At 41.0% G+C, this 72,089-nt stretch overlaps 1 protein-coding gene across 4 annotated transcripts; it reads right to left on the bottom strand.

The window, feature by feature from the left end:
* Nucleotides 1-39,885: 39,885 nt before the first annotated feature.
* Nucleotides 39,886-69,833, bottom strand: PPM1A (protein phosphatase, Mg2+/Mn2+ dependent 1A). 4 transcript variants are annotated; one of them, XM_065682819.1, is made up of 7 exons: nt 69,328-69,724; nt 67,379-67,475; nt 53,858-54,709; nt 51,673-51,790; nt 46,574-46,682; nt 43,975-44,032; nt 39,886-41,885 (listed from the first exon to the last, which is right to left on the bottom strand). In XM_065682819.1, the coding sequence occupies exons 3-7, from the start codon at nt 54,689-54,691 to the stop codon at nt 41,856-41,858; spliced, it is 1,149 nt and encodes a 382-aa protein (XP_065538891.1). In that variant the 5' UTR covers nt 54,692-54,709; nt 67,379-67,475; nt 69,328-69,724; the 3' UTR covers nt 39,886-41,855. The 4 variants fall into 4 exon arrangements, with proteins under 4 accessions (XP_065538891.1, XP_065538892.1, XP_065538890.1 ...); XM_065682820.1 differs by lacking the exons at nt 67,379-67,475; nt 69,328-69,724 and adding an exon at nt 69,734-69,833; XM_065682818.1 differs by lacking the exon at nt 67,379-67,475.
* Between the last annotated feature and the right edge of the window lie 2,256 nt (nt 69,834-72,089).

Raw genomic sequence — 72,089 nt, 5'->3', positions numbered from 1 at the left:
CCTCTATGCACTGAATTTTTCCTCTCCTCTGTGGATTTCCCGAGGCATGATTTTGCCCTTGGCTAATGGGAGGGAGGAACACCATCACAGTTAGGGGTGAAAGTCCCTCTACTCACATCCCCAAGCTACAAACTTGAAGTCGAAGATCATGGACATCAATAAGATAGCGCTCATTATGGTCCCTGCTCTCCATGACCGAATCTGCCCTCAGTGGACCTGTTTCATAGAAGCTGGTAGACAGTGATATAATTTACATCTGCTGGTATCAGTAAAGCCTTTTGCACTGTCGAGGAAAGAATTTCTGCTTAGAAACAGCTACTTTGCAGCCTTTGGGATATTTTTGTCTTTAAATTGCCCAAGTTCAGCACTGTGCTGGGCAGAGAGGGGACAGTCCCCCAGAAGCAGTGACTGCCACCTATTTTCACCAGCAGCACTTCTTACATCTACTTGGTTATTCTTCTTAAATTGCTCTCTAATTTTCAGGATAAAGGGTGTCTAAGGTACATGCTTGCCATGATTGCAGCTTTATTACAAACCTGCAAGAAAAATAAGAGCTTTCTTTAATTCCTTTGAACTTCTGAATGCAGCTGCCCCAGAACGCGTGCACTTACAATGCAGGAAAAAGAGCTATTTTAAAGAGCACTGAGAAAAAAGGTTGACATATATTTTCTTGTCATTTTCTGACAAAAACTAAGCAACTAATCACATTCCTGCAATTAGGATATTCACTAAATACCATATATTTTGGATCATCTGTTGGAATAAAAACAAAAATGGAAATAAATACATTTCCAGAGCAACTGATGGGTGTAAACCAGGGGTGTAATTCTTGAATGCAGATCCACCCTCTGAACAACAGAGAGCTTCGCAAATGTGCCTAATGGCTGATCGGCACAAGAAAAATGAGAGTGAAAATAAACAGGGTAAACACTGTTGTTTAGCTGACTTCTGCCACTACGAATCCGGGCCAGACGCAGCCCTGGATTTCCAGCCATTGAAGAAAGAGCCTCATATAAAGAAAATCTATTTTGCAAAATACACAAGTGAAAGAGCTTGGAAGGTCACCAAACCTAAACAGTTAAAAGCAATCGTGTTTCAATTAAGTTGAATTGAAACAAACAGGCTTTAGAAAGAACAGTAAACACAGAAATGTTTCACTGAGCATTAAGATGAACAAAGAACATATATCTTCTGAAATGCCTTTTAAGAGCCATCTCATCCTGGTGCAGACACGAGACATTGCGCTGCACAAACCTCCCAACTTCTCTCCGCCAAGTGAAGCACAAAAATTAAATAGTTTTTTCCTCTCTGTTCAAAATGAAATAATGGCAAGACAGCCATCTGAAGCAAAGGGGAAAGAAATGGCTGCACGGTATTAGGAGAGTTAATTATAGATGCAGATTAAAAGGCAAGACTGAGTGGTGGAAGAAAAGGGAAGAGTAACCTCCGGCACAGAGATACTGACATGCAGCAGTTGTCAGTCACCTAGCAACAAGTTTCCTATCCCTGCTGTGCTCTTTAATTCAGCAAATCTGCTCAGGATGTTGGGCTGTTCTCCTGACAAAACGCATTATGTAGTAGACTAAAGGATACAAAAATCCACTGTACACAACACTCTGCTCCCTATTGACCACTGATCCTTTCTCTCAACCCACAAAAGAGGCTTGCATAATGCTCTGAAAAGAGAAAAGTCTCAACAGAGAAAACATTTGCTTGTAATTGAGATTGACTACATAATGAAAATGATGTTCTTTTTTAAATTCAGCTTGTTGAGGCCATGCTTTTTGTCTCCTGGCTCTCAAAACCCATCCCTGCTGGGAAAAGGGGCAAACATTGTACAAACTCAAACCTGTGGGTTTTTTCCCTTCTTTTCACTGGAAGCACACACACACACGCATGCATTTTGTGGCTAAATGGGCAAGACCAGCTCCTAAAGTCTTCAACAAGTTTGAAAAAGGAGAAGACAAACAAGAAAATTATGGTGTGTTTATGTGCTGGAGGAGCTGCCTTCCCTCTGGACGGAAGCTGGGGTGTGGAAGGCAGAATATATTTTGTGATTGTTTTGGCTAACTAAGAATTACCACTATCTGGCAGGAAGAGTCATTTTATTACCAAATTCATGCAATAAGTTATAAGCAAACCCATATATGATCTGTGCACCCAGACACACGCATCCCTACTTCTGCACTGAAGGCAGAACTCTGCTTTGAGATAAGTATTATCTAATCATGAATAATAAAGAGGGGAGTAAGACTAAACCCCCCAATTGTTGACCCAGTGAACTCTAATGTGGTCCATGGCAGAAATTTGAGTGAGTACTCTTCACAGAGCAGTGTTACTGCTGCCACCACCAGGATAGCAGAGGGTGCTGGACCAGGAGTGGTGGGTGTTTCCTAAGACTTATTTGTAGGTCTTGTCTTGGGTCCGGAAGCTAGTGGAAGACCAGAAGAAGGTAATGGGAGAGAAACTACAGTCTGTCCAGCTCACATGGACACCCACAGCAAACTCTGAAGAGGGGTTCAAGCCTAAATGGCACACTCAGCTCTTTGGGATGGAAGAGGTTAATTTTTCCTGTTTGTACTGCAATTCAGTGGAGCATCAGAATCCTGATGGCTCCACAAGTGCAGATAGTGGCAATAACACATGACAAGGTTTTCTCTTGACATCAACCCTGTGACTCTGCATCTGTGCAACTCCAGATAAAGCAGTTGTAAAGTCCAAAATTATCTGGAGTTCTTTGTGGGGTAAAATTAATCTGGCACATCAGCATGGAGCACATTGTTACATCCAAAACTTGAGATTGTAGAGGGGAGGGACTGGTCCTGATGAATCGCAGAGCACAGCACAGGTATGGAACATCATGAAAATCCAGCTTCTGCCTGCACTGGTGGAAGATCCATCACTTCTCTGTGTAAAGCCCTGGTGGTGCAGGTGGATCAGCACTTTCCTCCCAGGACATCAGAACTGCCTTCTCTTCATCCTCTACAGTATATTACAGAAGAAAACCCCCCATAATGTGCCTGTGCAGGAAGAAATGCAGCAGTGAGATTTATCCCCTAAAAAGCTGTTCAAAAAACCTGAAAAAACACCTTGGGTCCCCAACTAAGAGAAGGTTGAAAAGGTGACAGTACAGTTTATAATCTGATGCTCGCAGAATGCCGTCACTTGGAGGCTGTAACAGTCCAGGATAAGGCTGATGGGTTTGACACTTCACCTCGCCAAAGCAGACACACTTGGATTTCACTCAAGCTCAGTTATTTCCAGCCGTCTGCTCTCCTAGAGAGGGAAGGGGTGAAAGGCAAGGGCCATTGTTTACCCAGTGAGTATTTCCAGAGATCATAAAACACATTCCCTGCTTGTACCTGTAACTCCCAGCTGCCCATTTCTGCCCAAATACCCACTTCCCTTTGTGGGGCTGAGAACCACCAGGCACTCAATGGGTGCATTGCCACCCTCTTGCCTGCAAGAGAGGAGAGATTTGGCCACAGCTCTCCTGGTCCTCAACTTTGCTCTGCTCACCCAACCATCCATTCCCCTGCTGACTTCATCCCTAGAGCCCAGCTTGTCCTATAGGGCTGCTCTGAGCCATAGCAAATTGGGGTGGGAGGGAATAGCCAGTGGAAGTATCTCAGTTGGTAACTTACACCCAGATCTTGTTTATTCTGGGCTCAGCATGGCAGAGCCAGGGGCAATTGGTGAGGTCTTTCCTTTGGGATCATCTCACAGGAGAAGGATAATAGTGAAATAATACTTTGCTAATAAGTGTTGGATAATGCTGAGTTAATTCTCTGCCTTACTGAGATGTTTAACAATTTCTCTCCCATATCGGTGATTTTGCCAGTCTTTTGCATTGCTTTGTGTATTAAATAACAAGTTGCCTTCTTTGTTTCCTTTGTTTTAATAACCATGGCTCTGAAGATAAGGAGAGTTAATGCAATCAGTGTTCACTCCAATGTGATCTAACACAGCCTGTTAAAAAATACAGGATTGGGAAGGGCTGCCATGACTGCGTTGTGCACCCGCAACCAAGAAAATGTAAACTTTTAGTTTTAAAGGTTTCTGTCTTAAAAAAAAGGAATTGTCCCTTTGGAAACAGTCAATTCATTGTAAAAATTTTTCTTCTCCTTCTTAAACAAAACCAAAAATTATTTTCAATCATAAAATAAAAATTGCACAAAATTGGTGAAGATCTTTTCAGCTGAAAAATGTGAACCTAAGGGAGAGCTTCATGAAGCTGGGAACTTTTGGAAGGTAATGTGCAACAGTAAAAAAGTGGGTTATGTGAATGCCCCAGAGAGATGCGAAAAACCTGAAATAGTAGAAGGTTTAGGGGAATGCAGTGGAAAAAAAAAAAGCCAAGGCAGAAGATGTGAATAACGGTGGTGCTGGTGAAACACATCTTGCTGTCTCCAGAAACAGCGTGGTATTGTTTACTACAGAACTTAAGACCCTCTGTCACTCAGAGAGTGCTGATGGTTTTCATAGGAGTTACTAAGAAAATTCCCTGTGAAGGAGTTGGATCAATCATAAAATATGCAGAAGTCCAAATTGCCAAAAAATTAAAAATAAAAGAAAGCGAAGCAGTGACTTCCAGTGCTATAGAATGAAAAGAACACTTAAAAGTATTTACACCCATTTCTGGAGCACTGTAAATATCGTCAAAAAGGATATTTGTTTAAATCTACCTACTATAATAACCTGTGTAAATCCTGCCCTAGCTTAACTCTGTGTAGCTCCTCTCCTGCTGAGACAGCTGTGAAGGGACCTTGTCTTCTAAAAGCAGAACTTCTGCTAAGCCAAATCTGCTAAAGATTTTAATTTTCAGGTATCAATTTTAGAAAAGTTTTATCTCAGTAAAGATAAAATTAAATTGGACACTGGGGTCAATGCGGAATAGTTGGATCACGTCCCACCGAAAAAAGGAATCGTGGGGGATGCTCCTGTTGATATTTTCAACTTTTGTTCATGCAAGTTTTAATCAATTAAAATACATTATCTACCTCTTAACTTTCTCAGAGAGGATTATCTGACATTTACTATTCACCAGTTTTGCTGAAAAGGTTAATAGTTCACAGGCTGAAGTTAGAAGTAAACAGAATTGATCATTCCTAATGCTTTGGCTGAAATGGAGGGGCTTTGTGTTGACAGGCTAGGAGATGTAATGAGCCTCTAGTACATTCTTAAGGCTTGTTTCATTTGCTCTATGAATGGGGAAAGTAAAATTATAGTCTATAGGTGTTTTCCATGGTTCTTTCATAAGCAGGCCTCCTGACACCAATTAAAGAGATTATGTCATCAACTGAAAAGAAAGCTATAACCTTGTATGTTAATGCCGTGATTACTTGAGACGGGGTCACTGGACCCAATAGAACAGTGAATGACCTTGGTGAAATTAACTTCGGAGCTCAATTCCTAATTAACTGTTTTCAATGAAAGAATGTGTGATTTCAGGCTATTGGTCAAAATACTCACTTTTTTCTGTACAAGGACTTTGCCACCAGAAGTTAGTCTCCAGCAGCATAAAAAAACAGGAATAAGATTAGGAAATGGCAAACAGCATGTCCGGAGTTTTATGAAAGCAGATATTGTCCTCTGGCTATTTTGCCTGAAAAACCTTATTCTTTTGAGGCTTCTTTCCCCACAGTGCAAAAATTACAATCCTCAGGAGGAAAAAGCACATCTGAACACACATCCAGGACAGATGAAATTGAAAAAGAATGCACTAAAATACTAAAAAGTAGCTATGTACAAAATATAAGCGCATTTTTATGAATACTATAAAGTTTCAATTTTTTAAATGTTACTGCAGCACATACAAAAATCTTGACAGGGAAGCTGCATTTTGTAACATTGGAAGAATGTGAAAAGAAGACAGGAAAACATTTTTAAGCATCTCTCTCCATTTTTTCTCAGGTAAGGGCAGTGATGCTCCAAAAGGAGGGCAGATTGCCAGAGTACCCCTTGGCTTTCACTGCCATGTGTCACAGGCTGGTCTCTATCAGAGATGTCCTAGTGCTATAATACTGGTATGGGCTTTGTAGCCCTCTTGAAGCCATTGCCTGGCACTAAACCAATCTTGGGTCTTTGATCAATTATGCTAAAGTCACACTCGTCCATGCTTCACTTTACCAGGAAGAAATACACATCTGAAAACATTTTCAATACTAATAACATCTGTTCTGACTGTAGAAGTCAGTTTAACCCATCAATCTTTTTCTGTTTTCTTATATAACTCTTTCGGGGTGTTGTCCAAGTCATGTTCAAACTGGGATTGCAGGTCCTATGTGTGTTGCTAATTCAATACTATAGCAAACAGGAAATTACCCTTCAAAATTGTTACGAAGTTAACGGTAATTTGCTTCAAGTGTAGAAAGACTTCAGCCCTGAGTGAACACATTCTAGTTTCATGGGGCTGAATTTGTAGGGTGAGATATTATGTCTGGCCAACTCTGAGTGTGGCAGAGGTTTCTTCCTGTGGAGGCTATGAGCAGGGTAAGCATGATGGCAGTCCAGAATGTTATACTTTCCCAACCCAGGACAAGCCGTGGGCCTTGGACCTGCTCATGCTACTGTATAGTGAGATGGAGACAGTTCCACTCTGTGGCTGCTGTGATGGGATGAACATTGAAGTAGGTCAAGAAGCGGAAGCAGGAACCTTTTCCATCTGCCAGCATCTAATTCTGTAAGACTTGATCAGACAAAATGTCCCAGAGAAAGCCCAGAGTACCTGGTGCTTGGAGACAGTGGAGGTATCTGTGTGCCATGGGCAAAACCCCAAAGGGAGCCTGTAGCAAAGCCAAGGAGAGAGCCAGCTTCCTGAAACTCCATCTCTGTTCGCAAACCGCATCTGTGCCAACCATACAGCCTTGCTGGTTGACCTCTGGGCCAGCTGCTCCGCTCCTCACGTAGAATGAAAATCTGCCTGGGCTTGGGCACAGACTTTCACTGTTCATGGGAACATTGTGGCACATCAGAGCACTAAAGACGTCTTTTCCCACGGTCACCAGGTTATAAAGCAGTGTGATTGAGTGGGATCCAGCGCTAGGGGACAGCTGAAGAGACAGCACTGGAAAGTAAACTGGTGTGACCTGGATAATGTTGCTGATACCTGCCCGGAGGTACGGCATGCACGTGGGCAGGCATTAAGGAAGCATACAGATCTGTGAAACCTGTTACCATGTAATACAGGCAATACAAAACATGCAATTCTCTTCAAATCCAACCAAATGTGGGCAGCCACTTTCTCTAAGAAACAAGAAAATTAAACCTCATATAACTTCCTGGCTTTATTTTTATTGCAGAGCAAGAATATACCTCTTCAACTGGGCACAAGTGTAGTCAAACAAGCCTCAGGTTTGGATATGGCCAACCTCACGGTAAGTTCAGCCTCCCAGAGCACACTCCAGATAACCACCTTTCACACTCTGGCCCCTGGCTAATAAATGGCAAAGGAACAGCTAGTAAATTCACTGAAAGGTGCAATTGAAAGTGATAGGGACATTCTGCCTACTGAAAGCAATGCATTCTTTACTGCTTGTTTGTGGAAGAGGGAAAAGAAAAGGAAAGGAAAAGATTTCTCTCTTCACTGGGGACCACCCATGAAACTTTTTTGTCTCCTAATTCTAATGCCAGAAAGAAAAAAGATACTTGTTGCTTACAGCAATGCCTTGAGCTTTCATGTGCATTTCTTCCCATACAGTAAAGCTTTGGGAAGCCAGTTGCATTAACATGCTGTCCAAGTAAAAGCAGGTGCTGCAACACCTGCATTTCCTAAAGCTGAATTTCCTGAAGAATCTGGGTTTTCTGAGGGCCTGAGCATGTAGTTTAGACAGGGGTGATATCTAAGGAACCAGACTTGGAAAGATTACCGAATTGGAAAGGTTCATATCTAGTGCCGTGAAACCCTGCAAATTGTTGACTGCCAGAGCTAAACCCTGGATAGTGCCAAGCTGTGTGCAGGAATTCAGCATGGGAGTGATTTTCAGAGAGTGGCAGTGCAGTCAGTGTGTGTGATTAACCTTTTGGTCCATGGTCTAGCCTTTGCCTGGACCCAATGACAGTGCTCAGCGCTTTGCAGGATGCAGGTCCTTAGACAATGCAGAACCAAAGCCAGCAGGATGTTTGCCACCATCTTCATTTAAGAGACAGGTCAGAGAGAATGAGGTAGCTTTTGGTGAATAAATATTACAGTTGTAAAGAACACGACAGCAATAACACTAATGATGGTATTGGCACTGAGGATTTTCTAAGAACAGGGAGCAGCTTAGGGGCTACAAGGGCTGAGTGGAAGATCTGCTTACTCGCATGAGTAAGGGCTACTAGCAGTAGGAAGGATTGCAGGATTAAGCTCTTAAGGAATGAAGTGCTAACGGCTCTGACAGTAAAATGGCTCTGCAGTTGCTTACACAGTTGAGGATATGGCCTGTGACATAACACACTCAGCCATGCAAGCTTCATGTGCACATGTCCATGTCATAATACCAGCAACTCGCTAAGTGCACATAATCCCTCCCATAAGAGATGCAAGAGTTGCCTCCTTGTAAAAAGCATGTTAAAATCCTGAGCATATACACTGCCTTGTGCCAACATTCATTCATACATCGAATCATATAAGGAGGAGATACATCTTGGGTGAGATACCTGTACTTCAGCAAGAGCCCTCTCTACCACTTGTTTGTTAGTGTACTTACTAAAGTGTCAGAGCAGCAGGAAGAAGTTTAAGAGGTCTGAAAAGCTCCTTTAAATGCAGAAAGGTGATTTCTGTAGCGGAGACAGCACAAGGTGGCAGAGCATTCACCTTTTGAGAACTGGTGCTGCGGGTGTGCAGAACACAGACCTTAATGAGGCAAACCACTGACCAAGGCTGCGTGACAATGAAGATATTTAGAGAGCTCCTTCAAGTACAATTGGAAATGGGGCTTTCCTCCTCGTGCTACTGGTCCAGTGTTGAGAACATTCAGAAAGTATTTAAAATTGGTGTTGCTATGAATGCACTGTGAGCTTTGGCAAGGTCCAGCTATGAGTCCTTTTGAATACATGGCCATACCTCAATGCAGTGCTTCAAATTAATAATCAATACATAGTTCTATTAGATATTATTGTTATTATTATCCTAATTACTCACATCCTGCCTGGTCATGCTCCCATGGTCAATACAAAGAGCGCTGCATGGTTTCATTCTGGCTCGCTAAAGCTTTCAGCCCAACCAACCCTTTTGCTGAAACTTGCCAGCTGCCAGTGACCAGAGGGAGAAGTGCCTCCCCTCACCTCCCCCCCCGCTCTGGGTGCATTGAGTTGCCTGTCTGGAAGGCAGTACTTTCTTGGGATGCCTCTTGCCCTGGACATACAGTCTAGAAACCCACCCCAAGGGAAATAATTTAATTACTAGTATCAATTAAAAAATGTAGTTCAAACGCTTTATAGCTCAGAAAAGCAGTGGCAGCTCCAAACATGTTCCCCAGAAAGCAGATTTGCCTTGTAATGACTTTGGAATAAAATTTTCCAAGAGGAAATGTGAGATGAGTGGCAGAAATGACTGATATCCATTTCCTTCCTTTCCCTGTGGGCTATTTTCAGAGCTGATTGACAATGTCTTTCATACTTGCTTCTTTGAAGTCTACTTATTGTCTAGTAAATATGTGGTTCCTCCTTCATCACTACTGGCAAGCACACACACCCTGGAGAGCCACTACTTTCTGTATGTACAAAGATGGTAGTGGTTTTGTACAACTGCTTTACACCAAAAATCCTTCCCAAAACAGCCTGAGAAAAAGGACCAGGCATGCACAGCCCCAGAGAGTCTGCTGGGGCAAAGAAGGCTCCAGCATGGCCAGGTCTTCCCAGAAGATGCTCCATCAGCTATTTCCACTTGCACTAACAACAGTAAAACACTGCTCAATTATAGCATTCTTCTCACCATCAGATCTCAAAGCACCTTAAAATGGCAGCACTGCTACCTTCTTTTCATAGGCAGAAATGATCAGTCCCCTGATAATTCAGGAGTTCGTCATACAACCCAGAACAGAAGAAAAGACGCAAGAGTTCCCCAGCCATGTCTCTAGCCCTTAGATTACATTACTCCTTCTTCCCAACAAGAATTAGGGAGGATACTTAAGCCAGTTTTATACTGTTTGCTAATGGAAAGTCAAGCCTGTATTGTAGCAACCTTGATATTCAGATTTGGGATGCCCCTGATTTGAGTTTTTCTGACTGGTCTTCTCCTTCGCCTTGTGCAGCGCATCCTATGAGGCAGAAGCTGTCTTGTGAAACACAGGAGGCAGTAAGTACGCAGCTGCAGCATTGTTTAAGGAAAACACTGGTGGCACAACTTGTTGAGACGGCCTTCCCCAGATCAGGTGGGATGCTGTTCCTTCTGGAGCTGGGAGCTTGGTGCTGGGGTCCCTCAAAGCCACAGACAAGGGCCGACGGCAGCGCATGCTGATGGCCCGCCTGGTTCCAAGGTGTCTGAAGAGGAGGTAAAGACTGAGTCAGGCTGCAGGCTGCAAGACCTGGAGCAAGCAGAGTGAACTCATCTTGATCTTTTCCTAAGTTGTCAGTGTTTGAGCACAAAACGTTTTCCTTCACAGACGTTTTCATTCATTTTCACAGATATATCATGATGTGATTATCCGAGGTTTTTCTTTTTCCAACCTCTGGCGAACGGCGAGCCATGCACAGACAAGACATTCTCTGCCAGCAGCTACGTGCTGCTCTTTGTCACTGAGCGCCAACACCATAGCATAAGGGAGCTGCTCCTCAGCCTTGCTGTGCTCTTTTCACCAGCTTTCATGTTTTCCCTGACAAAAGGAACTGGAGCCCTCTTGTGTTGAGTTCTGAAGCTTGCAACAATCCCTTCAGAAATCCGTTTAGATTAAGCTACCCCAGCTTCACTGGGATGCTGCAAATGAGCTGCTGTTAACAGGAACCTGTCTGCACTGCTTGACTTTGCTTCAGTGCCAACATTACGTACAATGATACTCCAAAATCGATTTCAGCTTCAAAAGCCACAGACTTAATTACAAAAATATAAATAAAAAGAATCTTATGATAGAAACCCAGCCGACTCTAATCTCAGCTACTGCAAAAGGAGGCTTTTTAATCACTGGAGTTTAATGAATAGGCTACAATATATTCCAATTACATAGGAAGCGTATATTAGAAAGAGCAGTGGTGTCTATAGGATTTGCAATTTCACTTGAATTTCGAAGCTGTGTGGAATAAATCAATCTCTCTTCACACCTACTACAGAACTGTGCAAAATGATTTCCATTGAGGGGAAACTCAAGGTGTTTCCCTAAACCCAAGATCTTTCATTATGTGGCTATGGCAGAACAGTGCACTTGCTTTGGAGGAGGCAGCATTTTAATTATTGAGATTTCTAGGGATTATTTTGAATTCGCGTAAATTTGGTGTTATCTTTCATAAATTTTATTCATGAATGATGCTTTTCTGCGCACTTTCACTGCATCTCAGTGATATCAGCTTGATGGTGAAAGCAGATGTTGTAACCACTTTAAATACAGGTGCCAGTATTTCATTTTGAGAAACAATTACTTATGCAACCACAATCATGTCACTTCGTCAAAGTTGGGGAAAACCTAGCTTTGCATATGGGAGGGTTTTTTATTTGTGATTATACCTTTCTGATGGAAGTTGCTAAAAACCAATCTATTCAAAGATAATTTAAATTGTTTCTATTGCAGATTTCTTTAAGGCATCCTAAAAAAATTGCTCTTAAGTCTAGGTACAGGCTTCCAGTAGTCTCTAGACCAGGATCTCAGTTCTGTATTGTGCCTTTTAAGGCCATTTTATTTAAAGTCATTAGTGCTATTATTATTTTTCTTGTTATTATTGTTGTTGTTTCTGTTATTTGCTGTAAATTGCAATGGTATTTTGAAGAGCTGTGGGATGACAAGGTCCTTGCCCTGCAACGCTCACACTTTAGCTCAGGGCCATACAGTCTTTGGAATAACATCACCTAGTGTGTGCCCTTGTAGAGACACACTTGCTAGGAAAGTCAGCCTTAAAATGTCCCATGAAGGAAGCAGATTCTAAGGAGGATTTTGACAGCAGGGAAGAAGAGAGGTCATGTTATTAACCTGAGTTGAGCCCCCTCTGCCACCAGTTCAACACTTGGAAGACCGAGACCCAAGACTTTCCTAGACAATGTACTCACTAGCAAAGAAGTGGGTGCAAATGTTATGCCTTTCACTGCTTTCATTGCACACTGTCATCTCTAAATCCAGGCAAAGAGCATGTTTTTCCTGTGTGAAAGAGAGACCCAAAGCCATGGACCAAAATTCTGTGCAGCAACTGGAGCTTTCCAAGCTCCTAGGTTGTAAGACAATAGGATGACATGGCTCTTTATGAACTGCTGAGGCATCTGCTCAAAATTCAAGCCTTTTAAAGTGGCTTCCAATTGTTTTTTTTTGAAAAAAAAAAGTATTAATAAAAATGCTCCAAAGCATTAATCACTTGAAAATGTCTACATCTGTTTGGCAGTGTAGATGTATTCAATACAGGTCAAGGTCATGTTTGATCTTTCTCCACTTTGCTTCCTTGTTCTCACCATATGTCAAAGATCATGATTATAATCTGACACAAAAGCGTCTTCAGCAAGTGATGCGTTTCCTCTGCTTGTGGTTAAAAACAACACCTACAGACAAAATGGTATTTTATGGTTCAAGATTGCAGTAACAACAACTGGAAGAGATAAGGTATAGGTATTTCAGTGTTTACTGTCTGGATTGCAGAGCGCATCAGGGATTGAACAGCAGTGTGCAGTTGCTGACTTTCACCACAGCACAGCTGAAACAGAAATAATTGATGCAGATAGTACCTTTCACTGAGAGAGAGCTGCTAATACCTCGTGCAAGCAGCAGCTGTGTGTCTGAGAGACACAGCGGTCTAACGAAGCAAGGAAGGATGGATCTGACAGAAGACATTACAGTAATGTACTGTAATGGGACTTGCTGATTTGAATAAAGTAGCATGTTGAACACTCCACAGTCTCTTTACTGTGTGCCATGGCCCTATTTACAAATCTATAGTTAAGATATTTGCACTTGCCTCTGTTTGAGACAAGCCAACAAGCCCAGATTACAGTACTTTTCCATTTATTTTAGCTTTAAAAATTTAGAAGGGATACATAGAAACTCTGGCCCTCAGGAACCTGACAGCTATGAACAAGCTTTATGGCAGCATTCCTATCGTTTACCTCTTGGCTGCATCTTTTGGAATGAAACGTTTGTCCCAAGCCCAAGGTCAGAACAAAGTCATCTGTCACTTGTAGAAATACTAATGGTCTCAGAAAATAGCTAACACTTGTTTTTGTAGTTATTAGAGCAATAAATATGCTTTATTACCCATTCATAATGGGAAAAAAAAGCAAACATGAATAAATTTACCTATTAATAGCTGCACAGCACCATAACCCATGTTGTATGCATGGCATTGTGCCACAGCCCAGGCCCTGGTTGAACACACATGTCTCTCCCCACTAGGTCAAGCACACACTAATAAAAAAGCGTGATGGATGTGATGATAAAGTATACCATTAAACAAGTACCATCCCTTAACTCGCTTGTCCTCTGCAGCATTTTGTACTTCAACCATCTTTTGCAATCCAGCCTTTCTTTCTGCATCCAGATCAGAAAGATCTTTCTGCATCCGTTCTTCCTTCTGCTGCTGCACAACCCCTGACCCCAAATACCTCCTTCTACCACCTTCATCTTCTCAAACATAGTTGGCCTTGTCATGCAAATGGAATTGCTCATGGGCCAAGTGCTATCTGGATAGGCTGGACTCCTTAGATAGCTGCCCCATGGGAAGCTGATGGAGCTATATCTGCTCAGCCCCCTGAGTCACTGGTCCTGGTTGAGAGGAGAAATTGACCCAAAGGGCCTGATCCTCATCCCATCTCCTCTGTTCATTGAGACAGCAGCTTGCATTTATAAAAGGAGTCATGATTTCTTTAAGCTACAAATTTCATTTGTATTTTTAATTAAATCTAACCTTTAATTTGAAATGCAAATCTGTCTTTTCTTCAAAGTTCCTTGGCATAATTTTCCTCAAACTAAGGAAACTAAAAATGAAAAATTTTCATAGAAATGGAGTTGTTTAATTTTGTTAATCGCAAAACAGCTTTCTATGAACAGCTTCATAAAATCTGCAAGATTAACAACATTCTGAAATAGCTGAACCAGTGACTGTTTATTAATTCAGTGTTTGTCTTGGCCAAGAGATTTTGCAGCTAAACCTTTTCCCTGTTTTACCCAGGGACCCTGCTGAGCTCTGGGTCTCAAAGCTGTGTGCCCTGTGTGTTAGTCTTAAAGCATCTCTTGTACCATTTCTGTTCCTCAGGCACTGGTTTGCCTATGAAGGTGACATCTGTGCCTTACTTGTTTGACTTTGTTTTGCTTGGTCCTTTCCTTTTAATACATCAGGAGCTCAAGAGTGCCATTGCTGGTGGAGTGTTTCTGCATGCATATTTAATATCTTCCATATAAATCCAGAGATTTCCTAAAATTCTCCAGTGGAGGTGTGGTTTCGGTTGGTTCACAATAATGTGATGGAGGGTTATCTCTTTGCTCACAAATCAGGATCTCTTGGCTTAAGAAGCCTGTGCTGAAGATCACGGTGCTGAAACCTGCTGACTGTGGCAAACTAAGAGGAGCTCTGTGTGCAGTTTTCCTGCTCCTTTTGAGGGGCGAAGATGATCACGAGCCAATGCCATCCATCACAGCATACCACATTGTGCGATATGAAGCTGAAGAGGAGGACCAACAGCTTGTTATGCCCCACACTGCCAAGAGTTGGGCAGAACCACACAAGAACCTGTGTTGTGACAGTCCTCAGCTGCTCACAGCTTTTCTGCTGCGCAAGGAGCCTTCTGCAGTTGCATCATGGAAAAGGATGGCCAGCAGCATCTGGCACGGGGCGGGGGGGCATCATGAAGTCAGGGAGAGCTGTGACACTGCGCTGCAATGTCACGAGCTGCTACTGCGTGTAGGACTGTGGAGAATACATGAGAGTTGACAGTGAGGTCAGGGAGATAATATGAAGGAGCTAAAGCAGCTGGAAACCTGGAGAGAAAATGACAAGTTCTTTTGCACTTTTTGAAGCTGAACCTTCTTTACTTCCGGGGACAGATGATCTGAAGAACTGATATAAACTAGTGGGCAAGTTAGAAATTCCAAGGAACTAAGACAGCATCCCCTTAGAAACATGTGGCTAATGAGTAGCAGAGGAAAAAGTGGCAAGGATAATTTTGGATTTAAAATCAATCCTACTAGAATTTTTCATTGAATTTAAGTAAATACACAGAAGATATCTCATTGGTAAAAAACCCAAACCAACAATAAGAATGCAACCAAATGTATCCATGTGTGACTAGACCTGTAGTGTAATTCTCTCAATGACATGACGGTCACCTTGGGGTTTTTTAGTACAAATGGGAGAGGAGGGAGACAGCAGTCATCCAGTAGCTCCCCTAACAAGGCAAATATTCCATCTTGCATAAACCTAACGTAATTCCTTTCCTTTTTGCCACAGGAACCATGCTGTGAACACTGAATTCCTGGTTCGTAGCACTCTGTGAGCAGGAAGTGTTCAGCATAGGTTAGGTTCAATGAAAAGACAATTTTCCAAGTGCCCCAAGTATAAGTGCATCACATTTTAAGTGCTGTAAACGCAGGAATGCAAACTGGCCACAAACTTCTGTGAACTGGACCACGAGTCATGACTAATTTATCAAACTGTTCTAAATACATCAACTAATATAAGGGAAATGTAAACAAAAGTTATGTAATTCCTCCTTGCCTGTGCTTGGGCCCTGTTTGTGATGGTGGAAATATAAACTGAACTAGAGCGTATGAAAAGATTTCCAAGAAAAAGCCTTTGTTTTATGTTTCCTATGCATCAGATATTCCACTTACTTCCCAGACGCATATATTCCAAATCACGCTTTTGCTGTCCACAGAAAATTCATCTATTTATACTTTCAAATCTATGATCTTATACACTAATAAATAGTAATGAAGTCCTGAAGTAAATACCAATGTTACGGTTTCACTGGAGATCTTGCTGACATTTATAAATATCTGTAGCTTTCATGGTTCAGGACATTGGCAGGGCTCACAGATCCTGTTAAACTTTATAATGTAATTGTACATATGGTCTCTCTTTTGAAAGTATAATGCGTGGGGTTTATGGAATATTTCTGTTAGGCAGCACTGCACATGTTTGCTTCCTTTATCAAAAGCCGTGTTCCTGTGTGGGTGTATCTTAGCTGACCTATAAAACCCACCATTTTTCATCTCAGCTGACACCAAACAGCACATAGTCTGAGCTTTCCCAAACTGTGGAAATATTGCTATCTTGTGATAACTCACTTCTCTGAATTAGTCATCCATTTATATGCCTGTCCATTTATACGCTAGGAGATAATCCAAGAGTAATTGCCATTTCCTTCCTTGTGTACGCCTTTGTCTATCAACGGGATTGCAGGACTTGATTCCCTGTGACGGAAAATTTAGCTCTGTGACAGTCATGGTTTAAGCCCAGCCGGCAGCACAGAACCTCTCAACCACTTGCTTACTCCCCTTCCCTTCCTCCCACTGCTCCCAGAGGGGTGGGGAGGAGAATCCAAAGAATGTAACTCCCATGGGTTAAGATAAGAGCAGTCCAGTAACTAAGGTATGACACAAATCACTGCTGCTACCACCAATAATAATAATGATGATGAAGGAAATAACAAGGGAAGAGAACACAACCGCTCACCACCCGCCTACTGATACCCAGCCCGACCCGAGCAGTGATGAAGCCCTTCTAGGTAACTGCCCCCAGTTTATGTACTGGGCCTGACGTGCTGTGGTATGGAATACCTCTTTGGCTAGTTTGGGTCAGGTGTCCTGTCTCTGCTTCCTCCTGGCTTCCCCTCCTCCCTGGCAAAGCATGAGACTGAGAAAGTCCTTGGTCAGAGTAAACATTACTGAGCAGCAACTAAAAACATCGGTGTTATCAGCGCTGTTCTCAGGCTGAAAGTCAAAACCACAGCACTGCACCAGCTACTGAGAAGGAGAAAAATGGCTGCTACTGCTGAACCCAGGACAGTGACCCAAGAAATACTTTCCAACTGAACACTGTCATTGCTCTGCTCCAGAAGCTGAGAGGAGTTTCACAATACAGCCTGGAGCTCAATGTGGTATGGGACAACCCTGGGCCAGGGATTTTGCTAGGATAAGTCCAAGTTGAAGTGCTGAAGAGCATCAGTACAATTAGAGTCCAGCTTCTCCCAGAGACATCAAAGTGACCAAGAGCAAAGGACTTGGGATGGAAATTCATTTCAGCCTCAGATTCAGGGTGCTACTGTGATCTCTGAGCCAGTTTCTTGCAGAAAGCTCCTAATCATGCAATACTGCCTAACTGTGCAAAAAGACAAATGCTGTAACGGTCATTCCTCCAGTAGAGAGAGTTCTAAGTATCCAGTATCACATTTATACCAAAAGATGGGGAGGTAGGAGGAAATTCTCCGCTCCAGAGAACTCTGTCAAAGTACAGCTTTATTCCTGGTACAACAGGGAAGATCTCAGCTGCCTTTGGTCTTCGCATCCAAGCAGAAATCACACAGCTGCAGTCCCTGATCTCTGCTAGAACTGGTAGGAAATCAGAAACTTCCGGGTAAAATAATGGTTAAAGCTCCCTTTTTACATGGCTAAACCTTCACAGTCCAAGGGAGTCCCATGCTCAGTCATCACTGTCTAACATTAGATGGATGATCTTAAGGTCCTTTCCAACCCTAACTATTCTATGATTCTCTGATTCTATGATTTTATGGTTCTATGGTTCTGTGATTTTGTGAAGGCCTCATGACAGACAAAAAGAGAGGAACTGTTGAGACAAAACTTGTGCGCAGATGTCATGCAGATACAGATGCTCCCAGTAACTGCATTGCCTACCTGAGATGATGAAAGGAACTTCTGTCACCTGCTATATGGATTCTGCCAGCACTTCTGTAACCCTACACTGCTCACATCTAAAGGAAGTTAAAAGTATTATGTGCTATCTCTTTGGGAAACTTTGGCTGGAAACAGCCACCTTAATCCCCTGCCCAGTCACTAGAGACACGAGACCTGTGATTGCCACTGCTACTGCTGAAGATGAGACGTGGAAGGGAATGGCCAAGGCAAGCAGGGTGGTCTGCTGTTAAGGTAGGCACTAGGTGTCAGAAGCATGTGGGATTTTGCTTGCAGGCTGCAGGCCCAGCCCTGAGCCCACTGTGTAAACCCAGCTTTTTAAGAGAATGCACGAAGGACTTTTAGACTGTCTTCTCTGTAGGTTTCTGGAAATGCATTTATACTGGCCTAAAACAAATGCAACAGAGGAAGGGAGAGCGGCTTGCTGCATATGCCACAATACAGATCAAGTCAAGCGAGAAAGCCAGTGTTGGTGGCACATGAAAAATTAGCTCCCTGAAGCAAAGTAGGCAACGACTTATTTATGCTGGCTGGAAAAAATGCTCACTCTACACACTTGTTCTTCTCCCACCTAGAGCTCTTCCCAAGTGAGGCTAACTAGCCTGGTGATTTTGCATATCGGGTCTTTCATTAGACACAAAAATGTCTGTAGATTTTGGCTAATGTAACGTGTATGAGTTAAAGCACTTGGCAGTGAGTCATTGGTTAAGACATGTGACTCCATCCCCAATTAGCCTCATTCTGACAAAGGGAGGAAAAGCAGTGGTGAAATAATTGTGTACCTAAAGAAAGGTTACAAGGTCATGTTCTGATCCATATATGGCAGTGTTAAATTGCAATGAAGTCTGCTTACATCCAACAGAAAACTGGAGAAAAGTGTTTACCCTCATGTCCAACCTCATGGACCTGAGAAGTGCTGGATAAAGAGGTCAGTTCTTGTGTCTGTACCAACAAATGGAACTGGCCTAGCCTGACATTAATACCTGAACAGCCTTCAGCATACACAGTGAGGCTGGTAGGACCCCTGCCACTGCCTCTGCTTTGCCTCCATGTCTGAAGACCGTCCAACATGCACACACGTGTGTGATCCCCACCAAATGCTTCATGGCTTCATGGTGAGCAAAGATCCCTCTCAGGACCCAAGAACTGTGTAGGGGCAGCCATTGTCCTTGCTGTGCAGATAAACTGGATGGTTTTGGGACAGACTGGGAGTGTTGGGTAACAGAACTGGGAGGGAAGGGCAAGCCCAGTTGGATGCGCTATCTGTGTGTCCCACTAAGTAAAATCTAGCTGAATATTGCTAAAAATCACAGATGGCAAAATGATTTTTTTCAGCACCTTTAACTGAACTCACCAAATTAGTGCACTGTTTGCCTTATTGGTTGGAACATCTTGCTACTAACCAAATAATTTCATGAGCTGTTTTCTTGCTAAACATGTATAATTACTCCCAGTTCAGATAAGCCCAAAGGTAAGAAAATAACATCTTTTCCACGGGTTTTTCTAACTTTGATTCTCCAGAGACGAGGTCTTTTAAAGGTCATATCTTAACAGAATTCCTTTTTTACCCTCCCTGTTGTGCTAAAATAGATCAGTATTATTGACCTCGACAACAGTGCCTGAAAGGTTTAGTGACAATCTATTCTGTATCAGTGAGCACGGAAAACTGCTTTTAGGGGCTGGGGCGCTCTCTGTGCATTTGATAGCAGGCAGATCAGCTCTTCTTGACAAGACATTGAGTAAAAAGATTTAATGTATCCATCTCAATGTGAATTGGATCGTACCCTCCTGACATGAGATCCCCAGCCCCAGGGAGAGCCACGCTCGGTGCTGTGTTGCTGCATTAGTCACTCATAATGGCTACATGAAGAAACAGAGCATGACAAGAGCTAAATAACCTTGTGAGTGTGGAATCATCTGGGTTTCCCCAGCCCCTCTGCTTCCCCAGACTTTTTAAATGCAAAAATTAATAAAATGCTTTTAAAAGGGGCTTATTTTTCTTTCAAAACCACTCTTTTTTGAAGCATGCTTTGCAGAGGTAGATGTTGCACAATGAATAAGGCAGCCACAGGTGGCAAAGCAGCTGATAGAATCATAGAATCATAGAATAGTTAGGATTGGAAAGGACCTTAAGATCATCTAGTTCCAACCCCCTGCCATGGCCAGGGACACCTCACACTAAACCATCCCACACAAGGCTCTGTCCAGCCTGGCCTTGAACACTGCCAGGGATGGAGCATTCACAACCTCCCTGGGCAACCCATTCCAGTGCCTCACCACCCTAACAGGAAAGAATTTCCTCCTTATATCCAATCTAAACTTCCCCTGTTTAAGTTTGAACCCATTACCCCTTGTCCTGTCACTACAGTCCCTGACAAAGAGTCCCTCCCCAGCATCCTTATAGGCCCCCTTCAGGTACTGGAAGGCTGCTATGAGGTCCTCATGCAGCCTTCTCTTCTCCAGGCTGAACAGCCCCAACTTCCTCAGCCTGTCTTCATACGAGAGGTGCTCCAGTCCCCTGATCAACCTCATGGCCCTCCTCTGGACTTGTTCCAGCAGTTCCATGTCCTTTTTATGTTGAGGACACCAGAACTGCACACAATGCTCCAGGTGAGATCTCACGAGAGCAGAGTAGAGGGGCAGGATCACCTCCTTTGACCTGCTGGTCATGCTCCTTTGGATGAAGCCCAGGATACGGTTGGCTTTCTGGGCTGCAAGCGCACACTGAAGCTGCCTCATGTTCGTTTTCTCGTTGACCAACACCCGCAAGTCCTTCTCCACAGGGCTGCTCTGAATCTCTTCTCTGCCCAACCTGTAGCTGTGCCTGGGATTGCTCCGACCCAGGTGTAGGACCTTGCACTTGTCATGGTTAAACTTCATGAGGTTGGCATCAGCCCACCTCACAAGCGTGTCAAGGTCCCTCTGGATGGCATTCCTGCAGCGTGTCAACCGGAGCACACAGCTTGGTGTCATCGGCAAACTTGCTGAGGGCGCATCAATCCCACTGCCCATGTCACCAACAAAGATGTTGAACAAGACCGGTCCCAACACCGATCCCTGCGGGACACCACTCGTTACTCATCTCCAGCTGGACATTGAACCATTGGCCACAACTCTTTGCGTGCAGCCATCCAGCCGCTTCATCCACTGAGCGGTCCATCCATCAAATTGATGTCACTCCAGTTTAGAGAGAAGGATGACGTGTGGGACAGTGTCGAACTCTTTGCACAAGTCCAGGTAGATGACATCAACTGCTTTACCCTTGTCCATCAGTTCTGTAGCCCCATCATAGAAGGCCACCAAATTGGTCAGGCAGGATTTCCCCTTAGTGAAGCCATGCTGGCTGTCACCAAGCACCTTGTTGTTTTCCACGTGCCTTAGCATGCCTTCCAGGAGAATCTGCTCCAAGATTTTGCCAGGCACAGAGGTGAGACTGACTGGTCTGTAATTCCCCGGGTCTTCCATTTTCCCCTTCTTGAAAATGGGGTTATATTTCCCTTTTTCCAGTTGTCGGGAACTTCACCTGACTGCCATGATTTTTCAAATATGATGGCCAGTGGCTTAGCAACTTCATTCGCCAGCTCCTTCAGGACCCACAGATGGATTTCATCAGGTCCCATGGACTTGTGCGCGTTCAGATTTTGAAGATGGTCTCGAACCAGATCCTCTCCTACAGTGGGCCCAAGGTCTTCATTCTCACAGTCCCTGCGTCTGCCCTCCAAGACTTGGGTGGTGCGGTCAGAGCCTTTGCCAGTGAAGACTGAGGCAAAGAAGTAATTCAGAACCTCAGCCTTCTCCAAACCCAGGGTACCCAGTTCTCCTGATAGCTTCCGGAGGGGGCCTACATTGTCCCTAGTCTGTCTTTTATTTGCAATGTAACTGCGGAATCCCTTACTGTTACCTTTCACATCCCTGGCCAAGTTTAATTCTAACTGGGCCTTAGCTTTCCTAACCTGGTCCCTAGCTTCCTGGACAACATCCCTGTATTCTTTGCAGGCTGCCTGTCCTTGCTTCCACCTTTTGTAAGACTCTTTTTTCCCCTCCAAGTTTCCTCAGCAGCTCCTTATCCATCCAAGGAGGTCTCCTGGCCCTCCTGCTGCACTTCCTTCTAGTTGGGATGCAGCACTCCTGAGCTTGTAGCAGGTGATCCTTGAATATCAACCAAGAGTCTTGGGGCCCCTGCCCTCCAGGGCTATATCCATGGAACCTTACTAAGCAGGCTCCTGAAGAGGCCAAAGTCTGCTCTCTTGCAGTCCAGGGCAGTGAGCTTGCTGCACGCTCTTCTCACTGTCCTGAAGACAGTGAGTGATCCCCGAACATTTACCTGCTCTCCTGTTTGCTGACTCTGGTTTCAAAGGGGCCAGGCCTCAGGCTCTCTATGCTCTTACACCTTCTCTGGTGCAATAGGTTCCTCCTAACTGCAATTTTTCTTTTCCTCCGAATTCTTTTTCTTCAGTGATGCCCAGTCCAAAATAATCAACAAAAACTTGAGTTTTAAGTTGTGTATGTGGTGAAACCCTGGCCTGAATGGAGGAAATGCAAACGTGCTAGTGGTGTCAGTGGGGGCAGGATTTCACTTGTTTAGTTAGAAACAGGTTTTGCCAGAATCCTGACTCTTTCCCCTTGAGTTATGGTGGTTACTGGGGGAGAGGGGAAGGGAGAGGGAAGAACCGTAACAGATAAATAGATTAATAAAAAATCACACAGTGGGAAAATGTTCAATGACTGTTATTATTCTGGTGTTTTATATTAAAATGTTATAAACCAAGCGCAGCAAGGAATGAAGACAAGACAGAAATTAAGGGTTTTGTTTCAGAATTCACATTTTTCTGGTTTAAGGGGTCATAAATAATTCTTCATAATGGGCTGAGTTACCTCCCATTATTAGTCTTATCTCCACAATGCCTGTTCTATCATGTCATTCACTTCAGGGTCAAAAAATTCACCTGTGGAAAAGCAGCACCACACAGCAGATTTGCCCGAACACAAGCAGGCAGTTTTGTTAACCAGCCTTTTCGCTACTCCACCGCTGGGAAGTCAACCAAAGCTTTGTGTATTTGGCCTCAGGACGTCCTCCCCTGTATTACTGTGTCTAGAAATGGCATGGAAGCATCATAACAACTCTTCATGATCTTTCCTGGAGATGCAGGGTTGTTCAAGAATCAACAGCTTCTGTATCAGTCCATACATAACTGAAATGGTATAATTGGATTGATGTAATTGAAAACAACATTTGGAAAAAAGGGCGTAGCTCACCGGAACTCAACCTCCAGGACTGGAGAACACTGAGTCCAGGTACATCATTCTTGCCACGTGTGTGGGGATGAGGGGTGGAACAGGGATGACTGCCTGTGTGCACACACATTACTGAGCACCAGGGTTTATGCAGAGACCCCTAAAAATCCCATACTCCTTTCTTTCTCAAGAGTACAACATCACTCTCCTAAGACAGGATGCTTCTGTACTTCATGTTTTACCCATATGAGCTTGTTTGATTCCTGCAGGGGCAGAAGGCACAGAAAATAGCAAAAGAAAGAGCTTTGCTATGGTAAGCTTGGCTGCATACACATCTCTGTGCAAGTTAGGGACCACCACCATCATTTACAACATTAGTTTAGCACAGCATGGTTGCTGCAGGTCTAAGAAATCCAGCTCAGGTGGCTGGTAAAGTAAATTCCCTGGCCTTTAGGTTCCTGCTTCAATCATTTTAAAGGCAGCTTGCAGATCAAAAGGGTCTTGAAAAAGTGAAGGCACAGGTTATTTGAAACACAATCTTGGCTGGAATAAGCCACTGCGGGGTTCCTTTCCTAAGGCAGGCCTTGCATCCAGGTGTTGCTCTGGAAATGAGAACAAAAGGGGGAGGTAGCAGAGGATGAACAAAACCCCTCGAAAGTCAAGGAAAGAATGAGGAGGAAAAGAGAAAAGGTTAATCGTTCCATCACCAGCAGACTCCCGAGCAGGGTATTTGTTCTTCCTGTATGAGAAGTCCTTCCTTTGCCATCCAAAACAATTACCTGGCACTTAGCTTGCCTTCAGCCCTTTCTCCCCATTTCAAGCATGTAATTATTTACACCAGGTGCATTGCTTCAACCCATCTCTTACGATGTCCCCATTCACAAGTAAAGGATTGTAATTTGCCAGCCTTCACTGAAGCTTCTTTGTACAAGTCTCCTACCCTGGGTGTAACATTACATTGACAAGAGGCATGGCACAATGGAAAGGGAAATAGAATTTACCCATTGAACAAAGGGTATTAGTGCTCCCTGCCTCTAACCCCAGGTGACCGTACAGAGCTGCCTGCAGGGTCTCTGGTGACAGAAGGCTTGGGTCAATATAAAACCCATGAGCGTGGCAGCAGTGCTGGCAGCTACATCTGCAGCAGCCCACAGCTGTGTGCAGCCACCCTGCTTTGTGCTGTTACTTCAGGTAGATGCTGCTGGTATTACTTGAAGTTGTAATTAATGAAAGATTTTGCTGGCAGGGTCCTCAGTGCTGATGGGGGGTATTTAGGTGAAGCAGCACTTACCCCCTCCATCCCCAGACACTAGCAGAAGATTGCCCCACCGCTGCCTGATTTACACTGTCTGGTCTGGCCTTTTGTGCATGGAGCTGCCTCAGACTCTGCTGATGGCTGCATTCAGGATCAGGTGCAGTAATAGAAATGCTGTGAAAACTCAGGTCTCGTGGCACCATCTCATGATGCTGCCTCTTTGTTCCACTGAAGCTCCTGGAATTTGCCTGTTGCACCCACAACGGGCAGGACCTGTCCCTTTGTGTGCGATCAGGAACCATCCCTGGCCAGGGCTGATCCATGACAGATGCCCTTGGGCTCTGTAAAACAAATGAACAGTGACAACAATAATGAGGGGATGGTGAGAAGAGGGATTATTTCAGTTTGTAGCTCTGTCCTTTGATTTGGTTTAATGCAGCAAGTCCAGGCACAGATGAACCAGAAGATGAAGGGAACTTGAGTACTCCCCCCTTAGCCCTGGCTATGTAGCATTCGTGCCGCTGCATGCAAAGGTGCTTGCAAGTGCAATCCCTTCTCATGATCTAAATCAAAGGTGTCTCCTGTCTTTCCCTCACAGAAAAAATCCCAATGTCATGGACCACACAGAGATGCAAATAAAAATACTGAGATGATGATGCCAGATAAACACTGACTCTCCTATCACTTCTCATTGCTTCTCTTCCCGGGAAAGCATGTGTGATAAGCTAAATAATAAAACGTGTGTGATAAGAGTCCTGGATGCTACAGGGGAGAAATTCCTGCTTGTTCAACATCAGCCTACATTCCCCAGCCCCTGCTGTCTCATCTAGACTTTGTGGGGAGGCAGGGGGAGCCCCAGTCGCTTCTTTTCATAAGCAGTTTCAGTTCCCGATTCATAAGCTGCATACTCTGGCCATACTTGGTGATCCTGCCCCAGATTTGCCCTTTTAAAAATGGCAGTCCACTGCTTTTAGTCTGACCACCAACCAGGAGGCCGGAGGCCAGAGGAAGGTGCAGCAGGGAAGGGCCACCACACCATAACTCCCGCGCCGCACCTGGAAAAGTGGTGTACCCCAAGAGTCAATGTAGGGGCCAATACTGCTTAACGTCTTCATTTCTGACCTGGGTGACAGGAAGGAGTGCCCCCTCATCAGGTTTGAAAATGGCATGAAGTTTGGAGGAGTGGTTGACACCCCAGAGGGCTGTCACCCCCACTGACAACTGCATGGCTGTTAAACCAGAAGCTACAGGCAGCGCTGTAGGAGAGATCCCCAGGGGTGAAGGGAAGGTTCGGATGTGCTCCTGCACATACACTATTTGATTTTTTTGTATTTTCTCCATTTATTTGGGTTTCTAATCTATTGCAAAATGAAAATTCAGGGGAGGGCAGCAGTACTGAAGTTGCTTCCTCTGAACATCCCTAAAGCAGCAGCTTACAGCAGACTTGGAGAACAGTACGCTGCTGGCTGCACCGGCAGGAGGAATGTCCTAAGTCCTAAAGCCTTTTTTTTCCTGGCTTCCTCTGACCCACAGACTGGAGGATGAAGTGGGCAGATGTTTCAGATGGAGACATGACATCACTGGGTTTTTATACCCTCCATCTGTATGAACTGTAAGGCGTAAGTGGCGCCACCCATAATTATTCCTGAAGAAATTAAGGCATGAGCAAGGCATGTGCACAGCGCCAAGGTTTAGCTTTCAGTATGGAAGAAGTTTAGCTTCCTTCTGGGGCATATGGGGATCTGTCCCTCCTTCCTATCACCTCCACCTTCTCCCTATAAACCTGCAGTTCCCTGGAGAGCTCCCAGTACACCTGGCCATACCCAGGACCATCTGTGTACTCACTGTTACTGAATTAAAACCAGGAGCACTGGAAAAAAACTTTCTTGAGGGACATTTCTAGGGCATTGAAATAACAGTCTCGCCTGGCTGTTTGATGTAGTAGGTACTTCTCCCATGGACAAGTTATTTAAAACAAGAAAAGAACAGCATAAAAAAATGTAATAAAATCTGCTCATCTCCAAATTGGGCTTGATCCCAAGCACTGCAGAGAATGGGCCCACCATTCAATATGCAAGCTTGTACCAGGCTTTTGCTTACCTGTTTCTCCATGGTTTCCCCGGGTCACCCCACAACTACCCTTACAGGTTTTTTACAGCTGCTGAAGAGCATAGAAATGGGCAAAAGGTTGCACTGCAGCATTCTTGGAGCCTTTGGGTTCACTTGGGTCCCAGGCATGACAACAGCATGTCTGTCTGTTCCACCCTACCACCTCTTACTGCCTGACTCTCCCAGAAGTGCTGTCACAGCTGAAGAGCGAAATTAGAGCCATCTCCCCTTGGAAAGGCTTTGACATCTCTAGCTGAAAGCTTTTTCTCAGTAATAAGCACTGCAGACTGAAGGTGTAGGTTTACCATATTGCAACACCCTGATTTTTGGGGCATACTTCAAATGCAAGTTTTTTATCAGAGACTACAGATTTAGCTTGTAGATAAATAGGAAACCTCCAGATCTTGATTTTCTATTAATTCTATTTGGTTTTCTATTAACTTTTTATTATTTTTTTCCATTTTTTATTCCATTTCCTCTGCTGTTTTTTCATCATTCTGCATTATAATCAGTTGAGATGAATAGCCAGTTCTGGCCTCTTCCCATTTGTTACATGGGATTGTTTTGTTTTTCATTGACTTGTTGCTCTCTTTGGTGCTTTTTGTTCTGGAAACCACCCACTGTCTGCTAAGAGAAAGAGAACACAAGTGCCGCATTTTAACCCTCAAATTTTTGTCCACATTTCTACTGCTGAGGTGTGTGGACCTTATCTTCATACCAGCCACATTTTCTATTGCTCAGTTCTGCAGCAGCCGGACTTAGTGGCAACAGCCCAGATTCAGCATTCACCACTAACTCGGAGAAAGAGGCTGTCCTATTCTAGGACATCTCCCTGAGAACAGGCAGACAATTATGTGAAGTACAGGAGGAAAGAGAGTGAGAAAATGTCAGTAGTGACAACCTCTTTTACCAGCATTTACCAGTTTCATTTATAAAAAGGAAATTACTGCAGGAAAATCCGTGGTTCACAGCAGGCTGGAAAAATCCCTCAAATATAGTTTCTTTTGACTCCCCCTTCTGCAACAGTTGGGACTCGGTCTGAAATGCAAATTAACTTTCATACCCAGCCTACAATTCCATTTTGTGCCCTGAAGCAAAATTTCCTGCATAATTGTGTGTATTTAGGTCACTTCTCCATTGTTCGCTTCTGCAAAGAAAATAGCTGATTTGCTAGTGGAGAAAATTCCTAATATAGTTTTCAAAAGCGCTTTTGCAATTAGAGACTGGAACGTAGGCACGCATTTGCTTGGGTAATGTCTTGAGACTTTTTTTGTCTGTTTTTGACAGCAGGGTGGCTCCATTTAAACACAGACCATATTAAATATTTATACAGTTTGCCAAACTATATTTAAAAAAGTTTTACATTTCTACCAAATATTAACCATAAGTGTGCAGCATGTGCAAATGTCAATCTAATTAACATTAAATCAAGCAAAATAACAATTGCCATCTTTTCCTGTTCGAAGGGTCTTTTCACTGCCACGCTTCCCTACACTTAAGTTGTGTGAACTGGTTTTGTTCCTAAATTCCTGCTGTGAGAAGTATTCCATTAGTACCTTGTGTTTATGCTTGACTGTAAAGCACCAGCCACACGCATGGACAGATCCATATAAACATTTTAACTCACGCAGGTATCAAATGAAAACAAAACATTTTGAGCTGAGTGTAATGAATAAGAAAGCTCTCTAGAATGCTCAGTTAATCGGCTTAGACCAGGGATCTACGCAAAGTGATGCCTTTACGTGTGCATCTTTCAATGAAGCAAGGAGCAAGACTCAAAGTAGTGTATTTTCTTAGAGACCTTGGAGACCATCTTAGAGACCCATGGTCTGGTCTTCTGGCTTCCTAAATATTTTTGCGAACATGCTGCCCGAACAGGTCCAGACAGTTTGAACACATCATGCAAAGGCCCCATCAGGGCTGCAGTTCAGGGCAATGACACCAAGGTTGAGCGGTGGAAAGCCAAAAGCTGCATGTAGATTTTTAGGCATTAATTAAAAAATCAAAATCTCTACCACCACCCCACCACCCCCCCCCCCCCCCGATGGTTGCAAGGGACAACAAAGCGTGGCAGATCTACCTCGGGATGCTGGGAGAGAGGGAAAAAAAGAATCAGGTCAAAGCACACAATATACAAATCCTTGGGATGCCGTAGGGCACAGTATGCAACGACCTCAGACTGGTTTGAAAATCGATTAGAGGCAGCCTTCAGCTGAATGGAGTCAATGACCCTATCTATGCATGGCAAAAGAAAAACAGCTACATCTTCCTTGAGCCAATATGTACAAGGGTTTCTGGCCCAAGATCCTCACCATGGCTTGCAAAAGGGGCCTAGCTATTCTTCTTCAGACCAGGAGAGGAAAACATTGGCTTTCTTTTCATGAAAGATTGATTTCCATGAGATCAAAATAGATGAACCCCAGTTCTCCTCCTCCCCTTGGAAAAAATATCACTATCTGTGCTAGGGGTCACAATGTAATAGACAAAGAACATGTGTAATTCTGGAACTACAACTGCCTAATGAAATATATGTCAAAAGAGACAGCTGGCCTGAAGGCCTGGGATGCCCACTGTCTTTGTCTTAAGGACTGGTGGTATGGGGTGAGTTTTATCTGGTATATCCAATTGCCAATGCCTCCTTTTTTTGCACTTTAATTTGCATCCTTCAGGATTTGTAACTATTGTCCAGTTAAAGCTGTCTTGCTTTGACAGTGTAAGCCATGACCAGCGCATGAAAAAGAAGGGTTTTGCTCCTGGTGAGCAGAGGATTCAAACTCCATTGAATGTGATTTGGGTAGCAGAGAAGTGGCAACATCAAGACTCATGATGCTTCAACAGAAAAAATGAGTCTTCTTGTGTTACTACTTGGGAAAGACTGCTTCCAGTAGCTGTTTCCATCATCCTCGTCAGAGCAGGAGAATTAGTAAAGATCTTGGTTCACTGATGTGCATTGAGTCTGCTATATCATTCCTTAAAGCACAAAAGATATTTATGCTGACCATATAAATACATTTTTAAGCTGATAAGGATGAAGAAATTGATCATGCCTCTGTACTTGGCACTGGCAAGGGTACACCTCGAATCCTGTCTTCAGTTGTGGGCCCCTCACTACAAGAAAGACATCGAGGTGCTGGAGCGGGTCCAGAAAAGGGCAACAAAGCTGGTGAAGGGTCTGGAGCACAAGTCTGATGAGGAACGGCTGAGGGAACTGGGGGTGTTTAGTCTGGAGAAGAGAAGGCTCGGGGGGAACCTTCTTGCTCTCTACAACTGCCTGAGAGGAGGTTGTAATGAGATGGGGTCTGGTCTCTTCTCCCAAGTAACAAGTGATAGAACAAGAGGGAATGGCCTCAAGCTGCTCCAGGGAAGGTTTAGATTGGATATTAGGAAAAACTTCTTCACTAACAGAGTTGCCAAGCATTGAAACAGGCTGCCCAGGGAAGTGGTGGAGTCACCATCCCTGGAGGTATTTAAAAGACATGTAGATGGGGCACTTAGGGACATTGTTTAGCTGGGAACTTGGCAGTGGTGGGTTAATGGTTAGACTTGATGATCTTAAAGGTCTTTTCCAACCTAAATGATGATTCTATCATTCTATGAATTGGGAATAAGGCTGGAGACCACTACTTCTATAAAACTGTAAATTGGAGCACAGAGATTACCTTGCTTAAAAGCACACACTCTTCAAATGTGAAAAACATGACAGACCAGCACCAGTTCAACCAGACTAAACACACTTTCCAGGCACTAATGCAAAAAAAAAAAAAAAAAATCTTTTGAAGTCAAGCAATACTGAAGTAATAAAGATAAAAAAGGGTCAAAAGCAGCTCCGTTAATTTTCTTTGCCTTAACTAATGTAGACTGTACAATTGTGTCTTCCTTTGTTTCTCTTTCTTCTCTCAGAAAAGCCCATAGCAATGATAGAGGAAATGAATTGTGGGTTCAGTGCCACAAACATATGAATGGGCTTACTTTTAAGCACGCAAGAGGCTCACTGGCTTCAGCTGGGACGGAATGTTCAGCATATGCTGCAGGGCTCTGCCAACGCAGGACCTACTTGAGTGGAAATGGACAAAATGTCTATGCATGGTCAGGTAAGCTGAGACAAGGTATTCACACTACGGCAAGAATTAGCTGCCTGTAGACATAGTAGAAAGCATTTAGCTTTTTAGCAGTGCACCTGAGAGCCTCAAATCCTATTAGACCAGGTGGTACAGAAAGAAAGGTTTCACTGTTCCTAATACAAGATGTAGAAAATGCACAGAAGATACAAGAGGGAATATTACAACACCCAGAGAATTTGAAGACTTTTACAGAATAGTCCATCAGCTTCAGGCTAAAAGAGATGGTTAGGGAAGAGAAATCAAAGGGATCAGGTGTATGTGAGAGGTGGCAGAAGGAATGTGCTTCGCTGCATGCAAAGCAAGAACCAACCAAGAACCGATTTGTGCGCACGGGGAATATAAAAATTAGGCTAAAGGTTCCAGTCTACCTAGGTGATAAGGTGAGTATAGCCCCTTATCAAATTTTAATATGAAAGCTTTGATTAGCTATCAAAAGCCAGGCTGTCGCCTGGAGCAGCTTTCTTCTAGCACCATACTCATGCCTATGCTAAGGTTTTCAGACACAGGTAAATTGAGACTCTCGCCCTCAGCTTAGCATCTGAAATCAGGGTGAGGTTCAGCCTATTAGGCTGGCCACCTATTAATGTCTCCTAACAGAACAATGAAGTTTTCATACTGAAACTCATGTAAGTTTTAAGTCTCAAAGTAATACGCTAATATATTTCTGTAATGAAATATTTACATGATTTCAATTCATGCTGTCCATTTCACCACTACTATTTTCAGTAAAGGCCTTCTGAAGTCAGCCTTCTGTTTTGCTGGGGTTTTTTTGTTTGAATTTGTTTCCCTGCCCCGATTCCTGATACCCTGCCAGTCTCCAGCTCATTACTGGGAGTCAACAGTAACCAACTAGAAGGTGACTTCACTTATCCTATACCTTTAAGGTAGCTATATCCTATATCTTTTAAGATAGATAGATATCTTCGATATCCTATATCTTTTAAGAGAGCTGAATGCGAGCATTAAAATCTCCCAAATAACCAAAACAATGCAACAACAGCAAAAAAATCCAAGACAGGTCCAAAGCGCAAACTTCAGGATACGTAACATGAAACATATTTGGATTAAGACTGATTTAAGTAGGCCATGTAACTTCATATTCTTCAGGTGAGACTCCCACTATATCCGTGACAGAAGCGAGCACTACAAAACCAGATGACTCTTGTAAAGGAATACCTTGAAAGGCTTCTGGTCAGTTACAAAAGACCTGGAGGACAGCCATGTCCAGATACCCTATTCCTACTGTCTAAATTTCAGTCTAGGGTCTCCACAGGTTGTTTGAAAAACAGAGCAGAAAAGCTTTTGTTTCAGTAAATGTTTTTGGTTGTGGTTTGTTGGGGTTTTTTTAATGTTTGTGACACACAATTGTTAACAATTATTTTGTTGAAGTACATTATACACAGCTGTTTTATCCTGTACCTTCTTATAATTCATGGGACAGGATTCAGGTTTCAGAGGAAGATGACTGTTCTTACCAAGCTACACTTGATATTCATGAGCCAGCAGCAAACTACAATTTTAAAGTAGAGGGGATGAGCCATGATGCAGCTTTTGGCAAAATGATACTTCCTAAGCAGAATCATCAAGACTAGACAGTGTCACAGACATGTCTACTACTAAGGAGCAGAGATGAAGAAAACACATATAGCTTACACTTATTTTCTATTTACTTCACAACTTCTCTACTTTACAAATAAACAGGTTTAAATGTCTATTCAGCAAACTTTCAATTCAAGAGATGTCTAAGCGTTATGTCTCAGCAAAGCTTTCAGTCCTGTTTAACAGAAGGAAAAATGTGGCTAGCAAATACTTTCTTGAAGTAGAAGGTAAAACCCAGAAAAAGTTGCTAATTGGGAAAAGAAAATAGATCTCTCAGTTGTGGCTTGTAAATATAATCTTTGAAGGGCTGCAGATAATCATAAGCTCTCCCACTTTCAGTAAAAACACTGGAAAGTTAGCACTGAAATTGGTAAATACAAATTAACTGTGTCAATATATGAATTCTCATTCTATTGAGCTTACAGTCCTGCAAGCTCACAAATGGGAGCCACAGACCAAGTTCACTCAACTCCCAGAGCCTCCCTCACATACACATATTTGCAGAGGTAATTACCTTAGTTATTTCTATCAGTAACTGTAAGCAATTCTTCTTGCTACTCTTTGCCAAATTCACCTTCGTTCCTTCAGAAATTCATATCATAGGAAAATCTTATATTCGTAAAAACTGCTGAAATTAAAATTGAAATCAATTAAATGATTTAACTGTGCTTCAGGGTTCTACCTCTTTTAATTTAGCCCATGTAAAAGCAGTATGATTAAATTCAGCCACAATGAATTGTGTCTTAAATCAGCTAATCAGCTGATTAAATCAGCTAAATTTTACCTAAACAGCTCCAATGATATTAAAATTGTTACATGTCAAGAATAAAAAAACAGTTAATTTCAAACCACTAATGCTATTCAGAGGTATGCTATTCTTGGGCTTTGAGGAAAAAGACACTAAAGTGTACATTTTCAATTAGAAGGGATAAAACTTTTTTTTTCAGAAACTTTGAGCTAGAAAACAAAGCAATACACTTTGTCTCTCATGTTTGCTCCATGAATGTGAACAAGGATAATCACTCATACCATAGCAAATTAAAGTTTTTAATCCACAGAAAATATTCCTTCATTTTGCAAGACAACTCAGCAGTTCTGATTTTTAATCCTTAAAGGGATGGGGCTGAATCCTTAGAAAAGATGAGTTTGCTCCAGGTCACAGGTGACAGGAGAACACCCTCCTGTCCCCTCCCTGGTTTAATTTGTATAGTCCATGTCAGTGTCTCTCTGTCTATAAAGATTTCCAAGGAAGACAAATGTGAACAGATAAAACATAGGCTCATTTTCCCTCAAAATCCTATAGAAGTCTATCCTGTATTTCCTGGTCCTGAATCAGGGCAAAAGATACAAATATATTTTGCTTCTCTGTGACATGGTTCTTCCAGAAGTTGGGCACCCTGAGCAATGCCTAGCTTTCCCAAAAGCCCCAGGCCAGGCAGCCTCTGCGGAATGCCATGGCTGGAGCCAAGTGCATGCTGCATTATCTTGGCATTTCAACATTTAAGGGGAAGAACAGTGAAAAGGGGAATTTTGATCACGGTAATTAAAAATGATCAAAATAAGCTCTCAATATTCCATTTTAATATAACTAACTTGAATCAGAAAACTGAGGGAGGCGTGACTGAGTTTGGAAATTAGTGATAGTAAAACAGGTGTGAAAACGGTTGATAGCATACCAGTCAAATGCACACACATGATGTAATTGCCTGTTTTATTTAGTGGAATCACTTTTGTAGATTAGAAATATTTTCAATTCCCATTTTCTCCAACGCAAGCCTCCACCATTGACAGGCATAACGCAGTTTGTTCAACTGATTCCAAACCAAAAAAAAAAAAGAAAAATAAAGAAAAAAAATAGGTACAATCTCAAAAGATAAGTTAGAAACTAAGTCCACACATTTTCTTTGGGACCAGGAATCTGTACATAGTACAAAATATACATTTATTGAACTTTCTGTAAACACACAGTTTGAATTGTGTAAAACTGTAAATAGTGGGTGAACTACGTGGAGAATAATTTATTATATATTGTTATACATTCTACTTAAGGAAAATAGTTATGCTCTTGTATATTACTCTGTTAAATTTATAAATTCCATAACGAAGCTGCGTAATCTGCAAACATGCTTTTCAAATTTAAATCTCTCAATTTGTAACGCATTTATACAGGTCATCAATGAAAAAAGTTACACTTTCCACAAAACAGATATAAAGAGGTCATGAATGTTCTAAAAAGACAGGCACAGCATGTCACTACAAACGAGACTCTAATGATACGATGTGGAGTCAATTCTGTGAGAAGACAGGTGAACACTCTCTAATTCAGCATGTTTGTACATGGTCTTAGTAACAAGACAGATGCTAGAAACCAGAATCTCTGCTTCGAAAGATTTGTAAAGCAGCCACCCTGGAAATCAAACCTCACACTTTTTAAATATCCAGTATTCCCTGGCTAGGAAAATTGAGGCTTTCATCTTGTATTAACCCTTCGCTGCTAGTAATTTAGTTTTCCGAGTAGTGAACTACCCAGCACAATTTGCCAAGGACATTTGCATAATTCAACACTTACTCCAAAAACTAGATTCCTGGCACCAAAGAGATCCAGTTAATAAATACAACTTTACTCTTGTATTCAAAGTCATTGCAAATCACACCATCAGCAATAAAACATAGGATAGGAAATCCCATCTTCCAGCACCAAACTGGTGCATGGCATTAACCTGCAGAACACACGCTAGCAGGTACTGTAACATCTTGTGTACTGGGGACTCTGTTGAATAATGCCCAGTTTCCAGTTTAAGAGTCTGGAAATCTCAAATTGCAGCAGTCGTGTCAGTCTAGCATTAAACACTCAACAAGAATAAAATGTCCCCCTAAAAATATCAACAAAGATCCCTTCAGCAGGTCCATCACCGGACATGGAAATAATGCTATGTAAATTCAGCACCTTTATTCCTAGATTTTTAGGGTCTCATTGTTCTTCTATCCTGGATAACTAAATTTGTATTTCATCCTTTTATTTATTCTTTACAGCTAAAAGCACTACATCAAAGATCAAACCTCTTAAACTGTGTCCTTCTGACCTTTTAAAAGAAAAAAAATGCAGACTTAATAATTTCATAATTCTTTAAAATATATCTCCAATCAACCTAACATTCTGCTTTAACATTACCGTCTTCTTCACTTTGGTTTGAAAAGCTTTTCCAAAACCTAAACTGAATAAAGATTAAATTTTGTTTTCATTCCAAAGTGGGACAGTTAAGGCTCCAACAATACATGTGCAAACTACATATTGTGAGTGAGGCTCCATCAATGTCAGTGGGATGCAAAGTTAAGTATGTGCCCAATTTTCCCAATTCAAATATTTTCCAAGGAAAATATCTTAATTTGATTTTTTCCCTGTTTGGACAAAAATACTATGCTTCAGCCTGAAAATGAAACTGGCTACTCAGTACTTCCATTGCTCACATTGGGTCGAATTCAGTAACGCATGTGAAATTAAGCTGTGGGCCTTAGTCTTACAGTCACACATGTACTGCACTGACAGAAGTATAGAATGTTTTATGACCAACCAGTCTGTTTTCTCATTTTTCTTCTCAATGATATTTCTCAGAAGAAACAACAGCACCTCCCTCAACTCTAGAAGCTTACTCACAATGTATATGGAGGGTCCTGTCTATTTTAGCTGTAAAAACACCACACTCCCCCCAGCTCTTCAGAGCTATCCAGTTAATGGAAGCAAAAAACGAATTTCAGCTTTGGTTCTACACTACAGTGAGCTGTGAAGTGCCAACATAGTGCTCTTAGAGGAAAATGTTACTGACACATTCTGACACAGCACTCACCCTTGCAAATAAATGGCTGGTTACACAGCAGTAAGGGCCATTGGTTTGATTATCTTTTTTTTTTCTCTTTTTTTTTTTCTTGGGGGTTGGGGGGGAGAGGAAGAAAGTAGATAGTGGTATTTTAAAAAGGATTTGGGCAGGAATCAGTAAAGTTAAGAGTGAAAATCTGGCCAGGCATAAGCCAATATATACTCTAGGAATCTGACCTGTCATTCCACCTCTGCTGAAGTTTTGACACTTTCAGAATAGAACTATTAATTTTATAAAAGGCATTTTTAACGTTAAGCCCACTTCCCCAAATTTTGGGGTTACAACAATTAGGGGTTTTGTCGCTGCTGCATTTAAAGCAAGCCTCCTAAAATCCCTTCCTAAGACACTATATAACACTCCTGTTCTCTTAGCTTGGAAGCAAAGACTGTAGAAGGGTGTCTACATGAGGGTAAGAGAAAAAAAAAACTGGTTTAATGCTGCTCAGAGGAAAGTCAAATAAACACAAAGCAAGGAATATGCATACAGCCTAGGTCACTGTAGGTCAGCAACTCTGACACAATCGTAAGATTAAAGCTCCAGACATTTTTCCACGTATTAAGTAAACAGCAAAATTATTTGCACATTTTCTGGAAATAAACTGTCAGTGGAAAATAATGTAAACTCAACTTTTAGCATGTTGTATATTCCTTCAAAGGATTTAGTGGTCCATGAGAATAAAGACAAGCTTTAAGTTTTCCTACAGCTTCCCGAACTTCTGTGAACAAATGCCATGGCCCATGTGACTGCTACCTCATTTATGAAGTAGCATTATTAAGCAAAATAAGGCTCAGAGTACTTCAGAGGGTGCATGCCTGTGTCCACAGATACCTGCAGACTGCAAGCACTCCACAGAGATAGCTCAGAAAGAGCTGACCAACAGATCAGATTCTCTGATCAGTATTTCAGACAGGTCAGTCAAAAGTACTTAGCGCCTCAGACTGTTAGTTTTAACTTTTGCTCCATTTTTACAGCTTACAGCAGCAATCACTTTCATTTTATGCACTGCAGCATCCTAGAAATTCATGAGTGGATCCTCTTTTTACTATTTAAAGTTAAAAAACGCGTCCAGCCAAGCAGACTCTACACCCTGTATTGGTATATAGAGGCTCAGGATATGATCATCTCAGACACATGTACTGGTAGGCACAATGAGCTACACTAGTTACCCAGGAGAAGTTATTTCCACACCTCATGAAGCTTGGCACAGAGTAACAATTGTATTTACTACAGGAAAAAATACCAGGTACAGCTCTGCAGCTCTAACAAAGTTCTGCCATTTCTGAACCTATACAAGGTACATCAGGTTTATATTAAAATACCATATTTGCCAAACGATGAGGAAAAGGAAAACATTTTACTAATGGTCAGTCCATTTCAGACACGGCCAAGTTTAAATATACCAAGTAATTTGTGTATAAAAGCAATTCAAGAAGGGGCAGGTGGAGTTGAAGGTGAACATCTCGGAATGATGAAATCCTGATGTACATTGAACCAGGGTAAACTGTAACAACCATAATCATTAACCTTGTGGCAGCCATGCTGTCTATCCCACAGGACAGAGGTACTTATGTCTAGAGAAAGCAAACAGAAAGTAAGTTTGTCAGCATGGAACTCATACACAAGATGACATTAAAACCAGTCTCATGATTCCAATTTTAAGAATGTTTATCAATGCAAAATATTTATCTTGAGTATAGAGTGAAGAAAGGTCTGCAAAGGCTTTGATACTGCCTATGCAGGTCAATCACTTATCTGCTTTTAGGGTGTGGATTCCCAAACTGCGGCAGAAGGGCTGGTGCAACCTTTCCTTTGCTCTCAGTCCTGTCTCCCCAACTCTGCATCTTGCCCTCAGACCACCATCCAGTACCTGGATTATCAACTTACCCAGCTGAAGAGTACAGATTTTTGCCTTTCTCCCAACTGCATGGCAACATAAGCATGAGTAGTGACACAAAAAGGCCAGAAGGGGAAAACTTTGAGGAATAGTTAAGTCTTGATTATAAGCTGATCACGAAACCATATCCTTAGTTCATAAATTACTAAAAAATGAAATGCAATAGGAAGTCTATCCTATTCCAGTGTTTCAAATTAAGATGGGATTCTTATCAGGGAATCAACTGAAATGAAAACTGTTACCCAATTTTGTTAAACCACCATTTCAAGTATCCAATTCTTGAACTGAGCAAAATGGCTCTGATTTTAACCTACAGTTAAAATAGTACCAGCTTTGCAATAAACAATTTAATGGACATTAAGTCAGTTTATCATAAGTACACGTTGAAATTATTTTCTTTAGCATCTGCATGAACTATTGAGGTAAGCGCTACCGTTACTCATCTGCTGCTTAATATTCATCAGGCACCTTACTAGTATGACACAACCTAGGGCTACCGTAATTCAGTGTAGTTTAACAACAAGCATATGAAATCCCTTTCTCCAATTTTGACTTCTGCTGGAAGATTAAAACGAGTGATGACCACGCATCAAGGTCTTTGTGGTGCCAGCTGAAAGGCCCTGGCGTCTTAACTTGCACTGGACCTGCACATTTATGCCCAATCACGTGTGAAAGGGACTCTACTGACACAACCAATTTACAAAGCCTTGCAAATCTAGGCCCCTACTTAATGTAATGACATTTAGTTAATCCAACATTGGTTTTAAAACACATTTTAGAAGCTTCTGTCTTGAACATATTTCAATGCTGAATTAGTGAGAATTATTTAAAACAGTTGTCTATAAAGCAGTACAGGTATTCTCCCAGAATGATCAGTGAAACATTTAATCTGACTATAACAAAACACACAGAAACTGAAGCCAGTGAAGCTGTCATATGTAGAAGGAAAACAAAGTTGCATGGCATACGAAGCAGAGTAGCTTTACAAATGTAATTTCCTTTTAAAAACAAGCAAATTGGGACCATCCTATTTGAACATGTATTTAAAAATACATCTTTTAACATCACACAATTTTCATTTTTGTCACACAAGAATCTTTTTCCAAGAGGGAAATAAATAGCACACAATACTTCAAAAAAATTGCTGCCTTGCCCCTGAGGTGCTAATGTTTTTAGCATTTAAAAAAAGTTTCTGGTGCAAGAACGAGATGCACAAAGGTGCAAAAGTGCCTTTTCCTTTTCAGAGCAGTGAAAAGTACAGCTTGCCTCTTTTCTAGGATGCTTTATATACTTAATCCGTACATTTTTAATCAAAATCTGTATCTAAAATGGCAGTGTTTATGCATACATAGTAGATTCAGTGCTCTGACCTCATCAAAATGCTGAGCATACGCGGGAGAGAGAAAGGCCTGAAACGGGCTTTCTTCTGCTACCCTCAAACCTAGTTACCTCGCCTGTAGCAATAGCAGTATTATTTTCTTTCTAGCCTTTAGGAGACCTCCAAGAAGAGGCTTCAAATACATCATTTGTCACTGAGACAGTTTAAGTGATTATTGTTTGAAGTATGGCTTTTCACACCACAGTTTTCCTTCAGATTTTAGTTAAAACTCAAAGGTTCCACAGTCCAGTTCAAAGTTTTGCAGTTTCCAAAACTAAACAAACTTTAATCTCTGCATAAAAAGGACAGAACTTTATCTGCCTAGTCCTAAATTAAGTTTAGCGTTTTGCACTAATACGCCATGTATTATTAAATATGCTTGTCAATTAGGTGCCTGTGAAGCTATAAGTTAACATTATCATAGTTTTGCACTCTACAACAAAATTAGACATTTTAAGCATTTATTCATAGGTAGGTAAGGAACTGGTTCTTTAAGCAAAAATTGCTATAAATTTATAAATACAAATAGTGCTTATGTTTTCTTCATTCATGCTTGAACAGATTACAAACTGAATACAATGAAGTTACGTTTAAGTACCCCACATAGACAAGAGGGATAAAAGAAAAGTTTGCTGGTATATACTATACTTAGTTCCAAGACACTATAAGTTACTTTTTCACTGTTCAGTGTTCCCTAACTCTGCATTAGTTTTAAGGCTATATATACAAATATGTATATTTCAAAGTTAGGGAAAGACAAGTAAAGCAAAATGCATTGTACTACATTTTCCTATCAAAAAGTAATTATACACCAAGTTCTGATTCTGTTTAACTGCAGTAAATGTTACAATCTACTTGTTTTACTGATTTTCCTTTTTGGGAATCTGCCTACTAAATGAGTAAACTACATATTAAATACAATATTCTCAACCAAAAAGACAATACAAGGTGCACAAAACAGCAGTTTTGCAAACACGACTGACTCGAAAACTTAGTTTTTGTATGCTTAATGGGAAAAAGCTAAGCTTAAATCAAATTAGTTTATTATCTCATAAAAATTTAAATTAGAATTTTAAACAACGAACAGTTAAATATTGTCAACATGCTATATCTCAAATCACAAGTACTGTTTAACCACTAGCCTCTCATTCTAAGTGGGTCAATTAAAAACACACACCATAAAATGTTAAAGATTGTCAGGCTTTGACAAATGTATTTTTATCAAACAGTAGGCAAATTCAAACCAATGCACACCTTCAGTGGGGAGAAAAAACCCAAACAAACCACCAAAAAGCCTGAAAACCCCCACACTTTTAAAAAATAGGGTAATGGATTAATCGCACATCATCCTTTAGCATATGGCTATGTATTGGGCAATAATCAAAATCCTTCCCATTTTAAAAATGGGCTACCAATTAATAAAAATATTTCTTCCACAAGTAAAATATCATCTACAATGGCACTGACATTTTAAAGGCAGGAAAAAAGGAATTACACATTTATGGATAAATTTCTTGTTTGTTAAATCAAGCTTTATTGATAAAATGGAATTCAAAGTTATTTTACTTGGAACAGCAGCAGACCCAGCCAATCAGGATTGTAAAAATGCTGCAGACTCCTACTGTGTGTAGAAAGCTGCCTGTTCGTGCTCAGTGATTAGTAGCTTCAGGTAAGGGTTAATGAAAAAAGAGGTGCAAAGAATCAAGGCATTCTAATCCCAAGGTTCGTACATGTATGAACACGATACTATTAATAGGGCATGATTTAACTCCCACTGAAGTCAAAATCAGAACTCCCTTTAACTCAGTGTGAGAGCAGGAGTGCATCCAAGAAACCAATTCACGTTTGCTGAAGAATGTGCACTACTCTTAGTTACGTTTCCATCGCCAAGCAAATTCACACACTGCAGTTTCTCATAAATTGCCCACAAGACAGCTTTCATATACAACAAAAAGTTGTCTTTATAGTTTTGTGCACCTCTTGAACACCTAGCTGGCTGGGCTGCTGCTCCTTGCAATCCAAAACCACAACATGAATTAAAGGGATATATATTGTTGCATCACACAAGCCAAACATTTCTTCTAACCTTTATAGTGATTTAAAGCAGTTCATAATTAAATATGAGCATTTTGTACAAGACAATTGCACTTTACAAAAACAAAATCATACAACATAAATTGCTGGAGTCTGATTTACAACATGAATTACGGTTTGAAGTCACGTTTACAGAAGTCTGTTTTACGAAAAAGATCAGTTCCTGGGCTAGACGTCGCACTGCTGTAGTCACTCTCACCAACACATCATACTCCCTTCTTTAATTAAGGTTGAGGATGGATGTTAAGAAGGGTCACTGAGGTTGGGCTGCACTTTCATTTGAAGGATGAAACATGAACTCCACAGCTAGATGAGCAGTTTTACCACATATCATCAGTTGAGGCAGAATCCTTAAAGAAAAAAGAAGGAACCCTTTAAAGTCTGGAGTGCCAATATTTACAGAAATTTCTGCATAATCCAGACTGAAAAGGGTAAAGACTTAAATCACTTTAGGAGTCTCTTTTCTCCCCCCTTTCAGAAATAGCATGTAAGTATCTAAAGCCCACACATGCTTAATTTATGAAGCATTAGTGCCAACACACTTCAAAATCTTACCAAGTGGTTTAGGCTAGTCTTATTAAGCCTCAAAATAATATCCCAGAACATCATTCAAAAACATTCCCAGAGTATTTAGAAGTCATAAAAAATAGACACCCTAACTACACAGGTGTGTTAAAAGAACACGATGTGCCTCATGCCATTTGTTATTATCAATAACATCTTCTGCGTTTTCAGCCTTCCCTCACTGTACAGGAAGGTAGTCATCAGCTGACACCCTGTTGTAATTCAGATCAATTTTAACACTTATAATTTCAAGTTAGAGAAGTGCACTTAGGGCAACTGCAGGAAACTCTAATTTTGGATGCTAATAAAACTGCAAAGTATATAACATAAGAATATTTGAAGTGAAGACAGGACATGCTCTAAATCATAACTGGATGGTCACACTACATGGCGTAACAACCATGCAACCAATACCCAATTACCTCTAAAATTTGGTCCATTTGAGCTCACTGGGCAATTGTGGATTTTGTGTAACTACCACACCCCTGAAAAACTGTTTAACAGATTCTAGTGCAACTGGAAGCAAAGTGCTTCTGTACAGCAATCCTGGTTGTTTCAGCATTAACTGCTACTTCCCCTAAGTATTTAAGGGCCAAAATGGGCTTTAACAACAGCATATGCTGGTGCTTCCACAGTTACACTTCCCTATCATTAGTAAGATCGAAGGTGGTAGAAATACTACTCTTCTTTAAAAGCACTGCCTTACTCCTTTGAGAGAAAAAAGGCTAATTAAGTCTCTAGCAATGCCAGATACAACAATTTCTTAGCACTAAAGTTATGCACCCTTCATTCAAACTTGCACACAGAATTCATCACAAATCATAAAGAACAGCTGGCACAGAAGTACAGTAAAAAACCCCAAATCACTGAAATTACCCTTTGCAAAAATACGACCTCCAGCTCTTTCTTCTGGACCAGAATTAGCAAAGGAGAGCAATTATATGAAAGACCAAAATGGTAAAGTTAGTTTCAAGTGCAAGATGAAGAATAAAAGCAGTAGCAGGAGCTGCATGCCAATTATTCAGTATGCAAATTTCTGTATCCAGTTGCCAATATCATCACAAAACTAGTAGTTTGTGTACTGTACATTTACAGAACAGTAATATACCACAGAATGTATTTTGAAGGTAAAAGCATCTTTCAGCCACTATTTAGGATTATTTATGCTAAAGGGATAACAAGAACTGCCAAATAAACTAGCACCCTGTTGTAAAGCCAACACACAATTCTTTGTCTGGATGCATTTCACTTCACATCTAAGCATGTAATAATTTTTGCTTGTAGGTAAGAGCTATTTAATTGTTTTATGAAAAACAGCACTTTTGGTGACACAACATTGTTTCCAGTGATCTGACTGCAACTGGGATCACTGTTCATATTTTAGTTTGTCGATATTTGTCACTTTGGCCACTGACAGGAAAGAACCTAAACTGTATGCTTGTTGCAAGTTCCATGCTTATGCAGTCCATTTGGAAAATTAGTATATCCTTAAAGCTGATAAGTTATAAATCCGCTTAACCTAAAAGTACAGCCATTTTATTACTGGTATTTGGGGAAAAATGTCTCCCTTAAGAAGGAATAAAACCCCATACATGACATGCACCATTTGGCAGGAAAGCATTTGGAAACCCAGACAGAAGACAAATAATGAAATTCCAGAGGACAAATGAATCAATCATATTGGGGGTTTGAGACTATGATCAGCAGAAAGCAGCGGAAAACAACTAAAAAAATATAGTCCAAAGAGTACAACACTGCTACTGCTTCTTTGGGGAAAAGAGGCTTTTAACAATAACTAGCAATATGTTTCTTTACAAAACAGCTAAAAGAATTGTGTGTGTGTGGTGAAAATAATGTAAGAGAAAGGATACTTACAGTATCATCATTCCTGTAGGGGTTCAGTCTATTATAAACGGCTTCAATCACACTCCGTCTAGAGCAAAAAACAAACCCACAAGATTTTAAGGTGGTGCCATTTTTTTAAGTCAAATTCCCTAACTACAATTTTTGCTTAAAATATAAACTTTAGAATGTTTTAAATTCACAGAACCAAGTTCACTGCAAGTTAGCACTTAGTGTCATTAAACACTGGAGGCAGTTATGGCATCCTTTAAAAGCTTTAGGTTCAAGAAAAAAAAAAGGCTGAATACCACTCAAAGTTCAGCAGGAGAAGAGCACAATCTGACATCCAGGTGAGGCTGCAGCGCTGCCTGGTGCTACACTTCCTGACTTTTGAGAAAGGGTATCAGAAAACTCGATGGATATTGAATGCCCTCGTCAATTGTGTGTATGATGAATGCTGCAGTAGTACTTATTATGGCACTTTAATAAATAGTACGGTTTTTTATTTTCTGGACGCACAAAAATTGCATTCTGAAATATGTTTTGTTCATATTACATTCCAAAATGTATTTTCCATGAAGCAGTATGTCCAATACTCTCCTGCCACATTTCTCAAAAAATGTAAAACGCAAATAGCAGTTCTGTGTATCATATCTTCAGACTGAGCAGAATTCTGTCTGGTAAAAAACATTCTTAAAAAATTAAGGAATTTTGTCAGCTTCATCCTTTAAAAAAAATTCGCTTAGCGTATTTAAGGTAGCCTGGAATTAACTTTTATCTCTGGGATTCTTGACTTTTCTAATATTGATAGATATATTGACAGGAAAAAGACTGATAAAATATTCATAGAAAAACTGCACTTAACTTGTAAACAAGAAACACTTTGCTCGTTTTTGTTTTGTTTGTTTGCAACACATGGTGCGAAGGTTTTCTTTAAAACTGACACTCAAAACCAAAACCCCAACAATGTGAGGCTGAAGGAAGAGGGAGCCTTTGCCTTACCCAGATAATAAGGAAACAACCTTGGAGAGGGAGCAGTAAGAAAAAAGGGGAGTAGGAAGAAAAGAGGAGACTAAAACACAGGAATTACAGATTGGACTTTAAAAGCAACTTTCTTCCAAATCCCCTTCTGCAGAACCAAGTATGAGGCAGTACCAGGCTACAACTGCGATACAAAGCCAACTTCAAAGAACAACCTTTTAACCGCTCATGAATGCATGCAGTGCAATCACAAAGGAGTGCAGAAGAAAAAAAGCAGATGATAGGCTTTCTAATAATCTCATAACACTAAAATGTCAGGAACTACCATGCAGCAGAAGAAACATCACAGTGATCTAGCGAATGATTATATGGCATGGAAAAGAGACTGAATTTAAAGCAATAAAACCAAGCAATTACACACAAAGTACATTGCACACAAAACTCGAAAGTTTCCCTTATTTTTCAAGCAATATGTATCTTTGATTACAAATAAAAGGTTTCTTGAAAAGCATTATTTTTCCTCCAAATTGACAGTAGCGCTTTGAGCTACACTAACATCTAATTAAATCTATACTTCTATCAATCCCTATTCAAACCAGCAGCACTAAGACACAAAATCCAATGGAAGTCAGTGACTTCAGCACCACCTCACAACCATGATACTACTGCTAGCCAGAGGAGACTGAGAAAAATCAATTTGTATGCCAGACTTCATGAGTAAATGACTCATCAATAGTTCAAGACTATAGCAACACATTCTAAATAGATGCTATTATACACAAAATTGACATCTCTTCTTGGTCAGTCAATTCATACAAGAACAATTTTATTTTGTAGAAGTCATTTTACAGTTATTTATTCAATTACATACCTAGAGTCTTCATGGTTTTTGTGTAACAATACAAAAATCATATTCTGAAGGATGAAAAATAGTCTGTAACATATGTGCCCAATCCATTTTAACACAGCACAGGTTCACAAAAAATCTTTTGAATCAAAAAGCACTTGGCCTGGGTGTGCAAATGAGCTAAGTGCTTTGTTTCCTTAAAGACTGAACATCTATTTGAGAAGCCACAAAACATCAATGTTGAACTCCTTGAGGACAAAGCCAGACCATATAAGGGTGTAAATTTAACTTCCAACTTTTTTCATAGACTTCTATCTAGTTTTCAGATTTGTCACAGCAAAGAGATACAAAAGCAAACTTTAAGCAATTACAACACTGCTTTAGCTACAGACAAGAAAAGAAAGCTGCCAAGCAAAACATTATAAGCATGTCACTTCTTGTCAAAGTGTGGAACTACATACCCAAGGAGCTATTGTATGTCAGTGCCTTATATCTGCACCTTCAAATGTAACCTCCCACCCAGAAAAGCCAGATAATTACAGAAAACACACACTCAGGCCACCCTTAAAAAAACCCCTCGGTCCTTCCCAAAGTGACAGTTTGACATTTAATTTTAGTAGTGATTCAGTTAACTCTGTTCTTATGCTTGTCCTGTCCATTCAGAAAAACTGAGTAACACAAATTGAAGAACAGATCATCGCCTTTTGTCTTCTACCCTTTTTCCCTCCCCCCACTTTTAAGAGTGGCCTTACAGTTCAGTTTTGATTTAAATGAAAAACCACATTTACACCGATGTGAACTCACTTGCTCGCCAATTCACCCCCTGGCGGGAGGTTTGGGATGCTCTCAGTTGCTAACGTACGCATCACGTGGACTAAGTCTGGGACTCCTTCACCCTGCTTCTTTATGATCTCTGGGAATCAGAAGTACTTTTTTTGTAAGTGCAGTCCAAATTTAACTTAAAAAGATTGAAACACTCAGTTTTATAAAAAGGCAGCTTAATGTCAGTAAATATATATATTAAAAAAATATGTCAGACTATATTCAACATGGTAATTGTTAACTTTGGTTTGGTAAGAAAAAGAACCTGTAACAGATTTGACATACATTCCTAACTGTTAACATGCACACTGGTTTTAGAAATACATAACAGCAGGGAAAAAAAATCTTTAATGGCTTTTCTGCTATACATTAGGTATAACAGAAGATGCAGTATCTTCCCAGCAGAATGCCCTGTGCTTTATTGCTGCAACAGAAGGTAAAAGATTATCGTCGCAACAGAAGGTAAGACTATTGCCATCTTACAAAGCATAGCATTTTCAAAAACCAAAAAGACATATTAAAAATAACTCCCATGGCCGTATCTGTGTTAGCCAACACTCATACCTCACTGCATTACAGCAACAAGCTAATTTAAGAACTATTACATACAAATTAAAAGCCAGGACATCACATCTAACAGACAATTCTGTCCTCAGCTCACTTCAGGGATATGTGAACACTGGGCAGTTATTAAAACCTGATCCACTCCAACTTCTGAGTGAAGAGAATCTGTACTGTACCCACAGTAACATTTGCTAAGAAATTCAGTCTTTATTTTTAGGCTTTTTTTTTTTTTGGTAAGCACACAATTTTATTTCAACTCAAGTGACCATACCACCCCTGAGGACTCACTCTTTAAATAGGGATTTTATGAAATTTAAAGAACATTGGTTTCTCTATAAACATGAGCTCTTAGAAACTGCAAGACAGATGATTTTTAAGATTTTACGCTGTTGATCTTCAAGGGAATACTGCAGCACACACCATAATGTGCACATACATGCACACATACATACACATATGTAGATGCATACTATTCTTCACGTAATAAAGTATTTATGCAGCTTGAAGAGTAGCTGGAATTCATCAGCATCACTTCTGAAGAACACTCTAGCATTCAGGATTTTTCCCTAAATAGTAATTCCAGAAAAGCATATGGAGTTTCTATTTTAATAATTTAATTTGTGAGATAAGGCACATTAAAAGCTTTAAAAACCAACATGTACCCAGTCCTTTTATGTTAAAAATAATAAAAAATAAAAATAAAAATAAAAAAAAAACCCCACAAAAAAAAACCTCCACAACAATTGTGACTTACTTTCTGTGCATGTGGGCTTTGTGTGTTTATAAAAAGCATCAGCTCTATTTTGCAGTAATATTTTGCAGGCTGTGTAAATTATTTGCCAGGTACAGTGGAAGCACTGTCTAGGCCTCAGCCAGGGTCAAACTCTGCAAACAAAAAGCTTTAAGCCATTTACTTCCAAACCTACTTTTTAGATAAATGACACCACACACGACACCTCAAAAATTTGCCATTTCCTCAACATCTACAGCCAAAATTTGTTTTACCATCTAGTATGCAGTAAACAATCTAACACTCTTAAATCTCAATAAAAAGCAAAGATCTCGGATTCGGTTTGCCAAGTTCCTTTATTGTGCAATTTTGAACATCTAATATAATCTACATTGTACTAGTGCTAAAGTTCTGCTGTACAAAAATAAGGAATTTATAGTTTACCTATACTACACAGTTTCACAACCTGTAACTGCAGTACATTTAACATACAGTCTCCACTAAATGAATACATTTATATTTTGATAAAACTACAGGTACAGACTGAATGAACACTGAAGACACAACAAATGGAGTCGGTCTGCTAGCTGTGTTGAATTTATTGGAATTATCTTCTTTCAATACATCTTGTAACTCTCCCCCAGCCTTTAATTTACTTTTAAATCTTCTACACATTTTCATGGCATCAAGTACTGGAAAAATGTACTTACAACCCTAACATAAAAGATTCAAAACATATCTGCTTTTTGATACTCTGAATGGGAATCCTACACAAAGTTTAAGGAAAAGCCAGAGCTTTGATCTTGTGAAATATATGAGAAGGAACATATAATGGCTTACCTAAAATTATTTCTCTCTCTCTAGGTATAAATATTGCAAGGATTATCTATTATGGAATGTTTTTATGTAAAAAAAAAAAAAAAAAAATGAGAATAGAAAAAAAAGCTTAGACAACTTTCTTTTTAGAGTCAACATATCAATAACACATATTAGTGCAAATAATAGCAACACATTTTGGAATGACTGATTACTTCTACCATTAAATTCACATGATACTTTAGGAGTAACACTGATTTATTGCAAGTAATGGTACAAAGATGCTTCTCCACACTTGCTGCTTCTTCCACTATTATTTATTGCAGCTATGAATCTGGACCACAAACACATCAGAATTAGTAAAAGGAGAGTCCTAGGTCTGATGGTAAGTAGAAAACTTTCTACATTTCTAAGTCTGAATCACCTCTCCTTATTCAAGATGACCACCAGTCCTAAACCCCATTCAGTCTTAAAAGTTGCACTGCTTCTTAAAAGTATCAAGTTATATTCTAGGTTGAGGGAATAAAAGTACAGCCGGAAAAAAAAAAAAAAAAGCAGATTAGTAAGCATCAAATCTCATCACTTGTTGGACTACACTGCGTAGTGAAATGCATAAAAATATGTGATATGCATTTTCACCAAGTTTCTGTTAACTTTAAACTGAAGTTACAGATTACCGAGATCTTTTTAAAAGTACTCTTTATGTTTTCTAGTTCCTCCAGCTGTAGATTACATTTTTAAAGTTAAGCACTGCCATTCTTAAAGTATCCTAGGATAACAGCAAGATTATTCACTGTAGTGTTGAAAGCTTCAGATACTGCAGCAGCCCTACCTCACTAGCCATACTGCACTATCCACTTACACCAGGAAACAATTAACTACAAAGAATTACTAAGTTCAATGTAACAAGGTTAATCAGTCCCTGGTCTTGAAGTTCTGCCTTAGTTCAGCCTCTCAACTTCCCTCATGAATAAGACCTAAAAGGCCAAATCCTCCACTTAGCTGATATAAATCACTGATGGACTGAACAGTGTTTAATACATATTCATTAATTTAAATAATATCTTTGTGCAAGAATAGACAAGAGATTGAGGATAACTCTAAAAACCCTTTTGGGGAAGTACAATATATTTCCTCAAACTCTTCAGAGATCATCTCTATAAATTAGTATTAAAGTGCTTTATAACTACATACAGAATCCTTCTGCCTCTACACAGGTATCAAACTTTGCTCATTCTTGAAATTTTGTTTTATATAAATCCAAAGTACTGGCAGCCAAATTCATTGTATGTACCATAACCACACACAGTTCCAGTGTTTAGGTTCTTCATTTACAAAATTAAGTGTCCGTACAAAAATGTCAGCTTTCCTCATCATATATTCCTGGGGCACAATAAGGTCAGCTGAAGATGCAGCCTTGAATGTGTTTTCATATTGTAGGACATGGGTTTGTCTGAATTCAGACAAAATAGCTAATATACAAAGGTAATACTTGCCCAAATGAGGAGAGTTAGCATGCTGTGAATTAATGTGTGACTTTACAGCACACTTGCTCTTCACAAATTCTGTGGGTGGGCATACATAGCAAGCTCTTCAAATGCCTGGTGAAAAACTGCTCACTGCGTTGAAATGGAGAAAGCCATCTGACACTGAACTCAGGCAGTGTTACCATGCACTTGGATATTCCTGCTACGCTGTCAAAAAGATTCACACTATTGCTTACTGTGCACCAACTTCTCCTGTTAGGGAAGTATAAGCTTAAAACACAGAAATGTCTTTCTGGACATTTGTTCAGGGGCAGAACAGATGTAGTTTGCCAAGACATGGTGAATGAGGCCTTTAAAAAAAGGCGGTACTTTCTGAAGGAACACCTACACAGGTAGAAAGTGCTTTAAAATTGCACATTGATTTATCTAAACCCAGAACTCCCATGCAGGCAAGTTCTCTGTGAAGTTTCTGAAGCTGCACTGGCATCTTCATGCAAGTTAAGGAGGGGAAAAAGGTGCAGAATATATTCCTCTAACTTACTAATCACCAATACCATAGTTGTGAAGAACTCTGTGTATTGTGCCCTGTGTGCTGGTAAGGACTTGTGGAGTAAATACACATAACTAGACTTGTAACATATGGGTCTAGAGGAGTCCACATCAAAAATAGACTTAACCTATGTAAATAATGCATACAGCTTGTCTTATGTTTCGGAAACAAACTCCAAGCTGTGGTTGTCTTTAGATATCAAAAGGCACTATAAATCCAGATATAATGAGAAATCTTTTACATCAAATTGATTTCAAATATCATTTTCAGTTAGGTCACCCAAAATTTGTTAAGACTTACAGTTTCAGTTTAAAGCTTAAGAACTCCTGCAATATAAAACTGAAGCAAAATTCTGCAGTTATTGCCAGTGTAAGATGAGCTCCCAGCTTTTGTTCATCACGAATGCTTAAAGATTAGCTTTGACAAATTTCTGATGTACTTTCAAATAAAAGAATGTTAGCAGGTGCCTTAATGATGACAGCAATCAAGCTGTAACCATACCGTAACTGGATATTATGGCTAACTGATTTGTACATAACTATCCAGAAAAATGGCACTGCAATTACCATCTTCACACTTTGCAAGATATTCTGATTATTTTATTTAACTCATTTAAAAGGAACCAGGATTTACTGGTCAGAAGTTAGCGCTGTCAATGGACTCATGAAGAACACAGAGCACAGATGCATTATTTCTCTGCTGTTCTGAGTAACTCTCAGGACCACAGGCTGCTGCACTTTCAATAGCAGATTTTTTCAGGACATGCAGCAGGACTATCTGAGTGCCTTTTTCAGGGCTGCACACTAGATGGCCAATGGCACTTGAAGGTCTATTAAAAAGCCTGAATGTGTTAAAAGTTCAGTTGTTGGAAGGGGAAAGGGGCCAGGGGGTCTGTTTAGAAACAAAGTTACTTATTTTTTTTTAAATGATCCACCTTCTACTCTGCTTTCCAGGTACTTGTCCAACTCTGCCTCTCTTTTCACCGCCTCTGGCGATACCTTTGGTGCATTCGGAAAACAGATCAATATCACACTCATGTTGTCTCGACTTCCCTGGTGGAAAAGAAAAAATGATTTGAGAACGTATACACGCCAGGCTAAATACATATCAAAGCATTTTACACACAAAAATTGACAAGTCATAAGGTATTAGAATACAACTTCTACTACTATGGATTAATATTATCATTCTCCTTAATTTCCTCCTACCCACTCAAAAAATTCCAGAAGTCTGTCCACTTTTTCAGCACAATTTAAGTCACTTTGTTCTTCGCTCTTTTATGGTCTGAAGACTACATGAGGCCAATGACAGACAGCCCCATTGTCTTTGAAAAACAGACATTATTAAGGAGTGCTGTGTAATTACAAAGTTGTGTTCCATCTTATTTTAAGTACTATCCAATCATTCTGGGAAAACAGCTGAATATTAGATGGTTAAACAAAACTATTATCACTTAAAAGCTCTAAATAGAGAAATGCTGAATTCAGACAGTGCTCCCACCTAAACCTACACCTATTAGTTGGTTTGGGTTTTTTCTCCCCCTCTTTTTTCCTCCCTTCTCTTTTAAAACAAAAAAGTTACAAGGGAGAGAATCAGTTAAAAGACCAGCTGGAAGGGGCCCAGGCCTTTACAAAACCATTCTTTGCAATGAAAACATTTAAAACGCCAAGTAAACAGAACCCTAATACTTGAATATGTTAAAATACAAACACATTATGCTTATGAAAAGTAACAGTTTGCTTTCAATACCCCTGTGCTCTCGTCTACATGCATGCATCCATATGCTTAACTTTTATCATCAATTAAAACCGCTGAAGTAAGCAAGAACAACCCAGTGTTTAAAACAAGTGTATATGAGTGCATGGAGAGGTACTGACAATTGGCTACTGCAAAGCTTACAGCATCCACAAGCCGCTGCTCCTTCCCAGGTTATTTGTTTTCAGTATTACCAGATGAAAATTGTAAACAGAAATATATGTATTATCAACCTGCCAAAGTGCCGGAAAACAATAACATTTTTCCAAAACGGAATCAACAACCCTCTTAGCCATGTGGTAAGAACAGAGATCCTGTCTTGTCTCTCCAGTACCAAAAAAGTTGGCTTTTTTCTTAAAGCACTGACTGGCTTGGGTTGGAAGGGACCTTAAAGATCATGTAGTTCAAACCCCCTGCCATGGGCAGGGACACCTTCCACTAGATCAGGTTGCTCCAAGCCCAGTCCAACCTGCCCTCAAACACTGCCAGGGATGTGGCAGCCACAGCTACCCTGGGCAACCTGTTCCAGCGCCTCACCACCCTTACAGGGAACAATTTCTTCCTAATATCTAATCTAAATCTATTCTCTTTCAGTTTAAAGCTATTACCCTTTGTCCTTCACTACTTGCTCTTATAGAAAGCTTTCCTTTGGAAAATCAGATGTCAAGCTATGAAACTCTGTAACTGCACCATCCTGCAACTTGCTAATACAAAGTATTAAGTTATTGTAGACAAAATTACACAGATGTGTTAAATAAAACCTTTCCATCATCTTCTACCTGAGCGAGTTTTAGAGTTGTACCACACGAAGCTGAATAAAAAAAATAGTCATTAAACCAGAATAAAAACTAACTTAGGAAATCAGATCTTCATATGGTCAAGAAAAAACTTTAAACTGCAAAATATGAAGTCAAGGTTCATTCATTCTGCATTTATACTGCTGTAGTTATGCCAGTAATGTTACTAGTATATGCCCAAGAAAGGAGGGGAAGATTAGGAAGAAAAAGTATATTCTCTAGCCTGCTTAATTCTTAAGAGTTAAGCTTAAAGTATGCTGTGAAACAGAAAAGGACAGTTATTGTCCTTGGTTTGCCCATAAATTGCCAAAAGCTTTTAGTTTCCCAGTGATCACAATGTAACTGCACATGATTTTACACTCATTAAGCAAAACCACCCAGAATGCTGTACTGTTTCTGTTGTTCTTCTCTATCACCATTGTTGTGGAAATTATGGTAATTACTGTCAAAGTCATGTTAACATAAACTATCAGATACTTATAGACTGGACTCAACACTTATTCCGAACTTGTTCATAAACTTCTAATAGTGAAAACACAGTAAACTTCTTCTCTCAAGTCTGGCTACCTTGTACAAGCAGGTGTCAACTATCTCATTGCAAACTTTCTCAAGGTCATCAGTGACTTCAAGTCTGGATCTTACAAAGTCACACAGCTCTTCATTTCCCATAACATCCCAGATACCATCGCAAGCCAGTATGATGAACTGATCATCTTCTTCTGATCTCTCAATTTCATAAACTTCAGGCTCAGGTGAGACTAGCTGTTCTGTAGGACCTTTCCCATGGACACACTTATAATCAAAGTCCCCAAGTGCCCTTGAAACTGCAAGGGAGCCGTTCACACGCTGAATCATTACAGAGCCACCTGCATTCTGTATACGCTCTTTCTCCAGCGGATTACTTGGTTTGTGATCCTGTGTGAAGAAGTGAACCTTCCTGTTTCTACAAAGTAAACCTCTTGAGTCTCCACAGTTGATGAAGTATGTATGCTGGGGAGAAATCATGACACCCACAGCTGTTGACCCACTTCTGTCTGCACCATGTTTCTTCTCAGAGATGACTCTCATGTGTTCATCAATTTGCAGAAAACCTGTTCTGATGCCACTCTTTACACTTTCCACAGATGGAGGCCCATCTGGCCCTTTAAAATCCTGGTTGCTTGTGATGTGATCTAATAAATGCTCACAGCAGTACTTGGCAACCTGTGATCCAGCGTGGCCATCATATACAGCAAAAAATGACCATCCATCAAGTCCATTTGGCAAACCAATCACAGCTGTATGTGCATCCTCCATTTCAACTCGCCAGCCTTGCATACTACTCAGACCATAACGAAGCCCATTCCCTTGCCCCTGGGCATTATGCTTCTCCATCTTTGGCTTGTCTAAAAATGCTCCCATGATGGCCTTCCTTCAGTTCTAAAAAGGAAAACAAAACAAATCAGAATGACTTCTTAAACATCTTGTTTAAACATTCTATTGGAAAGTGTTAAATAATAGCCCAAATGATGCTAAGATGACAAAAATACACATATAGAAGGTGACTTTTCTGTGTGTCAAGTAAAATTTGTATTGTTTTCATCCAGCTTAAACAAGGACACTGCTACTAGCTGAACTACACTTTTGATATTTTAAAAGTATTTTCAGCTGTTTTACTTGAAAAAAACTCATATTCCACTATCATTCATGGTTCTGACAAACACCTCTTGTCTAAGTATGTATGAAATCAGTCTGAAAGAGGACTTGTTAACTGGCACACATCTGAATAGCTGTGATTACCAAGGCAACGAGAAGTTCAACGAGTCCAGGACAGTGGCACTCCCTAGATCCCTACCTGCTGGCCATAAAGTCCTGGCTGACACTCCACTTCTCCATTGGAGATGTGGAAACAAAAACAAATTGATTAGGTTTGGGGGTTTCTTGGTTGGTGCTTTTTTTTTTTCTCTTTTTTTTTTTTTTAAACACATAAAATGATTTGAATCATCAAGATGATGCCAGAGTCACCATAAAGGAAGAGGCAACACTGGATATGTAGGAGCAGGACTCAGAAGGAACAGAGCAACTGTCCCTTTAGGCATCAGCAAGCCATTAGTTTGGCTCAGCCATCTTGTGAAAGCTCATCCTTAGATTTTCAGTTAAATTACGCAGCAAGCTTCTCAGATGTCTGTGCTGCAGATTTACTTAAACCCTTAATGTATTCATACTTCACTGCCCCTGACAAGTCTAAGGAAATCTGTTTGGAAATAAAAATCACATGTGTTGTAAATTCATGCTTCTTTATTCAAGTCAGACCAATATGTTGCACACCCTATCCTCCTCCACCTTCCTTCACTGGAATATGATGCAGCAAATATTCATGCTTAAGAGAATAAGAATTATTATTTGCAGGCAGCGTAAACTGACTGGTTTATCTTCATGGCTTTCACACCCTAACCATCCAACCCACCCTTCTAATCCACATCAGTTTATTTGTGCATTCATTATTAAAAAAAATCATACAAACTAGGTCACACATTTTACATACTTGCAAATTCAGCCCTGGGAAGCATCAAAGAGTATGCAAATCACTGTTATACAATACAAGGTAATGGAACAAGATTGTGAGCTTTTCTATTTGAAGACAGTGGACAAAAATTAAATGTGAGAAGAGTCCCTGAAAGAGATTTTACCTGAGGCCCCAACTAAGCAGCTGCACTAGCACAAAAATTAATACTAGGAGATTTAGAAGGTTTTAACTTCTATGTGAAGCACATTTATCAGTTTTCTAAGTAATAACACCACTTTTTGATAACATGCTTTTATTGCAATACAGCTCGAGCTATGACACTGTATATCCAAAAAAGCATTTACATCTTCCAGCCACTATCAACCTTTTTAAAAAAATCTGTGTTAGAATAAACAGTCAAGAAATGTTTATATTTGATCTCACCATAACAATGATTCAAGTGTGAGGCATAGGGACTGGATATACACTCTTTGGCTCACATGCTTTGTTAGCAAAAACAAAGCCATGCACATTTCAGCTGTACAGAGAGATGTCAGCAGCAGTACACCTCTGCTACCTCTCACCCCCAACCCCTGCTCTTAAGTTCTGTGTCTTCTCAAGCGAACACATAACACTGATGCCCACGCAAACTGTAACTAGCCAACAAAATAGCGTTCACTGGTCTTGTATCCTAAGCACATGCATGAGGTTCACATTACTGCAGTTGCTATGAAAAAAATACGACTTAAGACTCTTTTATGTTCACATGCAACTCTAGTGAAGTCAGAGTGATCAAAATAATTACAGAATGCTGCCATAAATCAAATGGGGAATAATTCTGCAGAATAGTAAGACTTTTTATTCATTCCCTGATAGCAACAGAGTTTAAACAAACACCTAATACTTTCTTATTGTCAAAGAGACCATAAAATAGAATGCAGACACTCAATTATTTCTCATTAATTTAGAGCTCAAAAAGCAGGGTCAGCCCTGGCAATCACCACATTTTTGTGAAGTATTTTACATTATTGTGTTTAAAACAAAATAGAACAGCATTAATAACAAGATAGTTAAACTGACCACAAGCACTGACAAATTTGGACTAAAAAAAGGCAGTTTTCTTTCTAATTTATCACATCACTAAATACTTAATATTCAGAGTTGTGCTTTCGAAGCTATTTGTCCCTCTCAGTAGTTTGTCATGTAAACCACAATTAAAAATACATAGTCAGATCATAAGCAGTTGCAGCAACTCATATAGAACTGCTAGCACACTTCGAAAGTTAAGAAATCCACTCTCCATTTAAAATCAAGTTGCTTTATCCCTCCCCAGAAGGTAAACTGAAAGTGGTTGCTATTCCAAATTAAGCCTTGTTGGTGAGATGTTGACACCCTTCCAGGGTGCAAGAGACCCACCATAGATGCACATACAACCAGACAGAAGGATAACCACAATGTTGTCATGTAACTTCTACTTAGGAAATTATTCACAGCCCATACCATAAAGTATTCAACTTCTGAAAACAGCAATAACAGACTGCAGCTGCCTTCTCTGCAAACACTCTAGCTGACCATACTTTCACCAGAACACAGGTCTAAACCTGTAGGAGAGTAAGGCCAGGTTTTCAAAACCCTCGTATGTACCTGAAGAGAAAGTATAGCTTACTCATTGACATAATGAATATGCCAAGCCTTTAGTTTTACCAGAACTTTAATTCTTGTTCAGAAAAATATGAGTTTAATATTACCAATCTGTGAATTCTTATTAATTGGAAGGCTACCTACTACTTCTCCCCCTTTATGTGTGCATAAAGCCTGAGGAATTTAAAGAGTCTTGGTTAAAATAAAGACAAAAAAGCACCACAACAAACAACCCAAACACCCCCCCCCCCAAAAAAAAAAACCACCCCAAAACATAACAAAAAAAAAAAACAACAAACCAAAACACGCCACCTTAAGACATTAGAAAGTGCTGCCTCCTTCCTGCTAAAAATACCTTTCAGACTGTTTTGGAGTCCATATCTACAGAAACATCTTTCATCCATCAGTGTCTACCTAAATCACTGGTATGTTTTTCGTTCTTTCAGGAGGTGGTTTGTGCACTGTACTGATTTACTTGAAACAACACCTTTAGTTAAGCATATAACTGTATGCAAATAAGACTAACTTACAGCAGTACCAGCGCCTACATTACAGCATGACTTTATGTAATAACACTAAAGAGAGAAGTCAGACCCAGAACAGTCTGCCTGCACAATGTACAGTAAAGCCACAGATTCCCAGCATCGATTAAACCAGCCCTCTCCTGTATATCTTTAGTCATCTTCCTAAACAGGAGTCCTCATCTTATGACCCTTCTTCTCAAATAATTTTACTACCCCTCCCATTGCACTGCTTAACCCAGCCACACATTTCTGCAGTCATGTTAGAAAACTGCAGTCTCGTAAAGGGAGACAGAACCAATCCTCCATTCTGAAATGCTCAACTTTCAGGCTGTTTGAACGACACATACATACTAAAGAAGACATTCTTCCTACGCTTATTAAAGCCAAAGTAAGAGAAAATGCACTTTAACATGAAGTTTAGTTGGAAATGTACACCACACACTCCTAAAAGAGAAGAGCTTTCAGCAGTCAAAGTTCCTGGATTTTGGCTCTGAAGAAGAGAGGCTTCTGAGCAAAACTTAAAAAGTGAAAACAGACCCCTACATGTAAAACCTACATGTAAATATATACGCAGGGGACCCATTTATGCATCTACAAGTGCATCTAAAACATGACCTCGGACATGGTGATTTTGTGGAGGTCAAACTGAAGACAGCCTCTACAGCAAGTGCACGAAAAACTCAGGTAGCAATTTGCAGACAGAAAAGTAATACTGTACAGGGCCTAGAAAAATCAACACAAGTAACAAAATCTTGGATGAAATACAAGAGTGCCAAAATTCAAAGGACTGCAGCATTGGAAACAAAACTGAAATAATGAATGGAGCATGCCAAAGAGTCAGCAGCTAAACTCCTTGAAAATAGATGCCACTGGAGAACAGAGTGGCAAAGAAAAGGAGGGTAATTAGTATACCGGACCATGGACAACCATGGACAACCACAGATACATCACTGGAATGCATGAAACCTCTTTGCCCCTTTCATTTGTCCCTCAAATTGTGCTATCCAGACAGCACAAGTATGAGGCCTCCTGATACACACAGAAGTAATTTTGGCTGTTTTGCTATTTGCTTATTTGTTTACTTGAATGTTCAAATGAAGACAAGTCTTAAATTGTTCACAAACGACAGTTAATGTAACTCCATGTACCACTGTAAAAAGAATTTATTTTTCCAAGGAATTCAGACAAGGATTTGATCACACTGTCCAAGAAAACCAAGCACCCCCATTTGAAACTTGTACTTCAACAATCTGTGATTTAATAACAAAAACAATGTTTGAGTTATACTCCTTCCACTAGCATAAGCTACTTATATAAACCACACTTAACATGGGTGCTTGTTCAAACTAAGCTGAGAAATGTCCCCACACTCCTACTTCCTAGAACAATTCTCCAACTGACATTATGCCCTGTGTGTTGTAATGAGCACCATAAAGAAAGATTACAACTTTTACTTGAACTACAGGATACAGATCAATTATTATCAATAATTATACAGAGTGCTACTGAATGGGGGGGAGGGGGGAGATGACAGAAAAAAAGAGCATTTGATCCCTTCAACTTCCATCTGATAGTGATACTTTACCCCCCACACCTTAAGCAGACTGGATGCACTAACCAGTCAGCACATAACTGTGCAAATTACGCGGAACCATGTTCAGAAGTTAGTGTCTGTCGGATGAAAAACTGACAGTACTTAGCGGATGCCCCACATCAATTAATGTTAACAAACAACATGTCAGAGATCATCCCAGGGATCAGAAGAATGACTAAAATAAAACAGAACACGCAGATGAGGAGACATAATTACACCACAGTCATGGGCTGAATGAAGTCATGAAAAAGCTTCTTGCCAATGAAACTATTTAAAAACTATTGGAGGCTATATGACTGAGTTCTGGCATTTATGGTTCAACAACATCAAAGTACTCAAAACTACAGCTGATGTTTCTGAATGTGTACTTTCAGACACAGAAATACATGTCCAACTAGGAAATGTGAATTGTCTAGGAAAAGAAGTAGAAGAAAATACATAACTTATTTTAATAAACATGGACTAACACACAATTCCCCCATCAGAATTCTTGCTTCTTGGAGATGCAAGTGTAGTCTGCACTATAATTCAGTAACACAACTGTGAACAGAAGAACATAAGAAGAAGCTACATATATCGGTAAGAAAGTTTGTGATAACAATTTTTCTGCTTTAGGACAGATGTGGGAGCTATGGCATGTGGTAGACGAAGGGACAGGAAAAGGTAGACAGCTAGAAACATTAATTTAAAGAAAGTAAAGAGAAATATCCAAGCTCTCAGAAACAGGCCTTCAGACAGGCACAAACATCTGTACATGGACAAAAGTGATATCAGCCAAAAAAACCCCACAGGTTTTGAAAAGCAAGTTAATGACTCTGTGTGTACAAAGGAAAGTATGAATTGTTTCAACCTTTACCCACTTACCCTCCCTCTCTCCCTGTAATTAATATGCAACAGTGATTACACGCACAACTTCATACCACAGCAGAAAACACTAAATCACTGGACCTCTGACACAGACAACTGAGCTCTGACCTCTTGATAGCTGCTCCACAGGCACTGCCATTTCACTGAGACAACTTGTTTTGTGAGTTTTGGTTTTTTTTCAACATAACTTCCACTTAAAATCCTTTCTCCTTGCTAAGAGCTGACAGATTTATGAATGCTTCCCAGTAGTAAGCAGCAAAATACTTTATTCCATTTGTTTTCCTATAATTATGATTTTCATCTGTCTGTATGGTAGAGTAGGTAGGACTTAGAATAGTATTGCTGAAGTCTCCAAAAGTCTTCTGGAACACAGAAGGTAACCATTACTAAGTTAACACCCTCCCTCCAATATGTTTCAGCTTTCTTAAAGCACCTTTTTCTGCTCCTATGTACCTTTCCCGCAGACACCTACACCTGTTTCAAGGTTAAACTAGGAGCTGCTATTCTCAATATGAATGTACTCTGGCTGGCTGAGTTTCAATTTCCCTCTGAAGGAGATGTATGTAATCTGAGTTTTGAAAAAGCAAGCCCTGGACATTGAAACAGTTAATTCATCTAACAGGCTATTCCTGAGGAAATCTGAAACACGGTGAGGCAGTTTCAAGATTTCTTTATGGAGTTGTTTTCATTTACATTAAGAAGGACATGGAGTTGCCGGAGCAAGTCCAGAGGAGGGCCACGAGGGTGATCATGGGGCTGGAGTCCCTCCCATCTGAAAACAGGCTGAGAAAGTTGGAGCTGTTCAGCCTGGAGAAGAAAAGGCTGCATGAAGACCTCATAGCAGCCTTCCAATACCTGAAGAGGGCCTACAAGGATGCTGAAGAGGGACTCTTCATTAGGTGTTATAGTGCTAGGACAAGGGGTAATGGGATCAAACTTCAATAGAAGTTCATGTTAGATATAAGGAAGAAGTTCTTTACTGTAAGGGTGGTGAGGCACTGGAACAGGCTGCCCAAGGAAGTTGTGAATGCTCCACCCCGGTTGTGTTCAAGGCCAGTTTGGACAGTCTTGGGTGACATGGTTTAGTGTGTGGTGCCCCTGTCTGTGGCAGGGGGGTTTGAACTAGATGATCTTAAGGTCCTTTGCAACCCTAACTATTCTATGATTCTCTGATTTTGAAATACAGTCAGTTACTGAAGAAAATAACTTCATTCCAAAATCACTAGGACCACTGCTGGGAACAAAAATCACTACATTGATTTTGAGAGGAGATACAACTTACATCCACAAGGATCAGTTACTCATTAGGATCAAGAAGACAAATTAGTATTTCTTGGCCCAGACAGAATTCTTGCTTCTTTCTAAATATTTGCACTACAAATTACAGGTGGGAAAGCATAAGGAAAAAAAATTAAAACAAAAAAACCCCACTAGGCAGCATCATCAAAGTACAAGAAGCCAAATCACTATGAAAAACAGAGTAGACAACGCAAATGGCATTAACAAGTACTATGAAAATCAATGAGGTAGCTCTGCATAAATTCATATGCTGCTGTCTGAACAGCATGAGAATGAAAAAGCCAAGGTCCTTGCTTGAAAGCATTAATAAGCAGAAAACATGTCCATGCTGGTGTTCAGCTCAGCACCTTCCTGGTTATACTTAATTTTCAAAAAATTTCTTACTTAAAAGTATTGAAAGATAAATAAAAGACACGCATTTCAGACAAAGAGATTAGAAAACTTGTGCAAATGGCACACAAGCTCCTGCAGACTCCAGCCAAAATTCAAAGCCCCATTGAAGCAAGCACTGTAAAAAGGAACTAGAAGATTCAAAGAAGCTGCAGTCTATGTAGACAGAAGCCAGGAGAAAGGCATTTCTTCATTTTATGTATCAATGAGATTCAGTAAGATCCAAATAAAAAAAAAAAAAAAAAAAAACAACAAAACAAAACAATACAAACAAGTGAAAATAAGAATTCCAACCAAACTGCTCATGTCAGAAAGAATATACAGTGCTGTGCAGCTATTCCAACAGAATATGCACAGCAACAGTTTCAGCAGAAAAACACATGGGTGAAAAGGAAACAAAAAAAGCACAGAAAAACGGAGTTATAGTAAGTCATTAGAGTTTAATCACATTTTTTTTCCAGTACTTGTAATACAGAGAGTACTCTGCCACTGTCATCTACCACCATAAGAGAATAGTAGCCCACTCCTAGACATCATGGGCCTAATGGGTAATTCTTGAGTACAAGCTACTGTAAATCCAGGAAATGAAAAGATCTGAACATACCAAAAGCTTAAATAGCTAAATCCCCTTGTTTTATTTCCATTCTTCTGATCTCTCATTTACAGCTCACAGCCTCAGCATCTTTCAGCCAAACACCACCATTAAAAAAAAAATAAAAATTAAAGATTCATAGACTAATGCTTTATTTAGTAGAAGAACCATACAGAGGAAAGTGAAGTTACTGGGCAAAACACATTTAGACCAGAATGACTGATTAGAATGACCAGGACTGTTCAGGCTGTTCAAAAGCCACTGGAATTAAGTCAAGCTATTGCAAATTTATCTTTGTCAGTTTTTTCATCTGAAGTGTTAAAACTAGGAAGAAGATGCTATATGGAAAAAGGTCCCAATGGGACTATTCACTGAGACGCCAAAAAACAAACGGAGGCTTAAATAATAGTATTTAAAAACCCAAGAGAACACCAAATGCATTAATCAAACCATTTCTGAAATACAGAAATAAAAAAACCTCTCATCTGTGATGATGAAGTTCAGCAAACTGCCACTTTTTTACAGTTGGCATAATTTGGTATTGTCACCTTTGGTAACGTGTACAAACTCTTACAGAATCCCACCATCCTTCTGTCATACTGTTTTACTAATAACCTTCCCACAAACATTTTAAAACCTAAGTCAATATAGTCCCATACACCTTAAAGAAAATTGAACACATGGAATCATCACACCATCTCCTCTTCAGTTTTTAGTCTTTGCACCTCCAGCTGTTCACCAAGGTCACTGTTCATTAAAAATAATTATTCAAAGCTTTCAAACTTCAGATCTTCCTAACTTCAACAGTAAGCATCAGCCACCTATTTCTGATATGTCTTACTAGTAATTTATTTATCAGTACGGAAGAATAAAACCTAAATGAAAATGTTAATACAGATAGTGCTTGGGAGTAACTATTCAGAGAAAACACAACCAGTATGCATGTGCCCAGTGATTAGAAGATGTTTGCATGAAGGCTCCAAAATTTCCTGTTTAGCCAAGCACTCAGTACCAGAAAAATAATTCAAAGACAGACACATAAGCAATTTCCCATACCCTTCATTTTACATGAAAATATTTGTGGGGTTCTAGTTCTAATCTCAGCAACATTACCACTATTCTAGTGAGAATATAAGAAAAGCAGCATACAGAACATACAAGGCCTGATGACTACACAGGGGAATAAAACAGGAATAAAATAGGAAATGTTCTGAAGTGTACAGCTGTAACCTGGCTTGCTTGCAAGGAAATGACATCAGAACTATGCCAGAATCACATTAAGACATGGAAGTCAAATCCTCAAAGCTTAGGAAAAGCCAGAGTTTGTTCATTTGTAAACACACAGAGATTTGATTTTATTTTGCCCTCATGTACCCAGCATTCCTATCTCATTAAAAGAACAAGGAGAGAGGATGACTGCTGCAATAAAGTCGATTTCCCCCTTCCCCCACAAGACTACATAAAAATATAAAACCAGAAACCAAGGTAAAAACCCTATTGCTTTAACCTTTTATGCATACAGTAACTTTCAGGACAGGCATTCTTCTGAGGGTCATACCAATTTCCAAATTCACTTCTACCACTATCAGTGCAGAGTTGACAGATTTGCCCAAGCTGAACAAGGCTCTCCTGAGTCCAAGGTTAAGACCATTGCAGCTCAAAATATTCTGGTCACCAAATGAGGACATTGAAAAATTCATCTGTTCTTCAAAATATAAGCAGTACTAATGACAGCATTTCCTAAGCATACAGGGCCTCATTCTGCAGCCTCAGAATGGTCCTTTATAGAAAGAAGAAATACTAGATTTTTAAGAAGGGTCTGTCCAAATACTTACTGTAATTAGACTAGGGGAACCAGCAAATTATTTACTCATAGAAACTAATTATTTCTTCACAAAAAGTTCCTACAATTTAATACTTACCACTTACATGCCCACATTTTTCTGCATTGTGGACCCCTTTCTGAAGGCTGGGATTTACTTAATTTAGCAGACAGCTCAACAATTCCTTAAACTCATTTCCAAACAGAAAGAGCTTAAGCACAATTTACAGTTCTCACGGCTACTGCATTTAATGGTATTTTGTAAGTAAAAAAATCAACATAATTGTATGCATGAACAGCTATGATATATGGTTAAGAATACAGACTATCATTCAAATTCCAGATTAAATGTACAGTTGGCAGTTAAAATGAACTGTATACATAGGTACAGAAAATCTATCAAGTTACATCTGAGACCCAAACATGAAAGCACATTTCATCCTCTAGATCACAATCCAGCAAGGCATTTAAGCCTGAGAGCAACATCATACATCTGATTAGTCCCACGTAATTCAGTTGAATGTAGTGTATCAGCATAAGCACATTCAAGTGCTTTGCTTTATTTAAACTGCAGCTATTAGAACACAAGTCATGTTACACTTGAGTTCCTTAGGTTTGTAAACTATTATCTTAAAGACTTTAGAGATCTTTTTGTCTATTAAAATATTTTTACCTGAAATGAGAACTAAGATGTTAGCAATAAAGAGGCTAATATACTTTTTCCTCTACGTGTAAACTGTTAGGATTACTCTACATTTCAATATTGAAACCTGATTAGCCAGTTTTTTTGCTTTGTATCACTCTTAGATGCTCTTCTGCTAGCACACTGATGTAAAGTTTACACTCTAAACAGTGTTCAGTATACTGCATCGGAACTATGTGTAGATGAAGGCAGTTTTTATTCTGTTATTTTAGTCATGTATAAACATCTTTTTAGAAGAGCTATTTAAAAAAACTAAGCAACTGTTTCACATATTTACAAGCACTGTGTTTTGTAGACTTCAGTTAGCAAGCTGAACTAGCCATTAGTTAATTTTACCAGTACATGAAAACAACAACAAAAAATTAATAAAATGAATACTCAGTAAAACAAAGGCTTATTCACTTCAAACACAAACGGAAAAAAAAAAAATAACACTGACTTGACAGACATCTGTAACTTAGTATGCAGTTTAACACAGAGGAGTTTAGCATACAGAAATACAGCAAAGCAGACCTTCCACGGCAGATAGAAATATAGAAAAGCAGGCATTTTAGCAGATAGAAATATAGAAAAGCAGATCTTACAGCACTGGTTTAATGCCAGTAACAGTCAGATACTAGCTCTAGCCAGAAACAAAAATCAGTCTACTCACGCTCATGGTATCATGCTTGCTTTCTTCTCCTGTCCCAGTTACAACTTCTTTGGTAGAAACACTCCTCCTAGTCTTAAGATTTAAATTATTTACTCTAGCAGTGCTGCATCTTAATAAACCGTAATTTGTTCCAGCAGATAGCAACAGAGGAAACCTAAAGAAGCTACAAGGAGATAATGCTATCTCCACTGTGATCCCCACCACATCATGGCTCAAATACATGAATCCTTCTTATGCAAGGCCTAATGGCATGTGGACAAAATGCCATTTAAAAAAAAAAACCAAAAAAAAAAAAACCACATTTTAGGTACGCTCCCTGGATCTTCTAAATATCCCAAGAACACTGGTGTTTTTTCAGGCATTACATATTGTTAACAGAGACATTATAATTTACAAGTTTCCATTCTTTCAGAGAGAAGCACTGTAGTTAAACATGCTTAAATTTTATAGAAGTTTATTTCTTATCCTAGTATTTTTACTGAAATTTGGATCATGTGACTAAAACTAGAGAGATCACTAAGAATTCAGCAGCAAAACAGCACACAAAAAGAGCTTTCTTCTCCAAAGAACAAATAAGACTACAGGTTGCAGCATCTAAAAAAGTTACAGATGATACACAAATGTTAAAGTTAAAAAGTGAGGTACAATTTATAAGAAAAGATGAGTGAAAATTACAAAAGGCCACATTGCAATAGCAAGAACGTTGTTTGGCTCAGGTGTATCTGTAAGTCACAACTGTTTTGACTTCAAACATTGTTACTATTCAAGTCTTTGAAGTGAGCTGGTTTGCAGAGACAATGAATACAATTATTCTACAGTACATCTCATTCCAAAATTTGATTATTTAATACCACAACCTGCATTATTCAATCACTTAATTGAAATGTAGTTCTGCTAAGCCAATTACATAGGGAAAAAAAAAAGTATTTTTACATCAAAATAGTCTTGAACATGTAAAAATTAAGTCAATAGTAATGACAATATTTTAGTAATAAATACGTTATTGTGAAATTACTTATATTTGGGTCATCTGGTGAAAGCAGCTGTTTTATATTCCCTAGTTCCACTAAAAAGGAAAAGTGCAATAAGATCCCCTATTGACAGCTGCATTCAAAAACATACCAGTTACATAAGTTTGCAAATTATACTGTGCCAGAGTTAAATATCTAAGCATTTTAACGACAGTTCTTAAAATGCTATCTCAGCAAGAATGACTCAACTTCACTGCATAAGCTGTGCTCCAGATAAGAAGCAACGAGCTTGAATTTATAGAAAAAACTTTTTTTTAAATTCTGCTCTAACTCAAATTGCTCTGAGTTCTGCTTGTTTAGACCTGCAAGTTTCACCAGTCATTTGGCATTTCCATCTCTCAGTTTCAAAAGTATCTCAAGTTCACCTATAGACAGTTAAGTAAATACTTGGAAAACAGGTATAGTTTTCTACTGTACGTCATGGGGAGAGATTTACCAGAAAACCACCAACCAAAACACTAAACCCATAAACCAGAGGTAGGACTTGCCTGTATCTGAGAAAAACACTCTTCTGCGCCAGATTGTGAGAGGACAGACCAGCTCTCTCCAGACAAGCTACATTTATCTGAGGGTTTTATCAGGAATCTGTCCATGAGGAAAACATTAATAACTGGCATGATGGACCAGCAAGTCTTAGCCCAGTCTCATATACAAAAGACAGATCCAGAAAGGCCTGAAGAGAAACTTTTAGGAGCAGTTCTCTCTACCCCAAGGAAAAATGCTGGTATACCCATCAGAACTGTCTTCCTTTCTTTCAATTGCTACTTTGATTTAATAGGTAAAATGTAAAACATCCCTGACCCATGTTTCCCTCCCCCCTACCCCATGTCTCTGATGTTATTCATAGAGAAACTATGAATAGTAACAGGAGGGAAACTATCAGAGAAGAAATGCAGCTAGAACTTGCATGATTTTTTGTCATTTGTCAGTTCACAGAGGGTCCTGAGTACCAGCAGCTGTCTTTAATTTCACTAGTGCTTCACAAATCCTGCTTCAGCCTAACCATTGAAACAGTATACAGGCTCAGTAAAGTGCTACATTGGTTCCTATTTGGAAAGTAATTTTGTAGAATCACAAGAGTTAGAACTGCTACTTTAGAATGTTTCTACTTGTTCTGATGTTAAACATCACAACCTAAGGAAAACATATCACCTACTGCTCTCATGATCTAGAACTGCCTTCTGCTTAAAAACAAGAAAAAAAATTTATTTGTACGACACACAGGACCTTAAATCTTAAGGTCACCACACTGGCCAGCTGACTGACCAGCACCTTCTCATTGAGGAAGGGTACTACTAAAAAGAATAAATTAATTCCTCACAAGTACTATGGTAAACCTTTTGCAACAGCAAAATTTTGCCATACACAGTACTGAAATATCATAATGGTACTAAATAAATATAAACACCTTATCAAACAGATGTCTACAAAATCAGTTCTTCTGAAACTATTAATCTGCAGCCAGTCTTAAAGCTGTATCATATCTACTATGACACAAGCTAATGTAATAAAAAGGTTAGACACATGCTCAGAACCTCTGGCATTCAACATGCAAGCCCAATTACCTAGTACATCACTGGACAACTTTTTATTCGAGGAGAGCATTTTACTTCTATCTACTCTGAACATGCACGCTGGCAGATCACAGCTCATCAGTACAACCTTTGCTCACGACATTGTTTTCAAAGAGAAATCTCTCTCAAAACTTTAAACGCGTCAAAGGCGTTGGCAAGGGAAAACTGCCCGCTGCGTAGTAATGTCACTGTCTGGGGAGTGCTCGATGCTCCGACCCTCGCTAGGGTGGGGTGCTTTATAAATAGATGCGTGTTGGTTGTTGGTTTTTTTTTTTTTTGTTTCCCCAGTGGCGTGCCCCAAGCGTTTGGGTGGTGATGGGAGAGAGGACTGTTTATAGCCATTATTAAATGAACTCTGAATCGGCCGAGGAAATGGGGGAGGGGGTAGCTGCTGCTACCTGAGCCAGGCCCAAAATCATCTGCCCACCCTTCTCCGCCCCTGCCCAGCCCCGAGGGGCTGCCGTGCCACCCCCCACCCTTCGGTCAAGCCGCCTGCAATGCAGGGGCTGCGCAGCGTGGCCAGGCCACCTTCGGCCCTGGGGGAGATGTGCGGGGGTAATGGCTCCTAGCAGCAGCATCCCACATCAGGCTCGCACCCGCACCGCCCCCCTTCCTATTTCCCTCCTTTTCGCCGCCCCGACCCGGTACCGGCTGCTGCCGCCGGGGATGGCGCCTGCCTCCTCCCGAGGGCTACAGAGGAGCCCCCACCCCCTCCGGGCTTGCCCCCTCCCGCACGTCCGCCCCCACATGTTTACAGGCCCCACGGCCCGGGCGGCGGTGGACGCGGCCCCCTCCAGCCTCGCCGCCCCTCACCCGCCTCAGCCCGGCCCGCCGGAGGCCCCGCACTGCGCAGCGCTACTTACCCCCCGGCCGCGGTGGATGGCGCCGGCTGCGGCGGGCAGGGCCGCGCTCCCGAAGGTGCGTAGGGGCAGGGAAGCCGGGGGCAGGCGGGGACGGCCGCGGTGGGGCCGCCGGCGGGCAGGCAGGGGGAGAAGGGGAAGGAGGGGAAGGAGAAGGGGAGGGGGGCACCCAGCGGGCGGCCTTGCCTCAGTTCATTCACAAGCGGCGGCTGTTCGAGGGCGGCTCTGTGCCCAGGGGGAGCCTAGCGCTCATCTCGCCTTCACTCCTCCGCTCCCCTCCTCGCTTAGCCGCCGCTCGGCCGCCGCCGCCCCCCCCCCCTCGCGGCCCCCTCCCGCCGCCCGAGCTCCGCGCCCACTCGCGCACCCCCGCGGAGCGCTCTCCGCCCCCCGCGGACGGACACACACATACGCGCGCGCACTGCGCCGCCGCCTCTGCCTCCTCCCGCCGCGCAGGCGCGCCGGGGACCGGCGCTCGCGCGCGCCGCTGAGGGAAAGGAGGCGGGAGGGGGTGCTCGCGCACGCGCTCCCCTTCGCCCATTCCCTCTGCCGGCGGAGCGCGTACGCACGCGCCGGGCCGCCGGCCCCGCGCCCGCTCGCTGCCGTCCGTTAGCGAAGCCCGAACCAGCGCCAGAGCGCGGCAAACACCCGGCTCTGGCGCAGCGGGGGGATACCCGGATGTTAGCGCCGGGAGCGCGGCAAATGCAGGGGGACAGCGGGGGGACCGCTACGGGTATTACATCATCCTCCGCCTCAGGCCCCTCCGGCGCTGCGCCGCACCGAGCGTGCGCGGAGGAGAGGCGCGAGCTTGGGCGGGGTACGGGGCGAAGACGTTAGCAGCGCCGCCCTCTTCCCCGAGGTGGGAGGCTGAGGCGAGCGCTAGAGGCGCGTATGATCGGTCCCGGTCCCGGTCCCGGTCCCGGTCCCGGTCCCGGTCCCTGTCCCTTGGTCGTGGTGACGACGACGGCGGCAGCGACGACGACGGCAGCAGCATTTTTATTCTTTCATTGCCGCTGCTCGCCTGAGGTCGAGGAAGGAGGCAGGGAGGCAGGCAGCGGCGCCCAGGTGGTATCGCCCGCAGTGGTGTGTCTCGTCTCCTTGAGGAGGCAGCGGGCGCGGGGAGCAGCGCTTCTTGCTTCTCAGTGGGGACGGGCTGTAGAGAAGCCGCCCTGCTCGTGTTACGTTCCAGAAGCCGCGGGCGGGCGCAGCGCCGCAGGGATGCGCTGGGATATCCTCTTAGCTGCCTAAACCAGATCCCTGGAGGCTGCCCCGCTGGAATCAGAACCGCTGGCAAAATCAGCAGCGGATTACCGCTAATGAACGCATAATGGGTTTAATAATCTATTAATCCCGCGATTTTCAGTGACCCTTTGATGAAGGCTGGCGTGTTGACAAAAAGGACCGGAGTGTATTCAGGGAGCGGCTCCCCCCGCCAGTCTGCACAGAACAAATGTAGAGAAGAAGCTGTTACACAAGCCTCTATTTTGTCTGGGAAGCGGCAGGGGGAGGGGGAGGACGACGAATGTTGGGCTGTGGGAGAGGATACTCAAGGAGGCTGCGAGAGGGGTGGCTGCGGGGGGGGGACGGACGATGGCGGTCGACGGTGTCCTCCGTGCGGCTAATTCCAGCATGCCAGGGTTAAATCACGGGTCTGGGTTTTTTTCAGGTGCCGTGGATGCGAAGCGGAGTGCTTTTAAAGGGAGGATTAGGAATGCATGGTAGTTTTTGAGGATGTAAAGACTTGCCCACAGAGGGAGAGATAGTGAAGAGGACTCCGGAGGTGAAGTGGGTACTTAGCTAAAGAATCAGGAAGGTTGTCTGCTTTAGATAGTTTCCATCGTTAACAGCAGTCAGAGTAAACAGCTCTGTGATAATGTTTCCCTGAACGGAATGCCTGGAAACCCCCAAATTGCTGGTTATGTTCACTTAGCCTTTGGAGAAAATAAGCGGTGCAGCTTCATCCCGAGTGTGCCGCCGGCTGCAGGCAGTTAATCGAGGGCTCTTGTGCAGGTAGGGCTCCAAAACCAGCAAAGCCCTTCCCGGTGATAGTTAAAAAAGCTGTAGCAAATACAAGAAAACCTCATCCTTGTAGGGCCTTCCTGATAAATCAACTTACAAAATTTCCAGTTTCCATTGCTGACCGTGACGGAACGGTATGTTGATATCCCAGTGGCGTTTGTTAGCGTGGTACTGAACGCCACTCAGTAGTGCCTGATGTTGAGTCGGCTGTTCCAGACCTTTAAATTCTAGTTAAATGCAGCAACGTTTGTTAGCGGAAACAAACCTTTAGGGAGATTTAAATGTAAAATATTCTGAAAATACATTGTGGGAGAGCAGAATGTATACAATGTATTCCACAAGAAAAGGAAGACTTTGGAAAGTCATGAGTAGGTAATTCCCATAATCTTAATCAATGCAGTTTTGAACCTCTCTTGGTATCCAAAGATAATTGGTTACAATTTTGCTGCAGTTCAGAGTTAAAATACTGCATTTCCCTTCCTCCCCCACCCCCCCCCCCAAAAAAAAAACCAACCAAAAAACAACAAACCAAAACACCCTTCTACAATGTACAGACAAGGCAGAGGTTATGCAGGATTGTTCCTGCAGGCATGTGCCATGCGTCTTTAACCTCTGCACTTACATTTAATTTTTCACCCTCTTTTCCCACTTTAATAAATCTCTCCTAAGCCTTTAAGTTATATACAATTGTGGATTTCATTTAGATTCTGTTACCTTCAGCTGTGTTTTTGTGTGGTTTGTTGGGGTTT

The sequence above is a fragment of the Lathamus discolor genome, chromosome 6 (genome assembly GCF_037157495.1).
Source record: "Lathamus discolor isolate bLatDis1 chromosome 6, bLatDis1.hap1, whole genome shotgun sequence".
NCBI classification, from domain to species: domain Eukaryota; kingdom Metazoa; phylum Chordata; class Aves; order Psittaciformes; family Psittacidae; genus Lathamus; species Lathamus discolor.
Note: the sequence above shows the minus strand (reverse complement) of the source record. Positions and strands in the feature narration are given on the sequence as shown.

Coding starts and splice junctions, on each gene's coding strand:
- PPM1A (XM_065682820.1), bottom strand. CDS start 54,691: ATGGGAGCATTTTTAGACAAGCCAAAGATGGAGAAGCATAATGCCCAG. Junction 51,791..53,857: donor TTGACACCTGCTTGTACAAG/GTAGCCAGACTT, acceptor CTTTTCCACCAG/GGAAGTCGAGACAACATGAG. Junction 44,033..46,573: donor GGGGGTGAATTGGCGAGCAA/GTGAGTTCACAT, acceptor TTTTTGCTCTAG/ACGGAGTGTGATTGAAGCCG.